General features: G+C 45.2%; 1 protein-coding gene across 1 annotated transcript; it reads left to right on the top strand.

The window, feature by feature from the left end:
- Positions 1 to 3,979: 3,979 nt before the first annotated feature.
- Positions 3,980 to 30,443, top strand: LOC144247093 (hydrocephalus-inducing protein homolog). Its single transcript, XM_077786434.1, has 28 exons — positions 3,980 to 4,030; positions 4,214 to 4,282; positions 4,594 to 4,713; positions 4,847 to 4,981; positions 5,182 to 5,381; positions 7,167 to 7,291; positions 7,872 to 8,073; positions 8,608 to 8,683; positions 9,036 to 9,135; positions 9,631 to 9,749; positions 10,781 to 11,004; positions 11,849 to 11,916; positions 12,697 to 12,932; positions 13,627 to 13,870; positions 14,920 to 14,972; positions 17,183 to 17,335; positions 19,189 to 19,424; positions 19,776 to 20,031; positions 21,000 to 21,140; positions 21,308 to 21,451; positions 21,939 to 22,252; positions 22,434 to 22,593; positions 23,717 to 23,815; positions 24,482 to 24,691; positions 25,874 to 26,011; positions 28,164 to 28,341; positions 28,833 to 28,947; positions 29,552 to 30,443. The coding sequence occupies exons 1-28, from the start codon at positions 3,980 to 3,982 to the stop codon at positions 29,628 to 29,630; spliced, it is 4,245 nt and encodes a 1,414-aa protein (XP_077642560.1). The 3' UTR covers positions 29,631 to 30,443.
- Positions 30,444 to 71,382: the final 40,939 nt, after the last annotated feature.

Consider the following 71,382-nt stretch of genomic DNA (forward strand, 5'->3'; position numbering starts at 1 on the left):
GATTTGCCAAAAGGCCTCAATGGATCCACCTTGGGCAGCACAAGAGCCCAGCCAGGCCCACACCCAAGATGGACCCAGAACGGTCCCAGAATGGACGACCGCTCACAAGGTCTCTCACTTTGATCAGTTCTGGCCCATCTGCACCTTGGAGTGAATTGTCCAATTCCAGCTTTGGCTTATCAAGTCCCACTGTTCTTGTTTTTCTCTCTTCAGCCCACCATTGTTTGTGCTCTTGGGCTGAGATTTGGATCATTTGTCCTTGGTCCCCAGCTAGAGAAGGAATTGTTTTGTCTGCCTGCTCTGTGAAGAGAGCTCACCATCCCCTAATATGAAGCTCAGAACTACACACTAAAGCAGTACAGAGTCTGAAAAATGTAAAAGCTAAAACCTAAGGCATCATCTAGATTACAGATGAACTTGGAAAGAATGTTAAAATCTCAAGTTTAATGCAAGCAGGAAACTTGCAACAACTATGGTTCTAGTGTGTTTTTATTACAGTGCTGGGAATACAGCTGAAAATCAGTCTTACATTTCATTCGAAGATAGAGGTTGATAAATACTGTATACTGTTTTTTTTTTTTTTTTTCTTTTTTTGGCACATCTGTATTGTGAAAGAGAATGCCAAAGAAAAAGGCAGGATGTAATAAGGTCGGTCTTCTGGAGCACTAATTCCTGGCTGCAGATGAGGTGAGGAGCCATGGCAGCAGGGAATGCCTTTGCTCGCTGTGTCCCTAAGAGGAGCGAGAAGCGGAGCGCCAGCGCAGGACCTGCAGCCGGCTGAGTGCCGCTGGCGCTGCACACGAGCGGCGAGACCCGGGGGGCTCCCGCTGTGGAGCCGCGGCCGGAGCCGGGCCGAGGCTCCGGCGACATCGAGCGCTGCCGCCGGGGCCGTCCCGTGCCGGGCCCGGCAGCGAATCGCTCCCGACCAGGGCTGGAACAGGCGGGGAGCGAGCGGGGCCCGGGGCAGATGGAGGGCGGCTCGAGGGGGCAGCGGGGCGGGACCGGGCCGGCCCGGCTCTGCCCCGGCCCCGGCTCGGCCCGGCCCGGCCCCGGCTCGGCCCGGCTCGGCTCTGCCCCGGCTCGGCCCGGCCCGGCCCGGCCCCGCAGTCGGTTCCGCGGTTGCCGGGTAACCGGGACGGGCCCGCAGCGTCTGTGACGGCGCTGCGGCCTCAGCTGCCCAGAGCTCGCCCCGGGCTGGTTGTTCACAGCCCCGGCGCCTTCAGGCGGCTGCGCTCGGCCATTCCCCGAGGGAAGTGTTCGCGGAGCATCGCTCCGTGCCAGCGAGTCTTAAACTTGCAGAATATTGGTGTCTGCGAGGGACTCCTCAATTCCAGTTGAAGGTAAAGATTGCCTCAAGCTGTGCTTTCTGGTTTTGTCACAGCTGTGCTCCAAAAGAGAATGCCAAAGGGAAATACAGGATGGGACAATGCCAGTCTTCAGTTCGGTGGAATCTACAACTGAGGGGATGAACAAGATATGGTCTGCTGATGGTGCTTTTTCCTCACGGAAGAAATGGAACATTTCCTAAATATACTAGTCTATCCATTTTCCCCTATAGTATTTACTTCAGCTGCTTAAAGGTGAATGAGTTCTGCTCAAGTTTTGGTGGATTGTTATGATCTGGTTCTTAAAATGATTAGGGAGATGCCCCTGAATTAAGGTGCAAAATGTGACCATATGTCAAAGTCGATAGTCTGGATGTTATGTAACAATAAATGTGAGGAAAAGAGAGAGAGAAAGAAAAATGAAGGGGGGAGGGACGGGGCAGAGAAGAGGAGAAGAAAGAGAATGACAGAGACAGATTTAGTAGAAAATTATCACCATTCCATGGATCTTACCCCACTAAATCCTCTTCCGGTTTTCTCTGTGGTGAAGTCTAGCAAAACGTAAGACTCCAGTGGATTAATGCAGATTTGGGCAAGGTGGGACTGCCCAGGTACCTCCCTGGGTCGGGCAAGTTGGACTCTGTCTCTTGCTACTTTTCAGTAATATCAAATCCTGAGCACCAGTATATCCTTTGGGTCTGCCACGAATTGGGTTGTGGATTTTCAGGTCTGTTGTGTTACGTGGCTTGCCATTCAGTCATCTGGTGCAAGGCCTCAGGGACGGTCTGGGGGCACTTTGGAGGTCTTTGATGAGTTATGACACCCCCTGAGCTGCCCCTGGTGGGAATGTGTCCTGGATGTGGCCTTCTGGGGCTGGGGGTTTTAGAGCTGAGCCAGTTTGTGTGAGGGAGGATGGGTGTCCACTGCCCCTTACTGGAGGTGACACCGCACACCCAAAATTTCCTCCTTCCCCTCTCTTGATGGGAGGTCTGTGTGCAAACCTGGCCTCAGCAGATGAGTTTGGGCCTATGACTTCCCCAGCCTGAAGGCAGACAGAGCTGATTTTCAGGACAGCTGCTGGGTTTGGCTGTGTTGTGGATATAGTTTTCTTCCTCAGCCTTGTGTACTTCTCCCCAGACCTGAGCTTGGCGTTGTGTCACCTTTATCTTGTCTTAAGTTCCCTTAGGCAGCTTAACTCACAGTCCCAAGTTCCAGTCAGGAGGCATTTTCAGGGCAGGGTGGGCTTGGGTGGTCTCAGCTTCTTTATTCAGTTTTGTCGCAATGGGCAAGAAGTCCTTTATCACAATATTTAATCCATTAGCCACAACATTCCAGTCTCTCACAAGTCCTATGAGGAGCAGCTGAGAGAGCAGGGCTTGTTTAGCCTAAAGAAAGAGGAGGTCCACTCAAGCTATTTTTAAGTGATATTTAAGCTACAGTTTTTTCTATTCTAACTATTATTAATATTTCAGCTTTTTAGCTCCAGGTTTCAGTATGAGCCATCTTTGAATTGCACAGCATTGCCATATAGTTCAAATAAAGTCCAGCTAGAGGCCTAACAATGCTAGCTACTTGTGCCAAACAAGCACTTAGTTATGTTCAAATAATATCAATATTTTTAGCACCACTGTATCCCTTGAATGTGCCATGAATTGGGTTCTGGTTTCTCAGAGTTCCATTGTTGCTCCTTCCAGTTTTGTTGCTCATTGGAAATAGCCTCCTTCCGAAATGGCTTCTGGATTCCCAAAAAAGACACCGGCATCTCGTCTTCTGCGCAGGGAAAGGCTGAAGCCTGACACTGTGAGTAGCCACTGGGGCTGTGTTAAGGCTGGAAACTCCCGTCGTGTCCCTCCTCTCCCTGCCCCTGTTGTCAGCAGCGCTGTGAAGCTGCAGACCCCCTCGCCACCTCTTTGTGCCCTGCTCCTGCTCTTGGTGGATGCTGTCCTGGTGCAGCAGGGAAGGCTGTGTGATGTTTCAGGGACAGTCCAGCATCCTGCCTGGCTGTGCCACCGGAGCCAAGTGAAACCAATGTGCAGCTGAAGCCCTGAGCAAGTGCTTCTTTCCCTTTCCCTTTGCCACAGCAATTCCTTCTGTCAGGCTGGACACTCACCTGTGCCGCTTTGACCACCCTGCCCTTGGGCACCTGGGCATGTGGAGGGGGAAGCTCAAACAATGCTCAAAGCCTTGAGAGACACGGCTGGTCCCAGCTGGAAGAGCTTCCAGGCCAGCTGTTCTCTCTCATCTCCTGTGTGGCCGCAGATCCAGCCCTGCAGGCAGCACTGGAGTCAGGGCCACAGAGGTCCCTTGGTGTCTGGAGCTCACTGGAGTGAAGATGCCCCACTGCTGAGGCTCTGTCAAGGAGATCCCTCTGTTTTCTTCTGTGGAGGGGCCTGCGAGCCCAGAGAGAGAAAACAAATGCTAATGAGCAGAGAGAATGAAAACTTGGACACATTCCTGTGCACCTCACTCTTGGTACAACTTTGCTTTCTGCATCTCTTGGACTCACCCAGCAGTGCTATCTCCTCGCTGTGAGCTTTGAGTGTTGTGCAGGGACGGAGTTAGGGGAGTTCTGAGAGCTCGTCCCCACTCTCTGAAAAGGTCACTGCCTCACTCCAGTGAGGAAACAAATGCCCAAAGAGCAGAAGTCCCCAAACATGTCGCATCAAATCATGCAGAGACTAATGGGACACAGCCATGTGGTTGGAGTATGTGCATTGCCCTCTGTATTATTAATCTATTGGTGCTAAGTATTTCAGCAGGTAACTTCCAGGGCTTCCAGAACTGTTCTAGTTCCTTGTGATCACAAATTATTCATCAGTTGTAAGTGCAAGAAAAGCCTCCATAAACAAAGGAATTTCTGAGACTCTTGCTGGTTTTTTGCCTTTTAGCTGACTCCCTCTGCCTTCCAGAAGGAGATGTCTCTCAGCACCAAGCAGCTGCTGGCCAGAGCTAAGAAGGTGAGTCTGCCTCTGATTGCCCAGCCTCAAGACAAGCATGAGACCTCCCATCACAAGGTAGCCTTTCCCTGCCCTTGCTGTTTGATGTGATCATTGAGGAGGATGCCAAAAGAGCAGCTTGGTATGAGCCTGCTCAGAGTGTGCTCCAGGAGCTTTTGATGAGCCCAGGGCAGAGGTGGAAGCGCCACTGTTTGTCCGGTGTGGGTGGGGCAGATGTACTCACCCAGAGTCTGTACTTGACTGGGGATCAGAGCAGAATCTTCCTCGCAGCAGCTGAACCTCTCCCTGCTCTCTCTGGGCTCTCCTTGCAGTTGTCAGCAGCTGACCCACAGCAGAGCTCATTTCAGCTTTGCCCACCAGAGGTGGTGTTTCAGAACTACACTCCTGGTGAGGTCTGTGAAGTGCCCGTGGTTCTGAGGAACAGGGACAAGGTAAGTTCAGGGACATGGAGGTTTAAGGCTTTGCTGGAAGAGGAGAGCGGAGAAGGGTGGTTAAGGATGGCACCAGGGCATGCCCACCTGTCTCTGCAAGTGGCAAAAGCATCATTCCATGTCTCTCCTTCAGGTTCCTCGCGTGATGAAGGTCACCTTGGAGAGCTCACCTTATTTCCAGCTGGTGGGCCCCAGTGGCGTGTACCGCAAGGTGCCACCGGGTCTCTCTGTCACTGTCCGCATCCTCTTCAGCCCTGAGCAGAACAAGGTGAGTCTGGAGGTGCCAAAAGATTGTTGTCTTCAGTGGAAATGAACCTGCAAGGCTGGATTCAGGGCATCTGGCCTGGGTTTTGAGGAGCTGTGCTGGTTTCCGTGGAGTTGCACGGGATCTAGAACTGGGAGATCCTCTTTGTCCATGCTGAACATGGGGATAAATGCCCTGTGCTGAGACAGTTTCTTTTCCTGCAGGATTACTTCCACCAGCTCCTCTGCACCAGTGAAAGGGAAGGGTTCATTGTGCCAATTCGGGCCATTTGTGCCCGAGCCATCCTGGACTTCCCTGACCAGCTGGACTTCTCCAAGTGCCCGGTCAAGTACTGCAGCCAGAAAACCCTGCTGGTTCGCAATGTGGGTAACCGGGCAGCTCACTACCAGCTGAGCACCCAGAGGTGAGGCAGCTCATCTATCCTTGGGCAAAGGATCTCACCCTTGGGTGATAACAGAGTTGGGAAAGAGCAGCAAAAGGAAGGAGAGCAGGGCAGCTGCTGCTCTGCAGCCTGGCTGGAAATGGGCAGGACGTGTGGGGTTTGCTGTTGCTTCTCATGTTTTCAACAGGATGAAGCCATTGAGCTTTCTCTGTCCCAGATTTCCTGGAGGGTGCTGGAACATGTTAGTATCTGGCATGCACCCTCCTGAGCAGAAGCAGTTTCTGAAATGCTTACTCACCACTGTCAGCCAAATAGACCCATCCTCTGGGAGGCCACAGACACGTGGCTTTCCAGTGCTCCTCTCATGAGATGCCTCGTGTCAGCTGTGCTGCGGACAGCCTGTGCTGGTCCTGTCAGTCTCAGAAGACAATCAGTGTTTCTCCTGTTGGCTGAACTGGAGAGGGTGATGCATTTTTGACACCGTATCTGCAAGGAAACCAGTTCAGTTGGCTGGTGGTGAGTGGAGGGTTCTGTGATCCTGGAGGTCTTGCTGTAGGAGCTGAGGTCAGGAATGCAGCACAGACCTGCTGTCTAAGCTTAGGCAGCTGAGTGGCTTTGATTTTTTTTTTTTTTTCCCCTGGCAAAACAGAGGTCAAAAGGCAAATTGACTTTTCTGCTGTGAAACGTGGGGTCTGAGAGGAGCTTCCACCAAAGCCTGCCAAAGCTATTGAAGCAGGCTGCTGGGATGCTGTTCAAACAGGCTGCTGCTTTTGACTCTGCAAATATGTAGGCAGGAACTTGTAAATGTGTGCACAGGTTTTCTCTGGGATTTCCAGCTCTTGTTTTGCCACCACCAAAAGAAATACCCAAGAAAGTCTGGTATCCTTTTACAATGTGCTTGCCATATGTTCTAATGGGTACTACAGAGCATGTTGGATCCTGCTTGCTAGGGTTTTAAAGAGTTTCTGAGCTTGAGGAATGAAATATTGAAGTGGATTAAATAGAGCCTGGGTGCAGTGACAGAGGGAAAGATGGAGCTTGTGATCTGCTGACTGTATTTTTCAGCACAGAGATGGAGCTGCTTTAACCTAACAGACTGGATTTATTAAAATAGTCAATGCTGTTTGATGTCAGCTGTAACACCATCACTTGAAAGTCATCTATGTTAAGATGAGATGATATTTGGGTTTCTTCCTGCAATAGGTGTTAGTGAACAGATGAGGCAATTCAATTAGCCATAACTTTTCAGTCTTCCTTGGGTTGGGGGCAGCTTTTAATGAGATCAGTTCTCCCCAAATCAAATAATTTAATCATGGCAGTTAAGGCAGCAGTGGACAAAAGAACGTCTGGCTAGAGCAGATAACTCTACCACAGGACTTGAAGTAGATTGTAGCCTCCTTGCACACAGCATTTACCAAAAGTGCAGCTGAACTTTGAGAGCCTTGGTCACAAAATTGCCAGCTTGGTCCTCGGTATCCTCATGGCCATAACTTTTGCCCAGCTCTGTCAGTAAGGGGAGCTGATGCTTGATGAAAGTAAGCAAGATGCAAATGACCCTTGAGGCTCATTGCAGAGAGCTGGATGCAGAGTATGGGGGAGATGAGGTAATTTCATCCCAGAGGATCTTGTGAGGGCTGGATCTCCTCACACTGGAGTCAGTGGCTGTTTCTGACCCTGTCTGTTCTGTCTTCTGCTGACTGTGGCTGCTTTGCTCTTTGCTTGCACAAGTGAGCAGAAGTGAAGTGGACTGCAGAAGGGATAACATCCCCAGATGTCCCCAAGAGTCCTGCTGTCTCTGTGTTGCAGCCCTTTCTCTGTCCTTCCGGCCACGGGAGCTCTGGCCGTCGGTGACGCCGTGCAGGTGACAGTGGGATTTCAGCCACTGAAGACCGGTGACTGTTCCGCATCCCTTGTGGTGCACTACGACACAGGTGAGAGCTGGGCACTGCCGAGGACACTCTCTGCATCCCTCAGAGCAGAGCCCTTTCTAAGCAGAAAGGCTGCTGTGGCCATGGGTTTAAAGAGGGAGATGATGATAGTTTTCATGGTGTTCCTTTTATAGTCATCTCGTTTGTAGTCATATAGTTTGCCATCTTGATCTTTGTAGAGATCCATAGAAATGCCATTTCTAGAGAGCATGTCTGATATTTGTTGTTTACATCTGGCCTGGGAAACACTTGGCTACTCACCTGCAACAGGAATGATGAGCTTGAAGTCTGAGCTCAGATGAATCCCAGGAGTTGGTTGGGAATAATGAAGGTTTGAAAGCTCTGGAAACGAGGGAGCCTTTGGTAGGGGTCTGTTCTAGAGGGTGAAATGCTGGCAGGCTGTTCAGGACATCCTCCTGCTGTGCAGATGCAGCTCTCAGCTTGTGATAAATGTACTGATCCATGGAGCTGCTCACTCAGCTAAAAGCTGTGACAGTTTTTTCTATTACCTGTGGTTCGCTGTGTTCCTTGTGCTTCCATCAACCAGCGAGCTGAGCAAAGACTGCCCTTTGCTTTGTTCCAGGTGAAGACACCCACACAAGCCTTCATGGAAGAGCTGTGGATGCCCACATCAGGCTGGACCAGTACACTGTGAGCTTTGAGAAGACGTACGTCAGCCTGTCAAACCACACAGCTGTGCGCATCCACAATATGAGTGACATCACAGTCTGCTTCCAGTGGAAGGCTGTTGACAGTGGGCAAGAGGAGGATCAGCTGGAGCTGAGGTAGGTTTGAAAGATCCATTTCAGTGACATCCATTGCCCAAGGGTAAAATAGCATACAGCCTCAGGAGATTTCAGGAGGATGCAGGGTGCTTTTGAATGGCTTAGGGTAAGTAAAGCATCCCATCTCCACCTGCCTCCCCCAAGCAGTTGTGTGTCAGGAAAAGCTGCCTGAGGTTGCTGGTGGATTCTTCCTCAGCTGTGACAGAGGCTTTGAGCCAGGAGGTTCTCTTGAGGGCTGCTGCCTTTGGAAACCTCTCCTGAGCCTGCAAGTGTGGACTGAACAACAAGTGACCCTCTGATCCATTTGGGACCCCATGGCTCAGGGTCAGCCCTTTGCTGAGGAGCTGCTCGTGGCACTTCCACTTCTCTCTGCAAAGCCATGGCTTGTTAAACAACTTGCTGGGTTTGTCTTTCCTGTGGCTGCAGGCAGTATCACAGGCAGTATCAGCAGCAAAAGGAGAAGTTGTATGATTTTCTGAAGGAGTAGGGAGTGGACAGTACTCACGGAGAACGCTTTGCTCTTCTCACCCGCAGCCTCCAGAATGAGATGGCAGAGGTTAGAGAAGATCCCATGGTGCTCTCTGATGGCATTTTCTCCCTTGAGCCAAAGGTAAGGGATGGCTGAGAAGCTCCCTTCTTCTCTTCCTCCTCTTCCTCCACATCCCTGAATAAGGTCACTTGACTGATCCCTGCCTCAGCTGGCTTTGTGTGCCAAGAGAGAAATAATCTGCATTCTGGAGAGGTCAGAGAGCTGGTTGCAAAAAGCGTTTCTGCCCTGTGGGCTCCTGGCAGGCATCAGGAGCCTGACTAAAACTTCCAAACTCTGTTCTCAGTGTTATTGATGAGAGTTACTCACTCCTTGCCTGTCGCTGATGCTCTAAAGAATGCCTTACAGGACTGTGGTTGAAACCAAGAAATGTGATGTCTGAAGAGAAATGTTTTGCTGTCTTCTTCTGCTTTAGGAGGGCGAGATCAGGCCGAATTTTTGGGCTGAGATCAGCGTGTCCTTCAAGCCCCAGGAAGCCCGTGCCTATGAGCAAGCGGTTTACTGCGACATCTCAGGTACGGCTCCTTCCGCTGCCTCTCTCAGCGCAGGGAAGGCGAGGTGCAAATACTCCCCCAGATCACTGGGCTCCTGTGTCATTGCTGCCAAGGGTCCGTGGGCAGCAGGGCAGTGCTGGCACATGCCCACTGTCCCTGCAGCTTCCAGGGCATCTCCTCTATTCTGATTTTTTCCCTCTCAGCTGTTCTGAATGCTGCCTGTATTTAGTGTGCTCCTCCTCCCTTGGGAAAAACACTCTCTGAGGTGCACCCAGAAGGAGGAAGCAGAAAATTTCTGGCATTTCCTAAAGTTTCACTCTCAACAGAGGGGGAGAAGAATGGATGGTCTCTAGGGATGTACCATATCTCCTGAGGGAAGAGAAGGGTCCAGATCTTCTCCTGGGACATCAGGAGCTGGTCCCATGCAGCTCAGGGACAGGGACTAGCACTGAGGCAGCCTGGAAAATGCAGGATTACAGAAGGAATTACTGTATTGAAATAGAAATCTCTCCCCAGGCCGTGAGAACAGGCTGCCCCTGTTCCTCACAGGGGAAGGCCTCGGGCCCCGGCTCCACTCCTACTTTGAGGAACTGAACATTGGGGAGGTTTCTATCAGAGTAACCCACAGATATAAGGTGAGCAGCAGCCTTGAGGTGGATCCTGGTGGCTCCTGGGGTAGCAGTGAATTCACAGGTCCGCAGTGTGGACCTGTCAATTCCTGGCAACTTGGGTAGTTGTGATCCTGGTCAAATGTGGGGGGGTTTCTTGGAATCTCGATCTTTTGGATGGGGTCAGAAAGGTGTGTCTGTTGTTCGTGAAAGCCCAATCCCTTCTTTTGGGCAGTCTACCTTGGAGGTCAGCTGGGAGGCTTCCTGCAAAAACCACCTGACACATGAAAGCAACACTGGGACAAAAAGCTGCATGTTCCAGTCCCAGCCACAAATCACCTTTGTGCTCAGGCTGTCCAAAAGCAGCTGGAACAAACTGGCTGCATTTGAGTTCAAGTGCATTGCAAACAGTTTTCAGTCATGTCCCTCCTGCCTCTTGGTGGGAGTCACGAATCCACCTGCCTGGCTCAGCACTGGTCAAAGTGCTTGGCAGTGCTTTCCTTTGCTGAGCAGTCCCTCACCACACTTCAGCCATGGTGTACCTCTGGCTCTAGAAAGAGCAAAGTGTTTCTGGGAAGGAAGCAAAGAACTTTCTACATCTTTGCTTCTGGTTTTTCCCACCTGCAGTGAACAGGTTGGGCTGCAATGGAAGCTGAAGGTGCCCTGCCCATGGTGGGGCTGGGCACACTTGGAGCAGCAGCAGCAGCAGCAGCTCTGTGCTGATGTCACTGGGAATGCTGCCATGCCCAGTGCTGCTCTGAGGGCCAGCTGTGACTGAACTTGGTGATGCTGAGCAGCTCCTCTGTGCTGCTGGTCAGAGTGGACTGTCAGTGCCAGTGGGAAAACCCCAGAATGACTCTGGTTATGTGAAGTTATCACTGCTTTGCATGAAAACCCCAAAGCCATATAAAATTGTAGTTTTTGGCTTCTGCCATGCAGCAGCACAGGGCATCTCCTGCCTTTTACAGGTGTTAATGGTTTAATTTGGAAGTGACTCAGACTGGGGTAAGAAAGGAAGATTCCTCATGTATTTCCACTTTGCTTTTCTACTGCTGCAGGCGGTCCTGTTGAACAAAGGGCCCATTGATGCTTCCTTCAGCCTCATCCCTCCAAGCACAGCCATGGGCTCCTTTTTCAGCTTCCTGCCCCAGGAGGGCATTGTGGCACCGCACGGGCTCCAGGTCATCCAAATCTCCTTCTGTCCCACCATGCTGGGGGAGTTTAAGGAACAATTCTCCTTCCATGTGCATAAATCCCCTAAGCCTGTGACCTTGACTATCAGGTGAGGAGGGCTTTGGGAGCTTGCTGGTCTCATCTGTAGCTGTGTCTTGGTAATCCCTTTCCATCTACTTCATTTTGTGGGGGAGCAGAGAAAAAAGGTGTTGCCTGAGGTCTTAGTCTTGGCTCTGACATCCTTTAGTGTGGGCGTGCCTGCTGCCCTGTGTGGTACCCAGGAGATGGAGTGACTCCTCCCTGCAGGGGTGTCTGCTGCTTAGGCTGTGGCAGGCAGCGGGATGGATCAGCTTTGGGCAGTAGCTGCTCTGGGATGTCCCCCTGAACAGCCAGCAAGGCCCCCAGGGCTTCGGAGATGGGCCAGCCTGGGTGATTCTGCACCAGCAGCAGTGTTTGTAAAAACTTGTGTTAATAATCCATCCCAGATGGGCAGCAGCAGCAGCCTCCCCTCACCTCTCACAGCCATGCTGTGGGGCACAAGCTGTGCTCTCAGCTCCTGTGCAGAGAGTGCCCTGGTAGCTCCTTTCCACAGCCAGGAAAGGGCTGATGTGGGAGACAGGGAACTGTGCCAAGGACAGGGGCATCATCCCATGGCAAGGGATAAAATCCTCACTCAGCAAAGGCTAGAGGTGGGAAAAAAAGAAGAAATGTGATGATAGGAGAAGTAAAACTCACTTCAGCTCCAAGGCCTTCCCAGATAGTCTGTCAGCTGCTGTGCCCACTTTGGCTGCCTCCTGTCCACATGGGTGCTGTGCTGAGCGCAGGGTGCTGGGTTGATCTGAAACCCAGGGTGGCTCTGCCAGCAGCTATTAGCCAGCCCCTCCCTAAGGGCACGAGAAGCCTTTGTGATTCCCTTTAACAGAGGCACTGCCTCCCTGCCTTTGTCCTCGCAGGGGCTCCGTGATGGGACCGACTTTCCATTTTGATGTGCCCGCCCTGCACTTCGGTGACATCTCCTGTGGTGAGTGTGCCCTGGGCTCGCAGCACAGTGTCAGAGCTTGGTGTGGTGCTGAAATGGAGCACTTGGACATAAGAGCATTCATCACTCGTGTTCCTCCAGCACAGCCTCTTCAGGGTGTTACTTCCAGGGCTGCTGGTGCCTCAGGTACCCTTTTGCCAGAGAGCAAACAGGACCAAAGGAATAAAAAGTCAGCATCACTGTTTGGCCACTTCTTGTCTCCCTTTGAATAAGTGGCACAGTAAAGAAAGGCACCAGGCAGGAATGTGGTTCTGTAAGAGCAGATTCATCCTGATTAATCGGGTTTTATTCCTAAGGTTTCTTCAGCTGGGGGCAGCTGTTTTATCTTTGTTTCTTTTAACTGCCCTGCTGAATGTTGTCTGCACGTGGTCACCTCAGTGGCATTTGAGATTGTGCCATCCTTTTTGTGCCTCCCTCGTGCCTGTTTTGTGCCACTTGTCCTTTTCGTGCCTCTCTTGCCTCCCTGCTGGAGTCACTGCAGGAGCTGGCAGTGATCTCTGCTGATGGGCATGGAGAAGCCCTGGGCTGTGCCTGCACTTGGTTTTTCCTTGTCATCTGGGTTTAAATGACTCTTGGTAAGCAGGCTGTGGGAGATGTCTCCTTCACACAGAGCTGGCCGGCCAAGCCATAGATCCACTGCAATGCGCTGTAGTTCAGATAACAAAGAAGCAAAATCCAAGCACAGTTTTCTCCCACCAGGATATTCACATCAGGAATCATGCAATATTGATGGCTAAGTGGATATTTGTGTCATTTTCTTAGGTTTTCCTCGCACCTTGAAGTGTCGTCTGTCTAACACCTCCCTGATACCCATGGTCTTCAACCTCCGCATTCCTGGGGATGGCTTGGGAGAGCCCAGCATTGACGTCTCTGTGAACATACTCCATCCCAGTAGCCAGGTTTGGAGGAAGGAAGCCCGAAGTCCTACAAGGCCAAGGGAATTTACCATAAGCCCCTGCAGGGGGAGCATCCGTGCCCTGGGAGCCCAGGATATCAAGGTATGGGAAGAGTCCAGTGGGTGGGGCTGAAGTTTCCCTGGAGTGTGGGAGGGCTTTAGCTCTGGTGCCAGCTTTGAGCACTTGGAGCCCTGTGTGAGTGAGACATCTGCACTGGGGAGAGGCCTCTGCTGGCTGGCTTCCTCGGGATGTTCCTCAAGGAGCACCGTGTTGTTTCCAAAATCATAAGGTGAGATCACGTACCATATGGTCAAGTACTGAAGCCATTCTTGTGCTTTTTGAGAGCGATTTCTTTGATTGCAAGTGGGCAGAGGAAGGATGAAAACAAGGTTGCATTAAAGAGAGAGATACCATTGTAGAAAGCAGTTTTCTTTTTTTTCCTGGTCTCCTTTCTCACCTCCTGGGCAGCAGATGAGTTGTATTCACTGTACAGATGAGTTGTATTCACTGCTGTATTGCTGCTGTAAAGCTGGACTCAGTCCATTCAAGACAACAGGCTTCTTGTGCATTTATGTCATTGTAGTCAGGTGAAAAATTACTCCCTTTAGCAAATCTGATCTTGCCAGAGAGCTTTTTTTACTCCCAAAGACTGTGCTCTACTTATGGACCAGCAGAAGAATTAGAGCAAAATCCTCCCTTTGTCTACCATGGAAGAAGAATTGGAGGACAGCAGCCATGAGTGATGAGATTTTGGGAGTGAGTAAATCCTTGCTACACTTCTTTTCTCTTGTACCAGGTCACCCTGTGCTCCAACACTATTGGAGAGTACGAGCTGGAGCTGGTGCTGGACGTGGATGATGTTGGCGAGGCGGCGTTTGCACTGCCCCTCACAGCCAGGTACCAACACTTCTCCTGCACCTGCTTGTCCTTCCTCGTGCATCCAAGCACGCTGCCTGGCTGCAGCTCAGAGGAGGAGTGTTGCTTCATGAGCTGGATCTGCCCATCTAGACATGAGCAGAGTGCTAAGAAAGCAGCCCATGGTGAGATGCTCCCTGCTCACAGCCAGGCATGGCCCTAGGCCTTTTTCTGAAGGGAGCAGGAATAAATTAATCATTGCCCTGGGATTTGGTGCTTGAAATGGAACAAACTTCCCAAGGGCTGGCTGTCCTCCTTCCTGCAAGTGGTGAACATGTGCTGGCTTGTGAGCACCCTGCTGCATTGGTTTGCTACCTCCATGCTGTCAGTCTCTCTAATTCCCTTGGGATCATTTCTTTGCCCAGATGCGTCGCTCCTACACTGCGAGTGCTCGACCCTGTGGTGTCCTTCGGGCGCTGCTTTCTAGGGGTCTCCTGTGTGAAGAAGCTGACCCTTGTGAATGACAGCGACTTTCCTGGCTGCTACTGCCTTCTCCCTCAGGTTTGGCCTTGCATCCATCTCGTCCCCTCAGCTGTTACTGAGAGGGTTACTGGGGAATGAAAGGGTTTGGTCAGAGCTGGCCGGTTTGTGCAGCACCTTCCGTGCGGCGCTGGTGCCGCAGCGCCGGCGGGCAATCCCCCGCTGTGGCGGGGAGGGCCACGGGAGCGGCCGCCCCGGCTCTGTGCCGAGGCTCCCGGGGGCGGCGTGGGCAGCGGCGTGGGCAGCGCTCGCACGGAGGTGCTACGAGGAGCCAAGGGGAAGGGACCAAGGAGAGGACACTTGTGTGAAGCCCAAGGAGGTTTTGTTCCAGGAACCAGCCAGGGACAAGTGCCAGAGAAAATGGGGTCTGGCTTCAACTAAAAAGGGTGGGGGCGCAAAGGGGTGGCAACACGGGACAACCAATGGAAACAGATCACATCCTACACCTTGCATCTTGTTTTTTGCCTTTTTGCTTTCTCCTGAGAATTTTTCCAAGCGTGTGGGAGTTGCTCTTGTGGGTACAGGTTAAGGAGATTAAAGTTTCCTCAGTTCTGAAGTTGCTTTTGATTCTGTCCCTTCCAGGAGAGAAGTCTGGAGGCTGCTACGTGGTACTGCAACTCTATGGCAAGTGGGATTATCAAGGCTCACAGTTCGGAGGAGATCCTAATTGCACTCCTGGCCCGCTTGGTGGGAGAGTGCAGCATCACCGCCGAGCTCGCCGTGTTTGGGAGAGGAGGATCCCCACTGGTGAGAGCAAGGGGAGATGTGTGCCTTGAGCATCTCATCCCAGTGGGGTGTAAGCTGCACAGGGATTCTTCCAGGAACTTGTGATCTATGGCTGCTGTGGACAAGGACAGAAGGGACTGGTGGCACAAGCAGCAGCTTATGCCTAGAAAAGAGGAAGAGCGGAAGCCTCAGAGGTGGCAACCTCAGTGCCTGACGCAGCATATGGTTACAAATGTGGGAGATGGGATAACAGCCCCAGTCTGAAACCCAGAGCAGCCCCTGGGTCTCACACTGCGCCGTGTTATCAGATGAGCACAAGTGCTGCTTCATTACAGCTGTTCAGGATCACACAGGGACATCCCTGAATCCTGCTAAAGCAAGCACTGTGTACCAGACCACACTGAAGGAATGTTTTGTGCCGAGCTGGACTGAGGCTTCTCTGAAAGCCAGGTCCCTCAGATCCCACCCATCATATCTCCTCAACAAAGGCCAGCCAAAACTATAGGAATGTCCACACAACTTGCATCTGGAGCACAGACTTTGCTTGTTTCTTCCAGCAAGTTTGGAAATGGATAAGGCAAGAAATTTCTGAACTAAAGCCTCCTAAAAGAGGACTCTGAAGATTCTAAAGAAGATTCTAAGGATTCTAAAGAAGATCCTAAAAGAACTCCTAAAAGAGGCACATATCATAACAGCAAAAGTGACTACAAAATACAGGCCCAGTCTGCCAGGCAGGGGTGCTCTTCATCCCTAAATAGTCTGGTTTGTGACAGGATCACCCCACCAAAGGCAGCAGGGCTGCAGGATGTGGCTGTGTGTATGTAGCAATACCACTGAGGACAAGGTTGCTTTTATTTTCGTTCCTGTGTGTCGCATTGCCTGGAACGCTGGTGAGCAGGGCTGTTCTTGTCCCTTTGAAGAATACTGCAGCTGAAGGGTTTGTGTGGTTTTATAAGCCTTTTCCTCAGTGAGGATCTATCCCATTGTCACACACTAACTGAAGCCGGGCCAGGCATCCTCCAGCTGCTATTCTGCTCATCTCCAAAGGGCTCTGCCCTGCCTCTGCTGCTTCTGCCCCACTGTCACCTGGAAGCTAAGCCAGCTGCTGAGGCAGAGCTCCTCCCTCCAGCTTCTTCTTCCAGGGAGCCTTGGGCAGCATCAGCCAGGCTGCAGCCCCCTGGGCCTCCCTTCTCCCAGAGGGATAAAAGATCCTTCATCATGCAGGGCTTTAGTTCCTTATTGTGGAGGTACCAGCCATGCTACATGCTTTGTCTCTTCTTTGCACGCTCATGTATGTCCCAAAGGGATGTGCATTATTTCTGGATGCTGCTCCTTCTGACTGAAGGTCATTCTGGCAGCTGTCAATGCCATTCCCTCAAGTCAGACCTCACTAAAGGTTTGACATGATGGAGGCTGGCTTCTTCTGTAGTCAAATCATACTCCAAGCCCTCCAGTGAATCTTACTGGTGTTGTGAGGTTTATGCATTTGAGTCCTGTGTAAGAGTTGGGGTATTTAGGACCAGGGAAATCCAACAAGACTCAAGAAACTGTCCTGGTTTCCACCGGTGGGAGCAGGTAGTTTGGCAAAGGGATCCATGTTCGTTGTCCCACCGTCTGTGCCAGCTTTGCAAGAGGAATCCTTTTGAGTTTCAGACTACTCTTAAGTCAGTTCAGACTTCTTTTTTGAAGGAAAAACTACCTGAATTATGATGCAATTACTGATTAATACCCCCTACTCATAGATATGAAGATTATACATAAGCACCAACTGAAGGCAGCTAACTTGCCTCATCTCTACTATGAAGAGCCTGCTTTGCTTCTGACTTGTGCTGGTTTCAGCAAGCAGTGTAGCTTTTTGAATTTTAAAGAACTTGGTGTTCAGGGATGGCTGTGCAGCAGCAAAAGTTAGGGAGGTGGTTTGGGCCAAGATGGAGCCGTGAATAAAGCAGGCAGAAGGTGGAGGAAATAGCAATGTGGAGGAGGTGTGAAGAAGCAAGCATGGCAAACAGCACTTGTTTGTCCCCTGATGATAACGGGAGCTTGTGGCTTTCAGGTGGATCACTGCAAGACCCCACACTTGCTCCAGGCCTTCTGTTTCAGTCTGCATCACTGACAGTTTCAAATGGCCATCGTTATCCCCAGGCTAGGAATGCTCTTAGAGCTGGCTATGTTTTTAAAACTGCCTTTGTTGCATGCTTTTTTTAAACTTTCCTACCTTCTTCCTGGGACAGGAAATCCATTTACAGTGCATTGGCCAGGGACCCGTTGTCTATGTCTATCCAACGGAGATTAACTTTGGCTCTATCCCAGTCTTAAAAGATCGTTCCAAAACTGTCTGCCTCGCCAATCAGTGTGACCTTCCTGCAAGCTTCCAGGCAAAGATGGTAAGTGTCTGTGAGGCTGTTTTCCAGGGAAGAGTGCTGACTACTAGCAGCCCTTGACTTGTTTTTTGTATGCAATGTTTCTTTAATGTTCTGTGTGAGTGGAAGCAAGATATTCCATCCGAGTGCAAGCAAGTGGAGCCAGGATCTCAGGCACACCTCTGTGAAAGAGTTTGCAGAGAGGCTGAAGCAGAAATGGGTCTGGATCCTGTTTGCAAGTTCTCTCTTGTGGAAGATACTCAGCTGTGCAAGTCATGTTTTTGGAGCTCTGAGCTCAAGAGAAGCCTGTGGCTCTTTGCTCCTGAGAGGGCATGGATTTCCCCATGCACCCCCCATTCCATCTGCATTTGCTTTGTGCCAAACTTGTGTTAATGGCAGAAAGCAGGCGGTGAGATCTGCCCTCCAAGTGCTCATGCCAAGGCAACTTTCAGCACTCCTGTGGGTCAAACCAGTAGGGCTGTTGCAAACAAAAGCACCTGTGAGGGTTGTGCAGCCCCAGAGCCTGTGGTCTCTGTAGCATTGCAGAATATCTCTGGAGACCACCTGCAGAGGAAGGTTGTTTCATTCGTGGAGGTCACACAGGGGGACAAGTCACAGGGCTGGAGCTGCAGCTGCTCCTCTGGCAGGAGGAGCAGCCGGGAAGGGTGCGTGGCTTAGGGCTGAGTGGGATGTGCTCCCTGCTGGATGGGGCATCTGGGAGAGGCTTGAAAAAAGCTTTGAAAGGAGAGTTGATCTTCTCTGTCTTGGGTGGGTTCAACTTCTGGAGCTGGTTAAAACCAAGCCTGACACTGTGGACTTGTTTGTATTTGTGGATAAAGCATCAGGTGTTGTGTGAGAGTTCAGGCTCAGCCTCCTGGGCTGAGGAGGAGCGGGGTGAATTTTCCTCTTCCTGCTTTTCCAGCTGTTTAGGGGATAAATGTTACCCCAAAATGGAGGATTGCCAGGGCAATCCTGACTCCACAATGGAATTCTGCTTCCAGCCTCTGCAGGGATCAATGCACCTTGGCTGGGTGGTCGTGGTGTGTAAAGGATGGGTTTCACATGCTCCTACCAAGGCCAGACCTGCAGAGCTGTGTCTGTACAGCAGTGCTGGTGCAAGGCCTTTCCTCCCTCCCCGGGACACCTTGCAGCTCTCTTGCCCCATCTGTAAAGGGAGGTCTGTGAGAAAGCAGAGGACCAGACCGCTCAGGAAGGCCATGCCATGCCCAGAGGGCATGTCTTGCAGGTTTTGTTCTGCTTCCTGCTTTCCTGCTCTGCTCTAACCATGTAGAGGTGTCTTTTCCAAAGCAGAGGACACTGGGGCAGCTGTCTACAGCTGATGATCAGTGGGAAGCGAGGGCCTCAGGCCTTAAGGGGATGTTGAGAAGCGCTGATGGCCCCTTGGGAAAGGAGACTTTGAGGTTTTGCTCAGCTGGCTTTGTAGTTATTCTTCAGGCTGTCAGCAGTGTCCTCCAGCTGTGTGGCTGCTAGGCTGGGATTTGAGCAGTCCTGCCTTCCTCCGGCCTTGAGCCTTCGTGCAGACCCAGCTCCACTGTTGGGGAGCCAGTGGAGAGGAAATAGCTTCCCTTGGCAGGCACTCCAAAGAGAGCTGGCAGGGGGAATGACCTTCCCCTGAGGAGGAGCATCCCTTGGGTTGAGCAAAACGGGGCTAATGACCTGAGTCTGTTGAAGGAAGGTAAAATACAGGTTGTATAAGTTCTTGGGGAGCTGCTGTGCTGGATACCATAGCTTACATTTAGGGAAATTAAATGTTTGTGGTTTTTACACTCATCTCCTTAGCCTTCCTATTTCCTGCACCTCACAGCAGAGCGGGGTCCACGGCTTCCATCTAAGTTTGTGTTTGGCTTGTCTTACAGGCTGGGAAACGCTCCTGCTGGAGGGTTGAGCCCAGTGAAGGAGTGGTCCCCCCTAATGCTGAGCTGCCCGTGCATGTCATCGCACACCTGAAAGACACACTGAAATTCCAGGGGGAGGTGGCGGTGTCCATTGAGAACAGCAACACGACCATCATCTCTCTCCAGGCTGTGGGCACTGGCATCCCAATTCGCTTTGACAATCTCCCTCCGGTGGTCGATTTCAAGTCCCACTTCAGGTAGGAGACTCTAGAAACTTCCATTTCTCCTGTTCGTTCATCAAAGAACAATTTTTCCATAGTTCTTCAGATCTTCTTCAGTACTCAAAGTCCTAGCTCTGTTTGCGTGAAGGCACAGGAATTCCTTCAGAAATGTGTAATCTGAGAGTTGCTAGATATCCTGGCAAGCCACAGAAATGGAAAAGCTGGAAGACCTGGCAGGGCTGAAGCTTTGAGCCTGGGCAACCTTTTGGGCAGAGGTTTGATTGCAGAGTGTGCAGTCAGGGAATGCCATCATGGTGAAGCTGAATCTGAGTGATGCCAGGGAAATAACAGCTCCCATGACATTTTCCATCTGCGCTTCTCTTCTAGCTTCACTCCCTGCCATTTCCATTTCAAAGTGACAAACACAGGACGACGCATGTATCGGCTCCGCTGGAGAACAGAAAGTTTCCGCACCTTCCGGCGCAGGACTCGTGCCCCTGCCCGCGGTGGCAGCAAAAGGAAAGGTGCTTCCCAGATCCCCAGACCTGGCAGCCCCGTGTTTAAGGTCCGGCCGCTGCAGGTGGACCTGAGGCCAGGCCAGACTGTGGAGATGGTGCTGGAAGGCTGCTCCAGCACAGTCCAGGTGAGGCCCCTGACATGAGCTGAGCTTTCCCTATCCGATCCCTTCCACTGCAGCTTCTTCTGCAGCCCCTTGACATTTGCCTGGGAAAAGGAGCAAGTGACTTCCAGAAACTGTTTTAAGGCCAGTTGCTTTCCTTGCTGGCCACCATCAGTTCCTAAGGCTCTTTTCTGTTTCCCTAGCTACCATAAACCCAACTTGCTGATCCAAAATACAAGCTGAAGGAAGTATTGCTCCTTTGGCAGGCAGGGGTTACTGGCGTCATGTGCTGAGGCAGAAAGCAAGAGCAGGGGAAAGAACTTAGACTAGAAGGCCAGGCAAGAAGCAAATGAAACTACTCTCAAGTGGTTTTTCCGAGGGAAGCAGGGAGTAAAACAAAAGCCCTGTGAATGGCAGCAGTGTCTGGGAGCAGCATTGCTTTTCCTCTGAAGACAAACATGGGCAGAGGGCAGGTCTAGCTGGAGGAGGAAAACACAGTGTACAAACACAGCTGTAATGATCAGTGCGATGTCCATCCGGGCAGGAAACTGTTCCCAGGGATCATTAGAATTGACAAATTGACTTTGGTCAACTTTTCTCTTACTGCTTGCCCCAGTCTCTCAGCCAGCCCTGGTGTCCCAGGGGCAGCCAGGTTTTGCAGCACCCCTGGAGAGCAACTCAGAGGGGGAGATTTTAGCAGTCTGGGAGTGTTCTCCTAGCTGGACCTTTCTTTCCAGGGGAAAGGAAACTCTGCAGAGAAGCTGCCAGCTATGTCTGGTATGCATTCTCTGGCTCCAGGAGCCCTGGGCACAGATATTTAGACTAAATGGGTGGCAGCACAGAAAGAAAAGGAGACCTTTTGAGGAGAGTGGAGACTGATGACAGTCCCTAATAATAAGTGACAGGAATATGGCCCATGGGTGGGTGTCAAGCCAGTGTGGCCTGTTGGGCCTGCCAGCATGCACTGGGTGACAAGTGAATCGTGCATGCAGGAGGTGAAGGAGCAGCTGCTGTGTCACAATCTGGTGCGGAAGGAGGAAAAGGAACAGATCGCAGAAGTGGATGTCACCTGCGAGTTCATTTGCCCTGCTCTGCAAATGTCTTCCACAGCAATCGCTTTCTGTGTGGAAAAGGTAAGTCTCTGGATTGCATCCTGGCATTTAAGGGTGTAACTCTTCAACTGGGAGGAAGGAAATAGAAATAGATGCACTTCTGGGGTTGAAAAATGTGCAATGCATGGGAAGGGGAAGGAGGTCTATGGCCACTTGAGGTTGTTTTCCCTTGACTCCTGTTTCTGTAGAAACCCAGTGATGTCCTGACGCTGCAGTACCAGCCTTTGTCTTTAAAAAACACCTGCTCCCTGCCATTCAGCATTGTGCTGGACTTGGAGCAGCCATTCCTGATCTGCAGTGCGGACCAGCAGCCCCTCCCTGCAGATCCCAAGGTGAGCCTCTGTGGGCTTCTTCTGTGGGCTTGGAGGAGGAGGGATGTGGTGGTGCGCTTCTGCTGGGAGGTGCTCAAGCTGAGGTTTATTCGGTAGTGTCAGCAGTGGATTGGCCTGAGCTGCAGCAGGAGAGCTGCTGAAGAAATCAAAATCTTACCTGAATTGGTAACATCCATGCTGGCTCTAAAACATGAGGAGAGGGGAGCAGGCAAGCAGATGGAGGCAAGCCATGCAGTAAAGGGGTCTCCTGGAAAGCATGCCAGCTCTCCAGCAGCTATCCCCTTGTATTGCTGCTGAGCACAGAAACGTGAGCCTGAGGGAATCTCAGAGCAGAGCATGGTGGCTGCAGACAGATCCTCACTGTAAAGAAATGAGGGTGAACTGAGAAACCCAGGCTGGGGTCACACTTGGAACGTTTACTGTTTCCTGCTGTCAGAGCTTGGGACGTCATCCCACGGGTGATTAATTACTGCTCATGTCCCTGCAGCCCATGAGACTGGATGTAGGGGAGGAACTTCATCTCTGCATCCAGTTTAACCCAGCTCAGGAGAACAATCGGAATAGCTGGGTGGCAGAGAAGGTTCTCAGGATTCGCTTCTTGGAGCATCCTCGTGAGGAGCAGATCACTGTTCGGGGAGAAGTCCACTTCCCGAACCTCTATCTCCAGGCCGAGGCCGTGGACTTTGGCTGCATCATAAATGACACAGAGCAAGCGCTCTTTATGGAAATGACCAACTGCAGCCCAATTCCCGTCCAGTACCACTGGTCATTCCTGACAGACCGCCAGGTGAACACCATAAGGTACGTGCATCATCCCTGTGCTGCTCCGGGCATGGACCTGCTCCAGCCTGGTTTTGGAGTGGCTGTTCCTGAGCTCAGCACACAGCACCCAGCCAGGGGCCGCGCCGCAGTGAGGAGCTGCTCTTGCAGGCACCTCTCTCTCCCACTACAGCTCCACAACCATAGGTATGTTATTTTCCAGGTTCATCCCTTCACCACCTACGTTCAAACCCAAGAAGAAGGCAGTGTTTCCAAGGAGATACTCCAGGCCCAAAAGTGTGGAGGAGCCAACCAAAACCCCGGAAAGGATGCAGGATTCTGCCCAGCAGCCAGCAGATGCAGAGGATTCCCTGGAAGCAGAGGTGGATTTTCTTGTGCACCTACCACTTGCATTGCCTCCTCAACTTCCCACCAAAAAGTCATAGTCGTGCCAACGTCCCTTTTGCTGCCCTTCTGTGCTGTGCCCTGAGAGTGGCAGCTGGACGTGGAGTGTCTGGGGAGGGAGAAATAGGAAAGTTTTGCTCAGAGAAGCTGGCTCAGGTCCTCCAGACCTATGCTGAGTTTGGGATTTTTGGCTTATTTCCTTTACAATGTAAAATGAGGTCTTCATCTGCACCATGATGAGAAGGCTTCCAGCTTCCTATGTGTGTCAGTCCATGAAGAGTCCTGATCTCCATGTACCCCCTTCCCAGCCCTGCTAGAGCGCTCACATCTCTGCCTTCACCCGAAAGCTGGTATTGCAGTGACAGCTCCAGAGCTGTCTTTTCTAAAGCAAGGCTTTGCAAAGTCAATGTCTCTTCCTCCAAACAAGGAAAAAGGCCTTTGATCTGCCAACTTGCCTGGTGAGCATTACTTTGGAGTGGGAAGTGACCCCTTGTTCTGCACTGGGGGAACAGAGGCTGCTCATGAGGCAATAAAAGAAAAGATGTAAGGAAGCAGAAGAGTTTCTCAAAGGCCCAGTGTTGGCATTAAGGAGAAGGGTTGTACCTGCTCCCACACAAACAGCAGTTGTTTCAACACTGCACAGGTTTTCTGAATCAGGAGAAACAAAGCCCTATAGATGCAACAGACAGGGTGGCTGAATGTTTTCAGATAGAAGCACAAAATCATCTTTATTTCCTGGTTGTTGCCATGTATGCTCAAGTAAACCAGGGAAATTCAAGTGGCCATCCTGGAATCCTGGAATGGTTTGGCTTGGAAGGGACTTTCAGAGATTGTGTAGTTGCAGCCCTCCCTGCCTGAGTGCTGGGGGCTCCCAGTTCCCTCACGCGAGTTTGATGTAGGAAGTGCAGATGGAGGCCAGGTCTCATCTGGGGGTGGGCCTGGAGCCACACTCATCTGATGGCCTGGACATTTTCACACTTGATTTGTGCCCAGGTCCCTTTTCAGCTGCTCCTGGTGTGCTGAGGTGGTGGAGCCTGCAGCACAGTGATCGTGCTCAGACCAGCCAGCTGCTCACTGCAGCCCGTGGTGCTTGTTTTCCAGGTGCTGTCATCCCCTGCTGGGGAGTCTCGGAGGCTGGGGAGGATGAGGGGATTGAGTCAGTTCTCCAAGATGGAGCACCCCAAGGTGGGAATGCAGGAGGTAAGTGGGAATTTGTCTCACGTCCATGTTTCCAATGTGGGAAGCAGTTCTGTAGCCCCACTGCCACTGGAGGGGCCTCACATCTCCCCAAGCCCAGCACAAAGCTCTGCTGAAGCAAGTGGTCACTGGAGAGGCCACGTGGGACGTTTTGTAGGGCTGCCCCAGGATGCTCCCGATGCAGCACCTGTGGAGGGCATTGCTCCCATGTACCTCATCGGGTGGTTGACAGGACATTTTTGGAGGAACTTTGCTGTAGCAGCTTGAGAGAATGGCACGTAAATCAGAAAGAGGGGAAGAAGCCTCAGAAGTCAGATGAGCCTTCCCCCTGCTCCAAGGGCTCCCACCTCCAAGCCTCCTGTTTTTCTGAAGGCAGTGAGGAATGTTTCCAGAGACAAGTTCTGCAGCAGAGAGAGCTCCTTGCTGCCGGGAGACATTCCAGTTGACTTCAATGTAGTGTATCCTCATGGATAAGTGATTTTGGGAGAAGATTTTCCCCATGGTCCCTCCACTGGTCAGTGGCATGGACACAGGATGAGATTAGGATGATTCTGGCTGTGTCTGGGGAATAGGCCCCTCCAGCTATGACTCCACTTTATTCCAAGACACAGCTGCTCTTCTGCATCCATTTCCACTCTCAACATCTCAATCTCTCCTCCCCTCCTCCAGGTTTTTGATGTGCTGCCGGTGTGGGGTGAGCTGGAGCCAGGAGAGAGCGAGCTGGTCACCTTCACCTTCTTTGGCCACGCCAACATCATCGCCCGTGTCAGGGCGCTGTGCCACGTGGAGGGAGGCCCCACCTACGAGGTGGTGGTGACTGGGCAGGCTTCATGCCCCAGCTTCCAACTGGACGTGGAGGAGATTGACTGGGGGCTGCAGGTACCACAGGCTTCCCCTGGCCCAGCTCCTTGTCTTGGCATCACGGCCACCTCCATGCCAGGCTCTCTTCCCTTCTCGGCTCCTTTGCTGGCTCTGGGGCTTAGGATACAACCCTGGAGAGATATGTCCAGCATCCAAGCTGGTTTATAATGGCCATCTCCACCCCTCCCCTCCCTTTCCCCCTGGCCGAGGGACAGGACACCGTGCTCTTCAAGGCACCTAACACTGCCTCCTGGGGAACACAACATGTCCCTGAGATATCCCTCCCCTGACCTGCTCCTAAGGCTTGGGCCCCATAGGGATGCTCTTGTCTAATGCTCTTGCTTGATGCACCAAATCATCCAGGGAGGAAGTTGAGCTTTCAGTCACTTCATTAGCTGAAAACAATGTCCCAGAATAATCCCCACTTGACTCCTTTTCAGTTCAAAGTCCACAGATTCTTCCAGTTGCTGGCACTGCTTGTGTTGTCCTGTGTGTCTCTCTTGTCACATATATGTTTCTTGCCAATATTTGCCTTTTCTTCTGGAATGCCTCCCTTGGAAATGCACGAAATTTAGATACAATTCAATGGGGACAAAGTTGTAGAAGCAAAAGAAAACTATTCATTAGGAACAATTCAGCTGAGCCGGGTGTGTGTCTCCCTCCCCTAGAGCTGAGCAAGCACACCCTGCAACAAAATGGCAATCTTTCTATCCCCTTTCTCCTCGGCCAGGGTGCTCCCTGTTCCCTTTCCCTTTGGATGGGTACTTGGGAACTTCCAGCCTCTCCAACACCAACTTTCTGTCCCCTCCCTCTCCTCCTACTTCCTTTTGGTGAGGTCTTCAACCCCGTCCCTCTGCCAGCTCAGAGCAACACCAACAAACCAACCTAAAGAAATCGAAACAACACAAACAGCAACACGTAGAAGCAGCGGCTTTCATTCTTTCACTTCATAACCTTTTGGGTTCATCTCACACACCTCAGTGCCACCTCCTCTGTTTCTCCTGGTTGTTGGGGGCACCTCAGAGTGCAGAGGACCTGGTCCCCTGGTTCATTTATTACTGGCCCTTACATGCTTTTACCCCTTCTCTGTACTTGTGGGGTTGCATTGTGGCCGTGTGTTTTCAAGGCCAAGAAAGAGGAAGGCGACTGCCAGCATCAGGCCTGTGCCTGTAACTTCCCACTCCTCTGTCCTCTCTCCAGGTGTTTGACAAAGTCCTCAAAGCAGAGGTCACCCTGCGGAACACCGGGGTACTTGAATTCGCCTACGCGGTGCCAAACTCTGGCGCTGGCACTGCAGCAAAGCCTCTGCCTGGTGTGCCCGTGGTCGTGCCCTACACAGTGAGTAGCACAAGTCATCGGCTCTGCCCTGTGTCAGGTGGCCCAGGAGAGGGTTAAAGGAAAAAAGAGGGAAAAAAGTGGGAAAAAAGTGGGGGGGGAAGCCCCAGTCCCAGCCCTGAGAGACAGGGCAGTAAGCAGTTGCTGCTGGGGCAGAGACCAAGCAAGTGCTCATATAATAGACTCCCCCATGGCCTTGGCTGGCAGGTAGCCCATGCCAGAGGCACAAGTGCTCAGCTCTCTGGCTGTGCTGATAGTGGAGTTGGGTGCTAGCTCTTCTGAGGATCACTTTCTTCCTTGTCCCTGCCTCCCTGCTGCCAGCACCAAGAAGCATTTGCATCTTCCTTGCTTGGGCTTGAAGCTGCTTTGCCAGAAGATGCAGGGTGTCTGTGCCCTCTTCCAGCTTTGCTTCTCTGCAGGAGCTTTGTGGGGCGGTGAGGGGAGCAGGGAGGAGCAGGGCTGTAAGAGCACAGAGAAGAGGTGTCAGCATGCCACCATCCCAGCTTCTCAGTCCTGCTGGCTGTCTTGGAGCTCTGGCAGTATTGCTGCCTTTGGCGCTCTCGGGAATGGGAAGGGGGCTGCGGTGCCGGGTTTCTTCAGCCCGGCTGGCTCCCGACACCGAGGGCGAGAGCGGCTGCCCCCCGACAGCTGCTGGAGCCGGGCTGGGCTGGGGGCACAGCTGCTCTGCGGCACGGCTGGGCTGTGCCCAGGGCAGGGACAGGGACAGGGAGCGCTCTGCTGTGTGTTTGCAAAGGTGTTTATTCCAGGAGGGGCAGGGACACAAAGACACGGAACAAAGCCCTCCATCGACTTCTGTATGGGGAGGTCTTAGGGGCGGCTACAATCTTTAATCCATTGGGAGGAACTGGGGGTGGAACACGAGGCGGGAATACAATGTTTAAACCAATAGGGGATTACAGGGGAGAACAGCTTAAGCCAGTGGGGCCTCAAAGGGTACAAAATGGATAGGGAAGTTTCTAGAGAAAGGGGCAGGCATGGGAAGGGATTGGCATTCATGGGAGCAGGAACAGGGAACAAAAGGGCAGGCCTTAGGGGAGATGGATAACTAGGGCAAAACTGACAATACAGGGGGAAAGGAACAATCCATTCAGAATAAACTATGCCATAACAGTACAAAATGGGTGGGGGGGGATTACAAAACTGACTCCTAGGGTGGAATTACAATCAAAACCACACACTGCAACCAAGGGGAAGCCAAAAGGCTTTCCCGTTATTTCGTGTGTGTCTCGTGCAAGGGGTGACACGCTGGTGCCCTCCTCCTGCGGGCATCTGCAGACACAGCTCTGCTGGGCCGTGCACTCAGCTGCTGGAGCAGCATCCTGGCGCTGGCAGCTTGGCCGGGCTCCCTTTGGCTGCAGCCAGTTGTGTGCTGGAGTAACTCAGGAGACCCAGGGCAGGGCTTGTCCTGCTCAGCCGCTTCTCCCTGCATGGGGAACAGGAATGGGGAGCCAAGGATCTGGCCCGGTGTGCAGGGCTGAGCCAAGGAAAGCTGCAGCCGTGTCCTGTCACCCAGAGCCGTGTTTCCCTTCAACCTTGCTGCTGTGAGCCCAGCCTGGGGCTTGAACAGCATTTCTGAAAGCCCAAAGAGGAGGATGGCCCTTCCTGCCATCACTCCATCCCCAGAACTCATCCTAGTCTCTGCTCCTGCATTTCCAGAGCTGTATGTGTGCAGGAAACCATGAGTCAGGGTGGTGTAACCGCAGAGGCAGAAGGTGTTTTTGTTGGGATCATGAATAAGGGGTCAGGCCCTTGGGCACCAGCCGGAATTGCTGATGTGCTGTGCCAGGAGCTCCTGGCCCTCCTGAGAGTGCAGGCACTTGACTCCTCTTCCACAGAGCCTGGCAAAGAGGTTTTATTTTTTGGGCATGGCCCTTGCTGGCAGAGGGCATATGCCACGAGCAGCAGAGCTGTGCTCACATCAGGCTGTGCTGGGGCTGCAGCCTTGCGAGAGCCCAGGAGGACTCACTGCACCCCAGGGTTGGAGGCACAAGCTTTTGGGCACAAGGGAGCTAGAAAGTGACGTGCTCTGATGGTTTCTTCTAGATGAGAAGCTGTCTTCTCAGCCTGTCTGTCCCCTGAGCCATCCCACATCGAGCCTTTGATGCAGTCCCTTCCTCCTCTCCTGTCCCTGCAGGGCTGCATTGCACCTGGCGAGAAGCAAGTGTTGAAAATCTATTATCTGCCAGGAAAGCTAGGTGTCTTCTGCAAGACTTTCCAGGTCCAAGTGGCCTATCTGGAACCAGCAGAAATCTTCCTGAAGGGAGAGGGAACACTCCCTGGAGTTACCGAGGACCAACCCAGGATGTTGAAAGGTGAGCACAGTCTGTGGTCTCCCAGGAAGATCCCCTGTTTTTCCCTCTACCATCGCACATCGGGCAGCTCCCACCCATCTCCACAAGTCTGGAAGTTGCAGGGCTGCCAGACCAACACTTTGGCCTCTCTGGTTGCTTCCTTACTTTTGAGCAGTTGCATCCATTTAGGCTTTTCCCCAGGAACCATCCTGCAGATCTTGCCAGCACATTGTTGTAGGCCTGGAAAGGTGATGGCTAGGCAGAAAAGCTTGGGAAAGCTGCAAGAGAGGCTGGCAGGGCTTTTGGCAGGCTTGGTTGTGTGTGACTTTGCAGGGGATGACATGATACCCTGTGATGAGGAAGCTAAGTAAGAATGAACATGAGGATTCCAAGAGGAGCAGCAGCATCCATTGTTTCTGGGAGGGGCCAGTGTTGGGGAAGTGGGTCTTCTCAACTTAAATAGGATTGGTAATGTGCCATGTCTTTTATTTATGGAGAATTTTTTCCTTCAGAAGATGAGGGGGTAGTGCAAGAGGAAGAAAAAAAATGGAGGAAGAAGAAAGGGAAAGGGAGGAATCATCTCTCATCATCTCTGGTCACAGAGTCACCGTCACAGCTGAACAACAGGTTAGTGTCCAACATCTCTCCAGGGTCTCTTCAGCTGAAAGGCTTCCCAGCAGCATGCTGGCTCTGGTGGGAGAGGTGGGAGGGTTATTATCACTTGGGAAATTGGAGGAGTAGCACCTGTGCTCTCTCCCAAAGTTGCCCTTGCTTGTGGCCAGCCCATCCTCCGTCCTTTGAGCTCTCAGACAGACACTGCCATAATCAGATGATAAGATTTCTGGGCCACTTGCTGAATTTGGAGAGCTTGTGGGGTGTTTTCTGTTGTGACTGAGAGAGATATTAGTATTTAAGCATTTATACCTATAAAGTCAGCAGAATATTCAGAGTCAGTGAAGGGCCAAGCACCAGCAAACTCTTCTTCACTTGCTGTGTAAATGCAAAAAGAGCAACTGAACTGGTGAACATTGTGATCCCCAAATGGCCTTATTCATGATAGCCCTCATGTACTTTGTTGATTGGTGCCTGATTCCACAAAGCATTTCTCTCCTGTTCTGGAATACAGAGGTTAAGCAGAAAAAATTATTATTAAAAAAAAATAAAAAGCCAATTTTTATACCTGTATGATGGGAATGACATGAATGAATGATTGACATGGTTTCTTCTGCAGTGCTACTGCCAACCTTGCGATTTCAGCTGAGGATAAAGAAATTGAATCATCCATCTATTCTCCAGAAGACAAACCTTGAGAAGTTCAAGGGAAACTGGAAAGCTCTTTGAAGAACCTACTGAGCCATAAGAACCTCGAGGATCATCTTTGACACATCTTGTTTACCAATAAAGCAGGGAGAATAATATCCTGTGTGAAGAAATCTGTGAATGCTGAGCTCTCTGCCCAGGCAAGGGGCACATTCCATGAGATCCTGTGCAGTCTTCCTCTTCTCCCAGATGAAGCTTTTCAGGAGAGAGAACTGGATTCTGTCCACCTCTGTGAAGCACCTGGAGCATTTATAGCCTGCCCTAAGCACTGCTTGAAGTCCCACCACGTCCCTTGCCACGGGAATTGGACAGCTAATACTCTAAACCCTTATCATGAAACCAGAGACGCCCTTCTGATGATCATGGGTGATGCTCTGACAGTGAACACGTTACCTTGGTGGTACTTTGGCCCAGATAACACTGGGGATTGGAGTGGCACTCGTAGGGAGAAGACTCTTGGTCAGGTGTGAGAGGCATGACACTGATGATGTGGATCATTATGAATAAACTTACTGCTAATAGAGGATCTCAATCTTGTCACTGCAGTATAAAATAGAGCAGGTTTGGCTGGAAACCCACAGGTTTACAGTCTTTGGCAGTGCAGAACCCACAGAGACAAAGCAACAAGGCTCCTCTGGAGCTGCTTCAGGATTTTATCTGGGGACACGACTGGATCTTAGTTGGATCTGCACTCAGAGGCACCAGGAAGCTGCTGGGGCATGCAAGGAGCTCCAGTGACCCAGGGAGAGGGTGGCAGGAGCCTTCCAGCACTCGGCTCCTTGCCGGGTGCAAGGGAAGCCTGCAAGGCTGGGATGGATGCTGCAGCTCTGCCTCTACCTTCTGGACACTTTCCCATCCAGAATGGGATTTCAAACTGCTGAAGAGCAGCCTCTCTGAGGTGCATTCCCAAAGGCAAAGGTACTCTAAAGTGAAAATCACTGCTCTAACTTGTGCCACTTTGCTTCTGAGTTTAACAAGAGGAGCATCCCCAGGAGCGCCCATTTTTGCAGCTCTCTGGCTCCCAACTAACTGCAGACATGCCAGCTGAGCCAAGGAATTTGGATTTCTAGTTGTGATCACAAACTTGCCAGATTGTGCCATCATGGTAATTGATTTCTTGACTTAAATTTATACTGCTCTATCTTGTCTTCAGGTTACAGTGTGTGTGACATGGAGCTTCAGTCCTTAAATGCTCAGAGGCTCTTCCTGTGTATTGTCAGTCTCTTAGAATTTTTCATTGGCTTTTTTTATAGGTTCTGAACTCCTCTGCATTGTCCCATGTTTGGTGGGTTGAAATGCCAGCTCTTGTGCATGAGCCAGAAGAGTGCTTCCAGCCTGAAGCTGAACTCACTAATTGAGCTGTGGTGACCTGCTATGAACGGGTAATTCTTTCTCCTCGTCCCCCCTCCTCCCCTTAAAACTACATTATTTACATTCCACTCTCTAAATTGACTGAACAGAGTTTGACTTTTTCTGTGCATAAAGTTTAATGATTTGTGTAGTGTTATCATGTTATAAATGAATGCTCTAATTTATTAATTAACGAAAATTTATCAAATGTTCCAAATATAAATTTAGAAGATAACAGCGAAAAGACACTATCAAAAAAAAAAAAAAAAAAAAAAAAAAAAAAAGAAAAAGGGCCAGTGCTGAGCCCGGGATCAGCACTGGGTAAGACACACATTTGACTGCTGCAGCAGAGGGTCCCCCTATGTTCACACCGTCCTGCTCAAGCGGTGTTTATACAGTTTATTTTGTTCAAGGCAGGGATTTCCGAGATTGGGGATCGGGCTTTTCTTTCCATTCAAAGTCTCACATATTCATAGAGTCTCTTTTCTCTGGCTGAGTTGAACAAAACTGTGTCTGGGAAGTGATGTATGCCAGTCAGAGGATTACTGGAACTTGACATTGAGATGTGTCTTCTTGATGGCTCTGGCTATCTCAATCTGAGATATTTATCAAGTATTCATCTCATGGGTGTTCCTCGGATTACCTTGGAGAAGCACCCATCTCCAAGCTGGCCACGTCCATTCGTTTAGAAATTAGGTAATTTTCTCCCTGCTGCCAGCTTTGGTTTCAAAATTCTGTGAAGCAACTTTCCCGTTCTGGCTTGAGTGCTTAAGAATACGTACAGGAATATGTCTTATCAATGTAACATATTTCATACAACTATTTCTCACAAGCATGAATTATCTAAAATACACGTAACAATCAGGTGCCAATAACAACGTCTATGCTGTAGCAGTTTAGATGAAGTAGTTGTCATGACAACTCAATTAACTAAATCAACATATCTGTAAGCAGGTGCAGCTCATGTGCTCTGCATCACCTTTACTTCCACACAGATCATATCATGTGCCAATGAGTCTGCCCCTCAGCTCTCTGCCTCTCCTCCCCTCTCAGCCAGGAAGATGAGGTACAAGGCAGTACTGCTCACTCTCAGCTGGGATCTGGCACATGTGGAGATGATTCTGGCAGTGCAGAAATCTAGATCAAGCCATTGTCACCTTCCTCTTCCTCCCTCCCACTCCTCCCCATTCTTCACTTGAGGTCACCTTTCAGGAACTGTGTGCTAGGTCTGCTCTAATTAAAGGAGAGTTTGTAGATAAAGACATATAGATCTGCTTGCCCATAAAATGTGTTTTTATACAAAGAACTAGGACAATCAAATAAGACAGCCAGCCTGAGATTGTCTTGAGATCAGCAGGTTTTGGTGATGCATGTAGCTTCACTCACCCAAGAGCTGTGGAGCAGCTGACAACTCAAAGTCAATGCTTAGGTCACAACCGAGTTCTAATTGCCTTCACTGTTCCAATACCTCCCTCAAAACACAAACCACCAAGGAACAGAAGAGACAAAAAAGGAGGGTTCCTTGTTAGAAAGTTGTTGAGGTTACTGACCTAGAACAGAGGCTGGACAGAGTTACAGAATAAAGCAGGGATTTGCTAAAAGGCCTCAATGGATCCACCTTGGGCAGCACAAGAGCCCAGCCAGGCCCACACCCAAGATGGACCCAGAACGGTCCCAGAATGGACGACGGCTCACAAGGTCTCTCACTTTGATCAGTTCTGGCCCATCTGCATCTTGGAGTGAATTGTCCAATTCCAGCTTTGGCTTATCAAGTCCCACCCTTCTTGTCTTTCTCTCTTCAGCCCACCATTGTTTGTGCTCTTGGGTCTGAGATTTGGATCATTTGTCCTTGGTCCCCAGCTAGAGAAGAAATTGTTTTGTCTGCCTGCTCTGTGAAGAGCTCACCATCCCCTAATATGAAGCCCAGACCTACATACTAAAGCAGCACAGAATCTGAAAAATATAAGCTAAAACCTGAGGCATCACTGCACTGCATTAGATGCAACCAGTAATGAATATTTAGTCCATGGGACCAAATTAAAAGTGGTCTGAAATAAGCCTTGAAATTCCCCTGATGTGGGTAAGCTCTTAGCACCAACCATTTGGCTTTGCAGAAGTGGTCTTGTGTCACACCATGTGATAATGTAGCTATAGAAAACCTGTGGCTACTGCTGTGCACCAAAAAGGGAAAGAAAATCTGAAAGCAGGAGTAAAAGTATAGAAAAAGTCAAAGGGTTGCAATAAAAGAGATACTGTTACATTGCATTAACGTAATTTTCAAGCAATGAACGCTGAGGGAAAAGATGAGAAATAAATTACTAAATATTTGTGACATAACATTCAAGGACTTGAAGACTTTTCTTGATGAATAACTTACATGAGTAGGATCATCCATGACTTTGGAACTGTATTAACTTTTGGAAATATGCAAAACATTGATTGTTTAGTGTTTGAGCAACCACATAGCTGCTGCACAGAAAGTGCCCAGGAGCTTCCTGACAGCTAAAAAATGGCAAAGTTGTTTTGTAGACCTAGAACTGCAACTGCTTTGTTTTTGTCATTGACTTGTAATTCACTAGTACCTGGAGACCATAAAAATGAAGATACAAGACTGTTTTATAAACACTACACAACCCCCATGCCACAGGGTATTTAGTGGCAGAGAGTTCCAGGTGAATTCATTGCAAATCCCAAATCTGCATTCACATGGGGCTCTGGGACTGATGGGCCACAGACATGACCTAAATGGAAAAGCAGGATACATGGGTCATCCACACATCAACATTGTCATTCTCAGTGAGAAGGTGCAGTTGTGGTTGAACTGTGGCCAAATTTTAGTCATAAAGCTTGTTGAGAATGATGCCAGAATAGAAGAATGGAGAGAATGGATCCAGAATAGAAAATCATTGGGAACTAGATGCTGAAAATGCTACTTTGTAGAATACAAACAAGGAAAAACAATAGCTTTGTTATCCAACAAATATTGCATTCCAGCTCTGATATAATCAAGTTTTATATTGATGCTGCAAACCTCACAGGCTGCTTCAAAAGAGGCCCATGCAAAACTCTTGCACTGCTCATCCGTTTTGCACCAGCAGATGGGAAAGCAGGAATTCCAAACAGGATTTCTCAGTGGAAAGACCTGTGTTGAAGTTAAGTAAGAAGAAAAGGACAGTGTTGCAGAAACGAGGAATTGTTCTATTTCTGCGTCTGGAATTTTCACCTGGACGTGCCTAAAATCCTTTGCTGTAAATGTTTGCAGCATTGGAGTATCACAAATGCTGCAGGCTTGCCAGTTGTTGATAAAAAGGAAGAATAGGACTGAGAACATGCTAATTGTAGTACTAGTGAAGAAATCAAGCAGTGAAAAAATTGGCTTTGACTTTGTGATGAATGATGAAGTCTTAAATACTGGCAGGATTACAAAAATAGTACAGCAAATTTGGTATATTGTTACAAATGTAATCTGTACAGCTAACTGATTGTATGTGACTTTATTTTATGAACAGAGTGTAAAAGCTATTAGGGGAAAAAAAAACAAAAAAACGAGCATTTTAAAAACACCCAGAAAGGAAAAAAAGGATATAACCTTGTTTTTGCAAATAGTCCTTCTAGAAACATCTTTAAACATCTGTAATACGTGGATATGGAAATAACTTTTTTTTATTGTCCTATTCTGCCAAAAATCCCTCATATCTTTGCTAATAAATTTCACAAGAAACTTAAACATTATTTTATTCATGCTTTAGCCCTGAAAATAGGACATAAGCAGAATAGTCATTTTGCTGGTCCTCCTCACAAAAAATCATTGAATCCAATTTTTTTTCTTAATCTTAAATGAAAGGAAGAGATTTAGTTCTTAACTTACACAAAGTCTGAACAAATACTGTAATCAAGAAATTTGGTCTTGTTTTTCTCTCAGAAATCTTTGACTAGAGCATAGATTTAAACTTCAAGCAACTTGATGACATACTTAACATAAGTATTTGGTTTGTGGCTTGTTAGTCTTGTTTTGGCTTCAGAATTTTAAGATGCATTGCTTGAATGTGATCATCCATTACCTCTGGTCCATGGAAAAGCACTGTGGCTGAAGCAGTGAAAATTAAGATGCATGCAGTAAGAGCAAGAAGTAGATCCCAAATTAATAACAAATTAAGACTTGATTTGTATTGTTTACTGCTGTTTTGTGTAGGTTGTTGGTTGGTTGGTTTTTTGTTCTTTTTTTTTTTTTTTTTTAAACATCTAGTCTTTCAGCTTATGGTGCTGACATTCCTGGAGCTGTTTGTTCCTTGTCAGCATGGCCAAGGCACAGGTCCCTCTGGCTACCAGGGCAGGATGTCCAGCTCTGCAGGATGGTCAGCCAAGGTGCTCTGGGCTTCCTGAGTCCCAGAGCATCTCTGGCACATCTTGAGAAAAGCCTGGCTGAAATGCCAAGGGGGAAGCTCAGGATCTGAGAAAAGTCTGCAGAAGGCTCCAGTGGAGCAGCACTCCCCTGCACTGTACTTTGTCATGTGGGGGAAGAGAGAGCTCACCAGAAAGAGAAGAGCTTTGTCACATTTCAGGTGGGTACAGAATCCTCCCTGCCCCTGAGCCTGAGTGAAATCTCCCAGCAAGGTGTAAAACCCTACCTGAGACCTATGGGCTCCTGAAAAGGAAGCAGGAGTGCCCTTCCTAATGGAGACCCTGGGAGGCATTTCCCTGGTTTAGGGAGACACAAGAAGCTTCCCTCAAAGCTGTTAAAACCCCATTTGCTCCTTCCCCTGTTCCTATGTCTGTTCCTATGTCCCTGAGCCACTCCCTCCTTGTTCCCTGATTGGCCCTCATCTTTGTACTGCCCTGAGACCAGGTTCATCCCCCGACCCCTCTAGACAGGGCAGTGAGAGCTGAGATGTGTGTGCTGGGGGAACTCTGAACATCTCATGGCATGGCTGAATTAAACATCTGAGGACACCATGCAAAGGCCCTTTCTGCTTCTTTACCCTGGACCTTACTAGCACCAGTTCAAGCTGTGACACTTCCTTGGTTCTGTGCTCCTGAGCTGACTCTGGGTCCCCTCTCCATCCTCAGCTTACGAGCAGGAGCAGATCAATCTCTCTTTATGGATCCCCCGCTGACTCCTGAGGGTGCCTCTGCCACAGAGCCACTTGGGAATTCCATTCCCAGGCACCTTGAATGTTATCCTTGAGGATGGAAGGTGATCCAGGCAAGCTGTCAGTATGAATAAGAGATCATCAGTGAGCCTCAGCACCCTAAACCACATTGCTGAGCACAGTCCAGGCAAAGGAGAAGCTCCCAAAACACACTGGTGGTCAATACAGCCAGGACTCAGCCAGCATGGAGAGCTCATCCCTAGAGACTGGAGTTCTGTGTCTGGAGCACAAAGGAATGACGTCCTCTAGTAATGGATTCTTTGCTTCTTTTCTGCCAGGGTCAGGATTAAATGCATGAGATGGTATTTCTTGTTGGGACTCAGATGTTTCTTAGTTCTTATCTATGTTACAGTCTCACAAGCTGTGAGCTCTGCCCCATCTCTCTCTCTCTACAAGGCCTTTTCAGGATAAACTGTCCAATTAAGAAATGATACCTCCATTATTTTTACTTTTAACCCAATAACTAATCACCCATGCCCGAAATGGGGACTTTACTACCCAATTACACAAAACCACCCAAACCTGTAAAGAAGGTAAAGAAGAAGGACCAGCCTGCACCCTGAAACCTCCATCTTGCTTTATATCTATTGCTATATTCTAAACCCTTAAACTCTTTTACACCAGATGATATTACACACTTCTAACTCCAGAGCTACAATCACAGCCTTAGGTCAAATGCAGTTTTCTCCTGGGGGTCAGTGCCTGTCAGCACAGAAAGTCTAAAATTCTCAGTAACCAGGGTTGCAACACTACAGGATTATGAGATTCCTATTGAAGAGCACTGGGAAAAACTGTGTGTGCTGCCAATGGCTCTGGCACAACTGGAATGTCTCATGTTCAGAACACAACGATCGTGCCACTGCTGATGATCTATAAGCTCACAGGCCACCTCACCAGCAGTGGCTGTGATGGGCATGTCAGTGCCAGACTGCTTTTGCCACAGATTTGTGGGATTTGTTATTTATGGGAAGCCCATTGACTGCTGGATGAGGATGGAGCCTGGAAACAAAAATCCAGTATCTCCCAGTGCTGTGAGCAGAGACACTGAACTGAAACAACTCCATGGTGCAGATCAGTGTCTGAGTATTTTACTTGATGTGGTTAGAAATGAAATAGGGGCTCTATAGTTAAATGTACTCATTCTGTCAAGACCACTCCAGCTTCAATTTTTCTTTCATGACTGTAAAAGATCCAATTTCCACTATGAAGTCTGGAAAATTACATCAACTATCAGGGTAGAGAATTAGACCTGATAGAAGCTTGGTGATCTGAAAAAGTATGGATGTATCCATTTTTCATTATAAGAAGATTTTAGCTTTCCATTGGGCTTATTAATTTTTGCACTTTTTGGATTGTATTGTACCCTTTTTTTAAATAAATAATGCTAAAAACAACACCTCTATTCCAAATGTTCATTTCTGTTGCATTTTTTAGCTTCCTGATGAATTTAATTTTTTTTAATAAAATGAACAAGAATATAAAGGATGGATAAATCCACAGTACCCCATACAGAAGCAAAGAAAAGAGTAAATACATTCATTGCTTTCCTCAGAAGAAATGTATTGTGCGGCTGCTGTGGAATACAATATTGAGATGAAAATGAAGCTGCAGTGGAAATGGAATGAGAAATAGGTATTTGCTTCTGGGTGAGCGCAACAAACCTATCAGCTACATGGTTAAAATCAGCAGCCCCATCTCCCCAGCGCCTGATGACTAAATAAACCATACGTAAAAGGACAGGGCAGTAAGACAGAAGGGAAGGAGGGAAATGAAGCTGCCAAATGAAAGAGAAGTGTTTCTGCAAAGGTCAGTAAGGGATAAGATTCATTTGGAGTAAGCCAATCCTACAGCGTAATTTGCAATATTTTCAAACACTTCAGAATAAGCATTCCTTGCTATTTTTAATATGGGCTTTGAGCCATGACTATCTAAATGGAGTGAGCAGGCATTAAAAGTTCATAGGGCTTGATATTGCCTGTGAAGAGGAAGCCCCTACAGAATTTTCTTTTATTAGTGACCTTTCTTAGCCTTGTAGCCAGTGCTGATGAAAGTATTGTGGCATATCTGTCAGCAGCAGGAATGCGTGGGGATTATTAGCAACTGCATTTAAAAGTCTAAGAGCCAAGAGGTAGAGCCACAAGCCTGGACTACTAATTCCCATTTTATTCAGTGTAACGAGTCAAAGAATGGATAATAGCTTACTTGTCTCCTTTTGTTGGTATGTTTATTTGTCCTTTTGCTCTTTTCTCTCACCGTGTAACTAAGACAGCAGAAAATAATACAAAATATGAGGTACTTACAAGCCTGGGTCAAATGGACTTCAGTGCAGAATATCCAAATTTGGCTGGTCAAACATAACTCCTACCCCTGTAGACTAATGACTTCATTGGAATATATAAGCTCAAGCTGCTTACAGGCAGATAGGGACTAAATACTGATGGGAAAAGTGCATTCAGTGGAGGATACCTTTTAGAGTTCTGTCTGTAGACATAGCCCATGTCTTTACTGAAGGATTTTATTTATCATGTGAGGAATCTTTTGTAGACATAACTTCCTTCCCAGCTGACTCAAATTCCTTCACTGAGAATATTCACAATTCAAATGGAGCTGTATAAGCAGCTGAGTCACACTGCATTATTTTATCTTGGGACTTAATAAATTCCTTATTAGTTTAAAAAACTGAACCCAAATAAGTTTTATGATGCCCAAAGCATTTTTTTTTCCATGACTCTGCTGTAATTACAGCAAAAGCCTGTTTTGGTCAATATTCAAATGAATGGATTTTCTTTAGTATAAATTCAAGGAAAACATTAATGACATTAACAATCTGGTTTGAATTAAACTCCACTTGGAAATGGAGAAATATTTATGAACAATATATTTTAACGTTTATGATGCTCCACTCATTGCTGCATTTCCAAAAGTTCTGAGACATGGTAGGCAAAATTAGCCAGAGATCTACTGCTGAGTTAGGAAAACAATCTGAGCACATTTCAAGTGATAGAATCACCTTGTTGAGGTAGAAAAGTCTTGGAAAGTTTTATCTTTCCTCCCTAGGACAGAAAAGTTCTTCTGCCTGCCACAGAACTAAAACCAGGGGAACATAAACCAGAGCTGAGAATTATTTTAAAGAACAAAAAGATGGTTACTACCCAAGACAAGCCTCAACTGTGAATGGTGACTTGAGATCACTGATAATGCTTTTGCAATTTTTTGCTAGAAAACCTTCCATGAGGCTGAACATGACAGTGTGGCAAAAGGATCTCAGAGTTTCAAGTAATCTTTAATGTCATCTTTTAAAATAACACAGATAAAACAATCATAACTGTAACATTTTTGTGGACTCTAAATAAATATCATGTACTCATAATTAATTAAACCAATTATTATGATGATTTAGCAAGGTATAGATTAAAATGTTAATAAACATAATAGAAAATGTCTCTGAAGGTAATTAAAAAGCTCAGCCTTGTCTTCCAAAGTGCTTGTGTAAACAACTGACTGCTCTATTTCTGAAATCATTGTGCAGTTTAAAGCTGACATTCTTGCCTGGTTTAAAATTTGTATGAATGAATATATTTGCCTCTAAATATTTAGTAATAAGCCGTGGTAATTTAGCATGCTTTGCTTCTTGAGCACTTAATGAGTTTGGCATGTCTGTCTGTAAAACTTGCAACTCCCATGGAAAGTTGTATTTCATTGTATTCCTGTGGTTAAGTATTGTTTATTCTCTGTGCTCCAAGAGCCCCTGAAGCCTCTGGCTCAGAAGAAATGCTCGTGCACCCCACGGGGAGGTGTGATCAGTGCCTGGCATCCACCATCCCAGAGCAGAGCAGGCACCCCCAACAACCCTCCTGGCAGTTCCTGCAGACATGGAATCTCACTTCCTAAACCTGTCATTAGAATTAATAGAATAAATCCCTATTGTTTCTCTACTGAAGCAAAAAGGAGTTGAATCCAATTTTCCCAGTGCTTTCCAGCCCTGTGCAGCACATGTATTATGCTATCTTAATATGGATTACTGTGATTTTTCTGCTCTTGCTAGAAAGAGCCATCTGTATTCCAGTTTTTCATCTGCTCCTATTGTTCCTGCTGTACTGTTCAGAGACACCCTTGTCAGTGCCTCAGGAAACTCCCTGTAAAGCACAGAATTAGTTACTCTGACTGACATTTTCAATGCAGGAAGTCCTGAATGCCTTAAGTAAATTTTATCCCGCTCTGACTGATAATGTAACACTTGTAGTGATATTTTCTTGTCACAAAGACTTTATTTCATGCCTTTGCTAATTTTTCTGCTGTGCTTTGTGGTTCTTTCATCACCTATTTCCTTTATTCTTCTATTTCTTTTTTTCTTTTGGACAATTTCATTTTGGCCTTGCCACTAGGTCTGGCCTCATAAACTGACATAATAAACTGTAAATTTAAGTCTCAGCTTAACTTTTCCCAAGATAGAGCTTTTTTGTTCAACAGTAATTGTTGCTTTCATAAATATTCTGGATTTAAACTGTTGCAGGACCATGAAAAATCAAGCAAGTCAATCTACATGAAGATGAACACCAAGCCAGAATTTTAACTAGGATTTAATGCATGTAAATTAATCAGCATGGAAACTGTTTGGGAATAGTAACAGAAATTTGGAGGCAGTATTGATGCAGCCCAGCCTGAAGAACTCAAAGTTGCAAATGTTTTCTATACCTCAAAAACTCATGGTAGAGCAGATTTGTCAAAAGACATCTGCAGTTCTGAACACATCTCAGTGATTGGAACAGTGGCCAATATCTTATTTTGCTCCCCAGAGCAGTTATCAGAAGCTTAAACTAGCTGATTTAAGTGCATCTAGCAATTACTGATATTCTTTGGTAAAGTTGATTAAGCCCACAAAAACATCCATGGTATAATGAGAAAAATAATTTTTATTTACTTAAAAAGAGCAAAGCTAACTTTTTGAGAAACACAAACCTCCACCAGGGCATACTTTTACAGATGACACAGAATGTTTTCCAACAGAGCCTTGCGCTACAGGTTCTATACCAAGACATTCAGTTGCATTTCAGTAAAAATAACCTGTTGACATAAGTTCACTGCAAGACTTTACAGAATAATTGTGACTACAGAACTTCTTCCTGATGAGTTTGTGATATATTTTCTTTCAAACAATAAATAAGAAAATACAATCATCAACTAGAAAACAACATATGGATACAATGAGAAGTGTGGGAACAGATTCCAACACTGATTAGTTATTTCTGAATAATTCCTTGTTCCATCATTAGTTTAAAAGAGGGTGAGAACTGATCAAATACTGTACAATATGAGAACATCTTGGGAAATACAGATCTACAGATCCATTTTTAATTTCAGAGATACCGTCATCTATTTTTATGTCAGTGTACTATATTGTTGATGTGAGGCTGCAAGAAAAAAAATGCTATTACAATTACTTGTTCATAGCATTTGCCTCAGTTATAAGAACTGATTTTCCTGTTTGACTTGTGATGTTAGAGTTCTCTGTGACTTGTTCAAGAAAGTCATCTCCAAATTTCAGAGAAAATTTGGCATTTCGAATGACAGTGAAAATAATGGAAAGCAACATAAGTTTCCCACATAATTTTGTGGATAATTATTTTTCTCAGTACTACTCCTGCCTATCTGAAGACTGTCCTAAATCTAGTTTCAGTGCTCTTAAATGATTCCTCAAGAGACAGGAGGATTCCAGGTGTAGTCTCCAGGTTTACCAGGGTACTGGGTGATTACAGCCACCACTGTACAGGCCTGGCACAGGGACGTGGTGGAGTCACCATTCCTGGAGGGCTTTGAAGACACACAGACATGGCACTGAGGACCTTGGTGAGTGCTGAGCTGATGGTTGTACTCAATGATCTGAAAGGTCTTTTCCAACCATGGTGGTTCTGCAAATTCCACTAGGATATGGAGAGAATTCCTGAAATGTTCTGGCCAAGGCTTCAAGCTCTGGGAACCCTGGGTACCTGGTGATAACTGTGGGGCAGCATGGAAGTCTCCTTGAATTAACTGGATTTCTTGGTTTGTTTGTAAGGTGGTGTGAAACTGGGGAAATGTAAAGGGAAGGAAGGATTATTGCATGGAAAAGGTACAGGATTAAGTATTGAGACAGAATGAAAATTTAACAGGGTAGAAATCCATTTAGATTTAGGCAAAATGTATCACTTTGAGCTTGCTAACATAAGTGAAATATGTTGTTTAGTCTAGTAACTACAACACAACGAAGTTATCCCAGCTAAAGAAGAGATAAGACTTCTCAGACCTTGAAACAAACAAGTGACCCATGAGTTCTGTGTTGACAAAAACTGAGTACAAGTGTAACTAGCTGTAAGTGTAACGCAAAATCAGCAGAATGAACATGCAGGAACCTATTGTGAAATTTTCTGCATATAGAAATTAGTCAAGGTAATAAAAAAAAAGAGTTCTCAGGGGTGCACACGTCCATTGAAAGGCAATGAGTCCCCACATGCATCCACAGCACTGTGAATAAACATACCGTTCCCTACAAATCTTTGTTAGAATTGTGGAGTTTTGATTTTCTCCGTGTTTCAGTATCATTCAAAGTTAATAATGGAATCCCAAAGTGGTTTGGGCTGGGAGGGACCTTCAAGCCCATCCAGTGCCAATCCCCTGCCATGGCAGGGACCCCTTTCCCTGTCCCAGGCTGCTCCAGCCCCAGTGTCCAACCTGGCCTTGGGCACTGCCAGGGATCCAGGGGCAGCCACAGCTGCTCTGGGCACCTGGGCCAGGGCTGCCCACCCTGCCAGGGAACAATTCCTCATTCCCAACATCCCATCCAGCCCTGCCCTGGGGCACTGGGAGCCATTCCTCTTTGTCCTCTAGCCTTTACAGCTGGAACAGAATGGGAACATCATGACTAAAACATATGAAAGTATGGAAGTAGAAGCCAGTAACGGAAGCAAATTTTAAAACTTGTGATGTTCAGAAAACAAAGAATTTCAGTTCTCACATGATGACAAAGTCTAGTCATGCTTTTAAATAATTTATATAACTAATACATTTACTTGGTATGGTAAAAGTTGAGAATCATAACACAAGTAAGATGTAGTTAAATACTGGTCTACTACTCTGACCTGAATGGAAAGCCTGACATAAAGAGGAGAAAATGGTATATAAAAAAATAAAGAAAAAATGTTATAAAATGGGATAAAAAAAATGTACTTTCTCCCCCACAAGCCATGTGGGAGGAACCCATTTAGTTTTATGGCTACAGGAGCCCACCAGATATTGTTTTGGTTTTTTTTGTGAAAGCCTTCTATAGCAGCAAACTTCATTTCTCTAGGAAAAAAAAATTGTATTTTATCTAATAGAAAAATCTTAAACTAATTGCATTTGTTATTGAGAAATAGACACCAAGTCCTCACAAGATTCCTAGCATTAATTACTTCAAAAGCAGTAGTTTGAAATTAAAAGGTTTAAATAAGAACTTTTAAGGAATTAATTTTTTATCTCTGAAAAGTAGGAAACTAAAACTACCTTCTGCCAGACAAGGAGAAAGCCTGTCTCGTAAAAACCTGAAAATGACTACACTTGAAGCCAGTAGTCTCAATTACATAAAAAATATTCTGATCAGATGATACTAATTACTAGTGAATCCTCATTAGAATCCACAGCCATTGCTGTCAGGGCTTTAAACGAGATGTGGGGATTCTGCAGCACTTTCTCCCCCAGGAAAATTTCACTGCCTGTCTCCAAAGTGGCTCTGGTGCAGTGCTGCTCCTCATGTTGGATGGGACCTCTGGGAAAAGGGAGGCTGTGTGAGGAAAAGCTGTAAACCCCTTGCTGGGGGAGCACAGCTGATCCCAGTGCTCTGCTCACTCCTCTGAGCTGAGGGGCAGCCACAGCTTCTCACCATCCTCACAGCCAGGAATTTCCTCCTAAATAGAGATTTTTCTTTCTAAAATATAAAAGCACACTGGTGAATGGTTTGAGGCAAATCCAGCAAAGTCAGGATGAAAGCTTGGATCTGTGCTGCCTTTTGTGTGAACAAATGTGAGCCACACACCCATATGGCATGACATCTGGAGCACCCAAAAATGTCTGAGAGACATTTCTTATAAACTGTACCAGCACACCTCATTTGTACTTGAGGCATACAACACTGTAACTCAAGTTTAGGATGTTCCTACAAAGTCTTGGTGACACCAGCTCCAGGTATTTCCTTTCCAGGCATGGAGAGACATTGAACTTGACTGCTGTCAGCTGAAGCTGACCCTGCTCAATGCCCTGCAGACACAGATGTGGAATAGAAAAGGGAGATTGCTCTCTGTTGTAAAGCTTATCTATCTGGCAGAAATTCAATCTGGACCCTTCTCTAGATGTTTTACCTTAAACACCATAATAAACACACATTAACACAATGGGGGGGGGAGAAGTATGTGCTGTGACTCCAAGCAACCTTAGCTGGGTCATGTTTGTAGTTCATTACTCTCAGACTTGTGTGATTTATTAAGCAATGTCCAGAGAGATCTAGTGAGTTTTCACATAGCTAACACAATAAAATATTAAAGGAAAATATTATCTCATTCAGCTGAAATAAAATCCTGGATGGATATAAGATATATTTTGGATTTCAATAAGTTAACATTCAACTTGCTATTTTTTAAGTGAATAAAAATTGACTTTATACTAACTGACAAATTTATAAACCACCATGTTCTAATAATGACAGAAATTAATTCGGAAAGCACTTTGATACTTAGTAAAATGTTATTGCTAGTTGGATAGACAGTACAGAGAGATTAATGGCAGGAGGAGAAAATTTGCTGCAGACCTTCGGAACAGAAAATTTCCATGAGGTAATGCAGAAAGCTGTCCAGAGGCACCTTTGCATCATCAAGAGGGAATTTAATTTAGATGTTCAATATTGGTGTCAAGCTCTGAGAAGCTTCTTGGATCACAACATCAGCAATTAACAAATATACTGCTGGCAGTGGAATCCATCCCACAGGGCAGGAGTTCAGAGACTGCACCAATCTCTCAGCTGGTTTACAATCCATTTTTAGTGACCTGATTTCTAAACAACACTTTAACTTGCAGTATTTTGTTATTTTCTACCTAGGAAAGCCACTGTGCCAAGTTTGGAAGGTACAGGTATGCAAAATCTGTAAATTACAGTGTTTTCCTTTGACTGGCACTGCAGCTGGGGCAGATCTCAATAGGCACCTTCTCTTGGGCCACATTAAGACCAGCAATTGCATATTGAGTTTAACTAGTCTGCAAGGGCTGCTGGCTACATTAACACTGGGGCTCTTATTGTCTAAAAGCTGCAAGGAAGCTATAAAGTGACATATCTAGCATAGTGAAAACACAGCAACATTAAGAAGAGCCATTATAGCTTCACTTTAGGTGCTTGGAATACATTAAGTGTCACAAGTAGCCACTTTTATCTCACAATTAGGGATTATATATTGTTTGCTACATCAGTTTAAACTAATTAATTCCAATTATTCTGTCATCTCAACCAAGTTGCTATGGACAAGTGGTGGTAGAATTTTTTTATTTTTCTGAAGTTTATAATGAAAAGGTGTTTTTGTTTTGGTTTTTGGCAGGAGGGGTTCTGGTTTTTGGGGTTTTTTTCTTAGTTAGCCAATTAGAACAAAAAAAAAAAAACATTAAGAGATTCAAACTACCATTTATTTTAACAGGATAACAGGATTTGTCAAGGAGTAGTTCTAATAATTTGTTTTCTCTTTAAATTTTGAACAACAAAATCCTAAGCTTCAAAGGTTCCATTCAGCTCTTTCTTCCCTCTTATTCTGAGGTGAATGAAAGAAAAAATCATAAATTTTTATTGCAAATTTCCAGTCACGCACCTTAGCAACAAAATAAATCAACATGCCTAAAAATTTTAAATTGTTTTTCCTCATATTTTCATATATTAAGGTAATGCTGCACACTTGGAATAAAAAGCAAGAAAAAGCTGTGAATTTATTTTTAAAGTTCATCTTTCCTTGGATTTTGGTTTAGTTCCTTATAGCACACATAAGAACATTCTATAGTCTAAGGAAGATTTTATGATAGCACTGACTACAACAGCATTAATAGCACAGAATCCCAGGATCGCTGAGGCTGGAAAAGCCCTGCAAGGCCATGGAGTCCCAGCTGTGCCCGATGCCCACCTTGTCCCCAGCCCAGAGCTCTGAGTGCCACCTCCAGCCCTTCCTGGGACACCTCCAGGGATGGACACTCCAGACCTCCCTGGGCAGCCCTGCCAAGGCCTGAGCACCCTTTCCATGGGGAAATTCCTGCTGGAGTCCACCTGAGGCTGCCCTGGCCCAGCTGAGGCCGTTCCCTCTGCTCCTGTCCCTGTTCCTGGAGCACAGCCCGACCCCCCGGCTGTCCCCTCCTGGCAGGAGCTGTGCAGAGCCAGAAGGGCCCTGAGCCTCCTTTGCTCCAGGCTGAGCCCCTGCCCAGCTCCCTCAGCCCCTGCTGGGGCTCCAGCCGCATTCCCAGCCCCGTTCCCTGCCCTGGACACGCACCAGCCCCTCCAGGGCTTTCCCAGGAGTGAAAAGGTCACAGAAGTCCCATCCTGAGCCAGCAGTGTCCCCCATGCTGATCTGTGCCACACTGAGCTGGGGGCCAGCCAAAAGTAACCCAAAACCCCCAGACACAGGACAAAGCTGCAGCCTGTCCTCATCAAGGAGACAAGAGCAAATCCTTGTGAAGGAAACACTTCACAGACATAATTGACTTTCTCAATGTCCTTCTGCTTAATGCGTAAAGAAATTAAGGATTCCGATTTATCCTTTAGTAAGGCGAACTGAGTCAACAGAATGCAGAATGAACATCCCAGAGGAAGTTCTGCGCAAAAGGTAGGAATGTCCTGCTGGAACGGATGGAAAAACCTGGATCCAATTCCTCAGCTTTCCACAGATGAGCAATTACTCACAACCAGCTCAAGTTTAAGAAAGGACATACTGTCACCATTTTCAAATGTGACAATTCTTCTCAAATCAAATATCAGGCTTTAAGCAGAACACTGACACTTGGGCAATTTTGTTTCTGCAAAAACAATCCGAAGGCTTTATCTTGCATGGAAAAAGAAACAATGCTTCAAAAGCTTCTCCTAAACTGAGATATTCTCTGAACTCTGCTAGTAAAGGAGAGGAGGTTATTTTTATTCTAACAAGATGGTGATGAAGTATTTTGAAAAAAAAAAAAATACATTAATGGTACAAACATAAATTTTTCCACTTCTGAGGTTTTGAAACTTTACGTTTGAAGAAAAACCTTGTTCTGCAACCCAGCATTACATTTTCTTTGGGCACATTTTTACACCCATTGTGACATGGCAGGTCAGGAAAAGAAAAGAATAAAAGCTATCTGAATTAAATTAGTACAGCCAGTTATGTCTCTTCATAGGGAATTAAAAATTAAACTGCTATAAAAAAATATCACGTTCTGCTAATGCTTTATTAGCAGACTCAGGTTCTCTATTAATTACCAGGACCAGTCACCCAAAGAACATGTGTTTATTTCTCCCACAAGTCTGAGAAAAAAAAGGGAGGAAATAATAATATCCCTTGGAGCTGTCAACAGGACTTCTGCCCAGCACTGAAAGAATAACTCCCTGTAAAGCTCCATCTTTTCTATAAACACACAACTCCTGCTCTTTTTGTCACAACTGATGTTTACTCTGTCAGACTTTTTACCATTCCAGGGATAAATTAAAGGCCTTAATTATTACTTTCCATTCTGTTCCCAAGACCAGGACTCTGTGCACACCAGTGCAAGAGACAATAGTGAACTCTGTATTTGCTGCACCCTTCTATCGTGGCAGTAATTGCTCCTGCTGCTGCTTTGTGGCTCTGACCTTTCAGTTATCCAGAATTCAGAATTAGTCTGGATAAGGCTGTGCCTCTGGCACAAACAGCACTTTGGCCAGCCCCTTGGAAAAGGGCAGTGCCAAGGTAAGACACAGCCGTGACAAATTTCAAAAGGCACAAACAGAATAGGGTTTTTACATTAAGTGAGAGCTGTCTAATATTTATCTTGATTTAGAGGGGCTGATGGAGAAAGAGCTTTGCTGTGTAGTGATTTAGGAATTGAAAAGTTGTGGAAAATTCTTTACATATAGAAAACAACATAACTGCAAAGTGACCATTTCACATAGCATTGGCTTTGGCTTTAATCCACATTGTCCTACTTAGCTCAGTAAATAATAATTAAATTAAACATTAGCTGCCTCAATATGCTTTTTTCTTTTAGTGTCAGGGCTCTTAATGTTGCAGCTTTGCTCATTAGAAGGGGTCTGTGCTGGATTGAAATGATTTTGCCTGTCAGGAATTTTGGGAGAGCTTGCACACACAGTGCTTTCCCCCAGCAGTTCACATTTTGTTTACTCCATTCCTATTGTCTATTCTGCTTCCACAATTTTTTATCATAACAGAAAAAAAAGCATCAGAGTGGATATTTTCTTTCCCAAATATTCTCCAAGTGCTACATTTTTTGCATTTCTTTGAAACACCATAGGACAAATGAATGCAGAGAAACTTCTGGAGGAAATGCTCTGAAGGTGCTTTTGACACCTAGGTGATCTGCCAGAGGCCCTGGGAAAGGACTCTGCAACCCAGCAGTGCCCAAGTGAGTCTGTGCAGGGCTCAGCACCTCAGGTGTGTACCCAGGGCTTCACTTTTCCTTAAACCAGGATTTCTGCTGCCTAACACCTCTAAATTTAGTCCACTGCTTCTAACTTAAGCTTCTCTCTTGGAATTGTCCCACACTGACTCCAATTACAGTTGTGGAAGTTATTTATTAAGGAGATACTATTTTTATCTCAAGAAGGTAGATTGCAAAGACAGAGAATTTACCTTGAATACTCCAGACACATAAAGAGCAGATGGCAGGGATGGAGAGAATGTGCACTAGACAAAGTATTAAGAAAACCTAGAAGTTTTTTTTTTTGTTTCAATCCTAAACTTATACTGTAAAGACAATATTAGTATCTAGCTTAGAGTGTAAAGAAACCACAGTATTTACGGAACAAATAAGTCCCCAACCACTTCATGTAACAATAATAAAAGTAATTGAATAAACACTTCCCTTGTATGTTTGTTGACCTGGAATAGGAATACTTTAATGAGATTCTCTTCCTCTCAGCATCCCCTTCTCCCAGCTGCACAAACACAGCTCCCTCCTCCTCCTCCCTTCATCCCTCAGCCCCTCCACACCTTGGGGATTGCTCATACTCAGGTGAGCCCAAAACCAGAACTTAAGAGTGTTCCCCAAAACTCAGGAACAGAGCAACCTCCTTTTCTCTAGGGCTCCTGTCCATAAAGTGTCTGGGAGAGGGAAACCTTCACTCCTGACCCTGCACCCCACACTGATCTCTAGGGAGGGTGACCCCCTTGCCAGGCAGGAGCAGCTCAGTTCCCTGGGTGTCTCACACATGGCACAGGTGAGATGGCCACAATACACAGAGCACCACCACAATTCCAGAAGATTTTAGGCATCCCCCCAACACAGTAACACCTTACCTCATCAGAAGGCTCCCAGCAGCATCTGCCCATACAGAGTAACACCATGGCACTTCAGGAGGCTGCAAGCAGCTGCCCCTCTGGTTCTTCAGCCCAACCTTTTATACCCTCATGTTGATGCACTGCACCTGTGTTCCTGCACACCTGGGCACTCCATGGCTCATTGCTGTCAGTGCTGCTCACCTGCTCCTCACAGCTGAGCCCACTGGGCCCAGCCCCACTCCCAACCACCACCAGCTGTGTGCCTACACCTGGGCTCCTTCTGTCCCAAGGCTTTGCATTCTTTTCTAGGTGATATTTCCAGTCTGCCCAACCTGTATTTCCCACATCCCCATCCTTGACTGGCATGTTTGCAATTTTCCAGTCATTAGGAACCTTTTCCAAATGCCAAAACCTTTCAGACATGATAGACTCTTGCAAGCTAAGGAAAAATAAATTCTTCCTTAGCATTCTTCCCTTAGAAATCAGAGCTTTTCTAACACTGACCTGTAGGAGTCTCCTCCCACTATTTTGTGTCTATTTTGCTCAACACAGGATATAAAAATGAGCAGTCCACATCTGTGGCTTACTGCAACTTTTTGACAAACCCCATCCACCTCACACAGAACATGTTAATGTATAGAGCCTCAAGTAGACAAACAAACCTTGGAATTTAGGTAGAGCTCTTCATCATCTACTGGTGAGCACGCAATTAGGTGCAACTGTTGTGCAGAGTAATTAGTAGGTGTCAAGATTATGGTGGTTTGTTGTGAGTGGAAATTTTGGGAACAGGTTTAACAATCTGAAATCTTTTGTTCTGGATAGGAACACAAAAGTAGAACTTTGAGCTGAGTATTTTTCAGTGAATAACTCATTTGAAGATGACAGTACCGTTGTAACTCATTTTCCCAACAAATTGCTGGGATTGGATCCTCCTGCACATTCACCTGGATTATTTTTTTTTCTTTGTGCTTACAGGACTCACTAAAGTTGAAGAGATGAGAATTTCCAAGGCTGTGATTACAGAAATAGATTGAAACCCAAAATGTAGGGGAGGGAGAGAAGAGAGAAGGTGACAGTCACATTAAAAGAAAAAGCCTTTAGCTTTTGTTCTGAATAATTTAAAATCATTCAGTTCTCCTATCTTGCTCCCCTCTTAACCCCAGACTCTTTCCCATTACATATATTTTTATTTTGAAATTCTGCTAAGTAAGGGGAAAGAAGATAACAATCTTGGCAGGAAAAATGCCTATTTCCTTTGGAAAAACAATCTTTAGCACTATTCTGATATACTGGTTATGCAAAGCTGGTGCAGCTTCAGCCAAACTGGAGTAAGAGCAGTGTGAAGGCTTGAATGAGTACAACAAGTCAGTATTTTCCTTTTACAAACTCTTTGGCATGAATAACTTCAAAAAGATGATGATTAGTTTGTATCTCAGTACAGCTGAAACACAGGACAATTCTTCCACCCTGGGAAAGAAGAGTTGCAGTGTGTGTTTGTGTATAAACTCACAGGTACACAAATGCATGTAATTATTGATTACAAAATATGTCAAGTGACTACTTTAGCCCAGCCAAATGCTAAGTTTGGGGTTTTTTCAGGCTGAAGTCACTGAAATATGCATGAAGGGAACTGATATGGATGCAGCATTGATATATGTCCAACATGGTGCTCATAAATTATACCAAGAAACAAGAGAGATAAGATGTGGGCTGTATTTCTAGAATAATGAATATGATAAAAAGTAAGGCCTTTTGTTATATTTCTTCTGAAATGTGCAATTTGTTACAAGTTATATTGTCTGTGGAGAGAATCCCTACTGCAACTCTAATGTGGTTTTTTACTATCAAAAACATAAAAGTACATCAGACTACATCATGTGCAAACCATGGCATTAAACAGATTAGAAAACTAAATGTCATACTGTAACATGACCGGGGTTTCTGCAGCTAATTTACAAGAAAGGCAGAGGAACTCTGCAGGAAGCACTTTCTCCAAATATGCACCCTGCAGCTAAAATACCTCATATACCTTATTGTTCTTGCAGGGTAAAAAAATGGACGGAAAAAACCCCTTGACTAAAGTGATAAATTTAAAGCTTGTGTGAATTTCAAGATGACTAAATGAATTCCGTGTGAGATTTGTGTATTGCGAGCAAATGAAAAAAAATCACAGCAGTCTTAGCTATAAAATACTTTTGTAATCTACCACTTGATTGTTTGCACTGCAGTTGTACTGAAATATTTGCAATTTTATGAATGCTTCAATTACCAGTAAACTTTTTATTTAATTCCTATTTAATTGTACTATGCCCCTCATGACAGTGCACTCCTGTTAGTGCCCCAGAGAAAGGAGACTGCTGCACAGCTCGCTGCAGTCACAAAGATGCAGTTTTGTTTTGCTTACTAAGAAAAATGCTGCCATTTCAAATCTGGTTTGCTGATGGATCTGGAGGAGTTAAACAAGACTCTCTACGCTCTTGAAGAGACTTAAGTAAAAGGCCATCAGTCTTCTTAATTAAGCCTTTTCCCATAAGCACTGCCTGAAAGCACCTTAGTTGCCTTTTCAAGCTCTCACCTGATTCTAATTAAGCTCCTTGGAACATTAACCTGGCTTTTTCCTCATGATTCATCTCATTAGGAGAAAAAGGAAAATGACTCACTTTTTTATGCTACTTTATGTAGTGGCCTTCTGCTGGGGCTGGTGAGAGAGCTCAGCCTGGAGAGAAGTTGTGTGGAGACCTCAGAGCACCTTCCAGGGTCTGGAGGGGCTGCAGGGAACCCAGAGAGGGACAATTCCTCAGGAACTGCACTGACAGGACAAGGAGATGGCCTCAAACCACGTTCAGATGGGATACTGGGCAGGAATTGTTCCCTGGCAGGGTGGGCAGCCCTGGCCCAGGTGCCCAGAGCAGCTGTGGCTGCCCCTGGATCCCTGGCAGTGCCCAAGGCCAGGTTGGACACTGGGGCTGGAGCAGCCTGGGACAGGGGAAGGGGTCCCTGCCTTGGCAGGGGTGAGATGAGATGAGCTTTGTGCTCCCTTCCTTGGTATGTTCCTAAACCTCCAACACTTAAATTTGAAGCAATTAAAGATCAGCCTTCTCCAAGCTCAAAGGAAAGGGAGCATCAAACTGTATTGTATCATGGAAATGAGATATTCTCAATTTTTTCCACTTCCTTCCTTGACTATGCAAACACTGGGAACAAGTTAAACCTAATATATATTCATATATTGTTAGGTTTTTTAGTTTGTTCCATTAAAACTTTACTTCCTTTAGAGACTGCTTGAACAATAACCATTTATCCAGCTAAATGATAAAACATAATTACTTCCAGCTGTTGCAAAAGAAGAAACTGTAGTCATACTGAAGAATAAAAGAAAATTTTGGACTTTGTCAAAACACAGTAGTTTCCAGAACTGAACGAAGACTCCTCTTTAGTTTGATAGCTGAACAAAGAGAACAAAAAGGAAATTAGTTGGACCAAGTTAGGCCAATAAATGTTGGAGTTTTTTCCATCAGTACATTTATTTCACATCTAATAAACATGGGTTTGAAAGGGTATGCTTTTTTTTGGGACAAAAAACTTTTAGATAAAATTCTGCAATATTTTTTCTTCCTATCACCTGTATACAATATTTACTCTAACAGAGGTCATGTGTTTATAAACCACCCATCTGAAAATTCTGTTTTGTATCAGGAAAAAAGCAGATTGGAAGCCAAACCTTGGCCCCAGTTCTAAGGAAGTTGTCCCAACCACCAGGTGATGGAGCCAATGTTTCACTTTGACACTGGAATGAGCAGAACAGAGCAGAAATTATTCACCCAAAGGCCTGTGACAGCATAATTAGCAGATGGTGAGGACATGCTGCCAAGAGGAAAGGGAAGTTCAAAAGACACAACTGGAATTTCTTGCATCTGTGTGTTGGCAGGTGAAAACTCCCAAGCACCTTGGTGTGACACTTTTACAAAAATGTGAGAAGTCCCAGATACCCTAAAACTCAATTTCTTGGGGAGTAAATAGTTCACCATCCCCAGGCTTCACCTGCTTTACCAGCAAGTGAAAAAAACTCTTTAGTTCTTTTCATTGAAAATGACATAACAGCTAAATCTCTACTCCCAGTTTAATTTATTAGTGTCAGTGCCGTAGAGCTGACACAATTTCTATAAACTTATCAATCAACATTTTGGTCATAAACACTTTGGTTTACACCAGGTGTTTACAGCAGCTCCTGATTGCAGGGACACCAGCAATATTTGCACTTGTCACATTCAAACAGTCTTTGTCTAATGCCTTCAGAAATTGTTCCAAAGATGAGATATGCCCCAGAGAAGAAATGAAGAAAGAAACTTGTTGTTAAAGTTAGCCCTCTGAATAAATAAGATCCAAGAGTACTGCAGAGCTGAGAGTGGTGGAGATAATTGTTTGTTCAACATAGAGTATGAGTAACAAACTGTTCAATTGTTGGACATTAAACCTCTGTCTGTTCTGTGTCTTCTGTGGCATGATATGCTCCAAACACCATTTCTCTTTTTTTTCCCAGGTCTCCTCTGTGCTTGCTTCTTTTTCAATGAACATGTCCTTTCAGTGTAAAGCGTTGGAAGTATGGAACAGATAAAAGCAGAAGTGAAAAGTAATTCTACTTTTTTTTTTTTAATATTAAGTATTTTCTTCTAAGAATGAGGTATGATAAAATTCTGGTATTAAAAAGCTAGTTAGAACCTGCTATTGCAATTTAGAACTTGTTTCCTGTTACTGTCATAGAATTAGAACAAAAAGATGAATAGTCCCTCTGAAAAATAGTAATTCTTAAGTATCATGTTTTTCTGAAGCATTGTGAATTCTACTGAGCAGTGTAATATTACACCTGTTATACCTGAGCATGAATATTCACAGTTAGACTCATCATTATGCAGCTCTGAGTATAAAGTGACAGCATAAACAACCATCAGTCACTTTTTTTCTGTATGAAACCTTCCTGAAATTAAGATAGCTAAATTGGAATCAGATATGATATCAGCCAAAATTCAATTAGTATTTGCTTTTGTTTCCACCTTCCCTCAAAAATCAGGTTTTAAGCAGGGTGAGAGAATGCTGCTTATTTAGTTTTATCACAGATAAATCCTTTCTAAATATGATTTGGTGGAAAAATAGACTGACCTATTCCATCACACCTGAAAAAACCAGTAATATCATATCTTGTTATTCAGGTAACAAAGTAATAGGGAAAAAAAAAAGCAAAAAAATTTGATCCACTGTTATAAACATATCAAAAACCTCACAGATTTGTAAAATATTTGATGATTTTGCATAGAAGAATTTTTAGGAACAGGCAGATATTTTGCTGCTGAGTATTTCTTTTCTGCTTGTCATGTTGGTGAAATAGGATTCTGAGGTTTTTGTGAAAAAAAACAGTCTGAGTGTCATATTAAACTCCAGAAAAATAGTGAAGTGGGATAACTACACTGCAAAAAAAAGTGTCAGAAAATTTTAACTTGAATTTTCATCTCAATTTCCTTTCCAGGTTAAGATTAATTAGCAAAATGAGAGTTATTGCAAACACTGACATTTTGCAAGCATGAGCTTGACTTAGCAGTGTGATTGTGACAGAAAATTGTATTCAAGTGCTCCGTTAATGGCAGAAGGAGCAGAATGAAGTACTCATTTCTGTAGAATAGCAGTGGTGGGGATATTTATGGCTGGTAGAAATACGTAAGGCTCTGCCAAGCCATTTGCAATCCAATTCCTCATATTCCTAAAGAAAAAGAAGCTGTGATTTAGAGTGCAGAGTCTTTGGGGGTATTGGAAATACACCATCCCTGCGTTTTGAATTCCTCCTGTGGTTGCTGTAATTACTGTTGTATTAATTTTTGTTGTGGCTATGCATGCTGAGCTCGAATATTCATAATCTCCCTCCCATGAGTGAGACATGAGTAGGTTCGAATGCTCTTGGTCCTTGCGTGGATAGCTCTCGCTCGGGTGCACACCAGGCGGGCAATCCCCCGCTGTGGCGGGGAGGGCCACGGGAGCGGCCGCCCCGGCTCTGTGCCGAGGCTCCCGGGGGCGGCGTGGGCAGCGGCGTGGGCAGCGCTCGCACGGAGGTGCTACAAGGAGCCAAGGGGAAGGGACCAAGGAGAGGACGCTTGTGTGAAGCCCAAGGAGGTTTTGTTCCAGGAACCAGCCAGAGAAAATGGGGTCTGGCTTCAACTAAAAAGGGTGTGGGCGCAAAGGGGTGGCAACACGGGACAACCAATGGAGACAGATCACAGTATGGTTACATCATGGGTCAGAACCAACGGGGAAAGGACAGGGCAGAGGAGAAGCCTCAGGGACCAGCCAACTATAAGAACATGGCTGATGGACAGAGAACTTTCCAGAACCAAATGGGGGTGGCTACAATGACAGACAGAGGAGGTGGGCAGCACAGCTTGGATTGACACATCTATTTAAGGGTAAGAGGGGAGGAACAGCGGGATTGACAGTCTGAGTGACAGCTAAGTGGCGGGATGATGCTGCTCCCTCTCTCAGCCCCTAAATTATCAGGCTAGCCCAGAGATACGAGGCCTTGAGGGGAGGAACATCAGGAGATGGGCAAAGGTTCCAAAGGAGGCTCTCACCCCGATGTGGTTGTTCAGCTCTTTATTCCATGAGGTCCAGGGGGAAATTCCATGAGGTCCAGGGGGAAAGAGCGGGGGAAAGAGGGAGAACAGGAAATGTCAGGGTTTATCTGGGCTCTGGACAGGGAGGGCTTCTTGGCTCTCCACCAAACCTGTCGGGGCAGGAAGGAGGAGACCAGGGTTATCTGATCAGAGTCACAGGGTCCCAGGGAATGGGGAAAGGCATAGCCCAAGTGCACTGCAACAGTGGGAAAACTTAGGAGTGAACAACCATTATGAGGGGAAGGAATAGGGGGTATGAGGAACATACCAACCAAAACTTCCTAACATTAAACTTCTAACTCATATAATAAAGCATTGTAACATCTTGCAAAACACACACCACCACATCTTCCCCCTTCTTGTTTCAGCTGTAGTTACTGCAGTACTCCACCAACACTCAGTCTTCCCACACTTCTACCAAACTTGGGGAAACCCTCCTCAGGCTCACTTACAAAGCAGAATTTTAACTTCAAACATGACTTTGTGTGATTCAGGGGAGCTAATATTTCCTTTATGTTCACAAATAGGGAACTCAGATTTACAGAGATGGAACATGCAGGCCCAAAGACACTTTAAAAAACAAAGCAGTTATTTTGTATTTTCTACAGCTGGTTTACCACAGTAGATAATATCCATATAAATATACATGCATATAAGTGCATACATATTTATACATCTGTTATGTTTGAAATGTTTATTAAAGTATATTTTATACGTGTGTGTATGTGAATATATATTTATATCGTGTATATATATATATTTATATAGTGTGTATATGTATATATATTAATATATATGTAAATAGAAGTCCTAAGGCAGAAGTGTAGCATCAAAAATTTAACAATCCCTTGCTACAAGCAGCTGCTGCTTCATTTGTTCTCTGCAAACTGTATTTCACACGGCTATCTCTGCAAACCATAGCATTCATGGTTCTTCTGGGATAGGGGGTTTTCCTGCAGAAATAAATGCACGGGGAGATGTGCAATTGCTGAAATGTTTTCCAGGCAAGAGGTGACGTTTCTCTCTGTGGCTCCCAGCAGACGTGGCCTGTTTGCCACGAGACAAACCCAGCAGGCAATCTCTGCCAGCTGGGACTGTGCCAGCAGGGAGAGGCAAAATGCTCTGAAGATCTTCTTGGTCAGAAAAATCTCACCACTGTTCACATTGTGGGGTTTTTTAATCCCTCTGCTGTGTATTTCAAAATACAAGCACAGAAGCTGGAGAGGAGGGGGAATCCTCCAAGTGCTGACTGAAATCAGAGATTCATTTCCTAACAAATCTTGGCCTGCAGGGTTTCCTCTCTGTCAATCCCACCCCAGATAGCTGCTCTGTAACGCCTCATTGGGTCACACAAATCTATATAATCTGTACATTATCTAACCAGAGCTTGGCTGACAGGGCAATTAAAGCAAATGTGCACAAGTGAGGGAGAATCTCATTAACTCACTAAAGTTCCAGTCCAAGCAGCTATCAGCCAAGGACATAAAACTGTCAAATTGCAATGAGTATTTTGGAACTCTAATTTAAGGGAATCCCTGCAGTTGTATCTGAAACTTTACAGCATTAGCCTCTGATTTAAATATCTATTAGTTGATGCTTTTAAAACATATATATATATATAGAGATAGATAGATAGATAGATAGATAGATAGATAGATATAGATATAGATATATAGGAAGAACATTTTGTAAATACCAAGCACTGGAACATAGGTGATTTTTAAGAATATTTATGATTATCATAATGAAAACTAAAGGAATACCAGCATATGTTTCTTCTAGGAAGTAGCTCTTGTATCTGGTCATGTAAAATATTTTAGGTAATATTGGTTGAAATATCTTCACACTAAATACAATGCTAGACATTATTTTAATATTTGTCACATGGAAATCAACAGTTTGTTTTACTGACTTTGCAGTGAATGAAATAATTTCTTGTGTGGAATAAATTTCCAAACTTCCCTTCATAACAAAGTAAATAGTAAGTAAAAATCAATGTAGGTAACCTGATTGTGATTGCTAATGCCCTGTCTCATGTTGCCTCTCCATTTGTTTCATTCATCTCTCTCTCACGGAGATTTATTGTTGGTTTGGAACAGATGTCAGCAGCAGTAAACAATTCTCCATTCCCATCACTTATGATGCTCCTGTGCAATATTCTGAAGATAAACAAAAAAGTTAAAATACAATCCATTTTGTGGCTATAAGAGCCACTTTTGTCCTGGCACTTTTGCAAGCAGTTCAGATGTCCAATGTTTTGTTGTTTTGTTTTTTTTTTTGTTAATTTAATTAAGAAGTGCTTCACTTGTTAAGCTTTGATTTGTCTCCTCCTTCCCTCTACTTACTCCTTTGCACTCTGCTGGAGCTGTGTGAATCATTCTTCACCTCCTGTCCTCCATTACCTCCTTCCACTCACTGCAAGTCCTTCAAACCCCAAAAGGAATGTCCTGCCTCCGGTTTTCTTTAAGGAGTAACCCAGGGCTGCAGAGCTGCTGTGTGTGTAACCTGCTGTCCTGCTTTGGGCAGCACAGCTCCTGAGTGTTTCTGTGTAGCCTCAGTTGCAGCCTGCAGTGCCAGAGCTGTTCTCACCAGTGCCATTGTCTGTAGAGCAGTCATGTCTCTCACGATGCCACACAGCCTCTCATGATAACAGAAATACAATGTCTGGGCTTGGAGCCTGGAGTTCAATGGTTTAACCCTGCTCCAAAACCACACCTAAAAAGGTAGACAGGGGAAATGGGAGGAAAACCCTGAAGGGCTGCAGAAGCCATGAAATGTTTTATCCGAAAAGTGTTTCTTGATTTTGCCACCGAATTAAATTCGGCTTCCTTGTAACCAAGGCTCAGAAAGCTCTGCTCAATTACCATAGTTGGAAACTTCAAAAACTTCTATAGCACTTTCTCATGCTTAGCAAAGCCTTAAAATCTAAGTCAGAGACTCTTCTCCATTCAGACCTGCTCATTTGACCTTGACTTACAATTCCATAAAAATACACATATACAAAAAGAGTTAAATTAATGGTATCAAAAGAATGGAAAGAAGACAGACAGTATAAACCCAGCCACTTGGTCTTTCCTTTTACATTAATTTCCATGCTTTTCCTCATGTCTTTTCAAACTTTTATTAATTTGTATTCTTGTTCCCATGTTCTGTGTTTATTTTGCACTTCTTCAGTTATCAAAATCAAATCATCCTCTTCCACCATGTTGACCACCGAGCTTTAATTTTCCCATAATTTCTGGGATATTGCATGTGTTTTTGAAGGCTAAATGTTCTTTCAGGTAGCACTGAGAAGAAAGCAAGTATTTTGCTTAAATTCTGTATTAATTTCTGAAAATAGCCAGTTAAATATATATGTGCATATATACACATACTAGACAAATTCTAGAAACAGTTGAATGATAAATAATTCAGGTTCATGGCATCTGGTATGTTTTAGGAGTTCTGCTGTTTCTACCTGCTCCTAGTTCTGCTCATAAAGTTGGATATTTCTTTTTTGCACTCACCTCTGAAGTCTGAGAAAAGCGAGCACAGCCACTCTGCAATAGTGTTTCAGCCACAAGGAATTTCATGTAATCTCTACTGATTCAAATCCAAGAGAGAGGTGGGGGTTATCACACATTTCTCTCCTCTGAATCCAAACTCATCCCTTTTCTAGAAATGGCTCTTAATCTTCTCAGTGCTTCTGCTGTTGCTCAAAGTAAAAGTTAATCAGTCTGGCTATTCCTACATTGCTTCTACCATCATGTCTAGCTGCTCTGCTTCACTCCTTTTTCTCTGATCTTCCCCATAAAAGTTTTTTATAAAGTACTATTTTCTAGTTCAGAATAATAGCTGATAATTTCAGTTTAAAAGGGTATAGGAAGCACTGAACAAAATAATTTTAGGGGGAAAATGAAATGTCTACAAATAAAGCACTAAAAGAATCAAGGGGGAAACTGCATTGTTGGTGCAACATTAGTTATATACCCATTGTTGAAATTATTTTAATTATAAGCAAAGTTGTCCAGGATCAGAAAAAGCAATCTGTGCTTAAAATACATGTACAATCATTTAAGAGGAATCACAAAAGCCAGCAGTGGTGAATCTCTAAAACAGAACACGTGAAAATATCCCAACACTCATTTTGAACATTTCTTACATTTCCTTCCCCTCCAGGCATCAGAACACAGTATCTGAGCTCAATGATGTAAATTAAGAGCATTAAAATGGTATTTTCCTGAAACAGACTCTAGAAATGGCTTCTCCAGCTTTTCTGTGAACTCTTTTGTTCACACAACAAATGAACATAAATAATGAAAACTTTTGCTTACATAAATAATTTCTGCACATTTTGCAGTGAATGTCCAATGATCTGCAGTTGTGAAAATATTTACTTTGGTTTTTTTGGTTTGGTTTTGTTATTTTGATTTTTTCTTTTAACAAGTATTCATGAAAATCTGAGATGCAGTACTGGAACAATTATTTTAAATTTCAGCACCACGCCCATTGTGTTAGGATTTGCAAGAATATCCTCTGCCTTTACCTGCTTAGTCAGAAGTGGTCTACACAAAGTTGGAGAGATAAATTCTGAAAGGAGAAACAGAAAACCCCTAAATTGTGTCTTCTGAAAATCCATTGAGATAAAATTTTGAAAGCATTTATTTTAAAACTGTGGTTTTTTGCTTTCAAATTAAATTTATTTTGCAAATGGCACTATTACCTCCATGGGAAGAATCATGCAGATAAAGACATAGATTTACTCTGATACATTTTAAAATTAAAAAAAACAACACAAATCACTAAAAAGTTGTGTGATACATTTTCTTAAAGCAGAAGGACAGAGGAAATGGTAAAAAGGAGTTTGATATCTGGAAATTTCTTGCTGTGTGGACATAAATTCCCAAAGACAGCAAGACTATGTGAAAAAATAAGCTAAAAGAGCTCATTTAGTGAGAAAGAAAGTGTTCAAAAAGATGGAACAGAAAAAATTCAGATTAACCAGTACAGTTATTTCAGAAATCAAATGTGAGAGGACAAACATATTCACTTAAATCAAGGAAAATCCTATTTTAACATGAAAATAAATACAGCATCTTTGACGCTATTTTAAATAGAAATAAACATATCACCACATTCTCTAATTATTTCCTGCACCACAGCAACTATTGACCCAAATTTGTCCAATGAGAAATGCACTGGTCACAGCTTTCTTCAATGAATTCTACAGCTTGAGTAGGACAAGAATCACAGCAAAAACACAAAAGCAGAGCAAAAACTGGAATCCGTGGAATCACAGAGGGACCAGAGGATCCCAGAAGGGACAGCAATGGATCACCTGGTCCCACATCCAAGCTCCAGCAGGTGACACTAAAATCAGATCCTGATTAGGGCAGGGTGGGGCTTCATTTTTCTGCATTAAACTGTGAAAAGGTTCACTGGGTGTTTGTGAAAAGGAAATATAAGTAAATCCAATATTATTCCACCTACTCGGATGATCTTTCACACTCGTTTCTCTGACATCTTCCCAGCCCAAAGTAAAAAGTTAGAAGGGGTGTTCAGAGGGCAGTGAATAGAGGGTAGCCTTGATTACTATAATAGAACTCACCATCATTTTGAAAGGAAAGCTGTCTTTGACAATTGTCATAGTACTGTTATTTTACTGATTTCTGAAGCAAAAAATACTGAAAGAAGTTCGTATTATCAGGATAGTCAATGCCATATAATCCTTACAATAATATTTTGACAGAGAAGGAAAAAATGATCCTTTTATACACAAGATAAAGACTTTAAAATGGCAAAGCACCAAACCACACTTAGACAACAGAGATTAAAAATAGTAACTTCCTTAATTACTACTCCATTTATTAGATTGAGCCCCTGGGTCTGACACAGCCTTGCCATAGGTGGACTCTAACTGCACATGTTGTGCTCATTAGGAATTATATCACCCAGGGAAACTCTACAAGGAAACAAAATGATCTTACCTCAACCTTCTCCTGCATCAGGAAAAAGTAGTTTTGCAAGACTAAATTTACAGACATCTCCAATTAAACTGCAGCTGTTTTTTCAATCAGACCAAGAAATGTCATTCCATCTTCCAGCTGACCATGGGAAGAGTTGGAACCAAGTATCTCCAATTTTCCTAGGCAGAACCAGGATGCTAAACAGTATCAGTAAATCCTGGACAATTAGAACACACTTCAAAAATGTTTCTCCAATTGAAGTCTTTGTTTAGTGATGAGATTCCAGCACAGGAGGCACAGAACTGACAGACACTCCTGGTCTGTTCTGCATAGGATGCAAAATTCACATTTCTTTATCATAATATCAAGTTATGCCTTTTATGTTTGTAGTTTGGCTTTTCAGCCAAAACGTAAAAATCAATATACTGCTACCTGCACTGACAGTCTGCTTTCCTTTAGAAAGAATACCTTTCAAAACAGAGAAATCACATTCCTGAAAATTTTAATTTCCTGTTTAGAAAGCTGAAGAGTTTAAATGTATAAACTGCATTAAACAAGTCTGTATCCTGCCTTTCTAGATTTTTGCAATGCAGCACAATTTTTCATTGAAACAATGTATAAAAGAATTATGTTTTTTTTTTCCTCATTTCTTGTGATTAGTATTGTACTCCTACACACTAGATACATTTCATTCTGCACATTTTGAATCACAAAACATTACATCAGTGTGCTGCCACCACACCACAGTATTAAAAAAGTGCCCAAAATAGGCTTTGTCATTAAATCTTCTAACTGGAATCACAGCTTATAAGCAAAAAATTAAACTGCTTATGGAATTACTGCTGAACTCATTAATGTGGCAGGAGGATGATACAAATCAGACCTGAGCATTCTAATTGTGTGAACTTTTAAACTTTTAACAATGGAATAACTAAGACATAACATTTTCTTTCAAGCTTGGTAATAAATAACTTTTTCTAGGCAGCAGAGTTGGCATTGAGAACTATTGTGACAGACATATTTTTGTTTATTTCATTAATGTATTTAAATTAAATCCTCAAACTAATTTAATCTGAAGCTTCTTCCTATGAAATTTTGCTCTGTGGTATTTACTATTCAGAGACTTGCTGACCTTTGGTCTACAGCAGATGACAGAGCCCACCAAGGAAATTCTGCACGACTTCACACATTCCAGCTACTGAGTGCACAAGAAAATACATCCTCACAGCACCCACAATAGTGCAGCGTGGATGAAACAGTGCAGGGGACCTATAAAAACAATTATTTTAGAAGTATTTGGGAGTGTGTATATCATTTTAAAAAGATGGGCCTTGCCTTAGATTTTGCTGTCTTGGAAGGTTTAGGAATACAGGCTGCAGCCAGGTCATGGGATACAAAAAAATGGCACAGAGTATTGGAGTACATTTTCTTTTTCTCCACACTTCCAAATTGCAATAGAATACTTATTCCCAGGCCTTGCCAAAGAGTTCTGGTGTTTCCAAGCCTTTCTACGATGTAGAATCATGGAATGGTTTGGGCTGGGAGGGAACACAAAGCTGGTCCCATTCCACTCCCTGCCATGGCAGGGACCCCTCCCACTGTCCTGGGCTGCTCCAGCCCCAGTGTCCAGCCTGGCCTTGGGCACTGCCAGGGATCCAGGGGCAGCCACAGCTGCTCTGGGCACCTGGGCCAGGGCTGCCCACCCTGCCAGGGAACAATTCCTCCTTCCCAACATCCCACCCAGCCCTGCCCTCTGGCATTGGGAGCCATTCCTCCTTGTCTCTCCAGCCCTTGGCAATTGTCTCTCTCCATCTTTCTTGCAGCTCCTTCAGGCCCTGCAAGGCCACAGTTATAAACAATATACTTCAGACTAAGGGCATACCCCAGCAAGGAAAATTGGTGACCCTTTTCCCTTTTTTTCTTCTTGCCACACCCTTGACTAACAGGAGACACCTGTGCAGTGGCACCTCCTTTGGCAGCAGGACAGTTCACCAGGAGGGAATCGCAACCATCTGTTCTGTAGGCTAGATTCATGCAAATAAGTTACATGCAGTAGGTTCCTTTCTGTTGGTATTTGGAGCAGACTCTGTATCCCATAAAGGCCATTCCATCCAAGGAGGTTTCACTCTCTTGGCTCTCATCACTTCCACTCCTGGAACAATGTTCTCTCCATCCACCTATTGGCAAAGTGATACAAAACTCACAATCTACTCCCATGGCCCATGGAAACAGGCATCCAGTCCTCTTGTCCCTTCATGGTGTCCCAGTTTGGGTTCAGATCACTCTCTCTGGAATCAATACTCTCTCTTGACCACTTCTGTTTCACAGTTTTCTAAGAAAGAAAAATAAGTACGTTTGAAAGGGGAACAAAGGGATTTCTGTGCTCCAGAGGAATGATTATTGGAAACCATTCCTTATGGAATAAAGAGCACTTTTCACTGAGACAAAACACAGGGATTCATGTCCATGTGCTCATTTCAGAGGGCTTAATCGAAAGGTATTGCCTGCTTTGCAGTGTAACTATAGTAAAGAGAATTTCTCACTCCCAAATTCAAACTAAATAATGAAGTAGAAACGTTTTCAGACTAAAAGTATTTCATCTGATGCAATAAATGCAAATGGTAATTTTTTGTTTTACTTCTACTGATAAGAAAAGTAAAAATTAAATTATTGCAGTACGAATCAGAAATCATTGGTACCTTGAATTGATACAACTTCTCAATGAGTAAAAAAGAAATAAAACTTAAAAGAATTCATTTTTCTGTATTTTGGAAACAGTTTACTCTCCCTGAGTAAAGTACAGCCTCCCACATCTGCACGTGGTCCAGCTTTGCTAGTCCAGCTTTGCTGTGATATAACAACCAGAATCAAAAAATATAAAGCAGTTGCCTCAATATTTAAGTAACTTGAGATTTTGAACATAATTTAGAAATTCCACTTGGATTTTTTAAATACTGACCATTGAAGAAATCAAGGACAAGTGACTGCTCTAAATAAACTTATCCTGACACTCCTTTGCACAACCCACTCCTAATACAAAACCAACACAGCTCCTGAAGTCTTATTTGTGTGCTCCAAGCATTTCCTGCCCTCAGTGTGTTAACTGAGAGAATGCTTCATCAATGATGTGGGAGAAGAATGTAAAAAATAGGAGGGGAAAACATATTTGCTGACTTTAAACAAATGATGTGTTTATAGAGGCAGCATAATCAGCTTCTTGGGAGGGAATCTTGGACACAATATTTCATGTTTTCCAGTCCTGTGCCACTGCACTGGCAGCAAGGAAAGTGTCTTAATTATTTTGTTAATTGTCTAAGCCAATAATTGTTTCTCCACACACAGGAACTACACAGGTGCTAACTTCCATGAGAATGAGAACACTCTCCTGCATCCCAGAGTTATGATAAAGAATGGGTGGAAAATGTCATCATCAGCATCCATATAAATATCCACTCACAGAGGAGTGCTGGACAGCCAAAAGTGCAGAGGTCATTTCAGTCCAACTGCAGCAGTGCCCCAGCCTTGAGAGCAATCTGGAACTTTTTGGGTCCTGTGACATGCAGACACCTCTGGGCAGTGCATTCAGGGATTTCCAAGCAGCTCATCATATGCTGGTGAATTTAAAATTTCAGGAGCTTGGGCATCTGAGTGCTGAAAAAATGGGGATTATATGTGAATATAAAAGAGTCTAAACCACAACAAGAATGGTGGTTTTCCAAATGAAGTACTTAAGAGTACTTGGAGACAACTAACTTAGATGCTACTTGCCCTAGCCCTGGAACAGTTCAGCTGTTGGTATTGATTTTTAACATTCCTTTTTTTTAGCTTGACCCCTATTGATACTCTCATTATGTTTAGTCCTGCTCCCCAAAAGGGCTGTGATTAACTAACAATTTTCAATATCATAAATGCTTTTTCACACATAATATTTAGGTTCTCTTCCAAGAAGAAAGGTGACTACCTCACTTCCAGCTGAAGGGTGGAACAGCAGATTTCGTAGTTATTTCTCCTCTGATAACAGCAAAACTAAATTTAGAAAATTTAGAAGTGCATCTGGATTTTTGGTTTTGGTTTTTTGGAGTATAGGTGTGGAAACAATAAAGAAATTGAATGAAAAATCAGAAGGGTTGACTCATAAATGAAAACCTTGTAGTAGTTTTGCCTTGGATCTGCCTCAGCCCCCAGGTAACTCATAAAAGTGGATGTTCTCCACTGAGTCACATATTTCCAGTTCTGATAGTTTGCTCCTCCTCTACTAGGTCAGGTTTAGACAATAAAATGTTTTTCAATATTAATAGGAACAACAGTTGAGGAAAATGCAAGGGTGAAGACAAGACGTCTATGATTCTATTAAAAAAAAAAAAGAAAATAGCCACAACTAAAATATTTCCCAGAAATATAGTATCAGTTTTTCTGTATGTAGGCAGTAAGGAAGAAAACAGAAAAATAGCAATTTCATCACCCACCCACATCACAATTGCACAAAGGCTAGCTCTTAGCCACCAGGGCTTCAGAAAAAAATATGTTTACCATGCGAATTATTGAGCTCATAAAGCACATTTGAACATTCAGATATATTTGTCCTAGTTGCTCTCTAATAATTTCATTACTTACAGTAAAGCTCTTTAAATATGTTTGTAAATGCTACTCTATGGCTGAGGTTGTGGTGAACTGTCATTGATGCCATACTGAGTTTATGGAGATGCTGGTAAAAATGCAAAGCCATCTTCAATTATTCAGAAAGGTCATTTCAAAATATTTTGTGTGGGTTTCTGTAAACTTGTTTCTAGCTAGTAGAGTTAGATATGTGTTCAAATGTATAATAAGCAAGTTTTTTTTTGGTAGTAGTACTGTCTTTTTAAAGGAATAAGCAGATGCAGAACACTTACATTTATACATTCTATTAATACACAAGAAGTAATGTATTATTATATAAAATGGTCTTTAAAACTATTTTAAACCATTTTAATTGTAGTTTAATTTTGCACTATCATTCTGAAGATACCAAAAGGTTACTATTGTTCTGCTAAACACTTTCCAGCATTTAGTCAACAGTAGGAACACCATGAACACTAATGCAGTTCTGATACCAGAGGCTTGCTTTATCCAGTTGCTGACTAATGCTGCTCAGATTTTATATAAAATACTGACAACTATAATGGGGAACTGCTCCGTTTAAGGCTCTTAATTTTGGTATAACTGATAGTGCACAAATACACCACATAACCAAAGTAACAAAGAGCTTTGTTATTGGAAAAAAAAAAAGGAAGGTATGTCAACTGAGGAATAATATTTTTAGATTTAAAATTATTTCCAGGCCTGTGTCATGTATATTGTTCCCACAATGAGCAGTTGCTCCACGTAGGTAAAGACTGACAGGAATTTCAAGGTCAGCCATAGCACATGTTGGAAAGAGTTGCTTAGTCAAGCTTTGCCCACGGGCTGCCCGCTCTGATAAATCCACACAGCAGGAGCCCAGAGCCCTGGGCTTTCACCAGGTGCTGTGCTGATGGGATTAAACTGTGTTACGTGTGAGGACTCAATTCTCCTCCTCTTCACCACCAATTCTCCTGAGCAGGAGGTCTGAAAGCAAGGAAGTGGCAGCTCAAAGCTACAAACCCCACAGTCAGAGTCATGAGAGCCTGCTCAGAGATGAGTGAAGGGAAGGAACTGCCCGAGCAGCAGCTCAGGCTGGAGCAGCTCTCTGCAGAAGGACCTGGGGTCCTGGTGGGTCACAAGTGGACTCATGGTCTGCTACATTGTGCTCAGGCCATGTTTTCCCCCATTCCCCGGGACCCCTGTGACTCTGATCAGATAACCCTGGTCTCCTCCTTCCTGCCCCAACAGGGTTGGTGGAGAGCCAAGAAGCCCTCCCTGTCCAGAGCCCAGATAAACCCCTGACATTTCCTGTTCACCCTCTTTTCCCCGCTCTTCCCCCGGACCATGGAATAAAGAGCTGGACAACCACATCAGGGTGAGAACCTCTTTTGGAAATCTTTGCCCATCTCCTAATGTTCCTCCCCTCAAGGCCTCGTATCTCTGGGCTGAGAGAGGGTGAAACATCAATGGTCCTTGCAGCCAGGAGGGACAAAGAGTTCCAGGGGGCCTCAGGAAGAGTATTTCCAGCAGGTTGGAGAGGGGAGACTCCCCCTCTGCTCAGCTGTAGCAATGTCTCTGAACAACTTAGGCTGCAGCGTGCACCAGCCACTGCCTGTAACTGCTCTTATCAGAATTTTCTCAGGGCACTGTGGAATTCATCAAGATTACTAAGACATAAAGTGTGCTGAAATAGGAATGAAGAAACTGAAAGCCCAAATACCAGAATCACAGAATCACAAAAAACTAAATAACAAATGACTGTAAAACACCTAAACTGTAACTAATCACAGATACGAAAAAATAAAAATAGAAATCGAGAGAGCAAGGCAAAAACATCAATCAAGAAAAGTATACTTACAGTTTGTAAAATCTATAAAAGCGTGTGTAATATAAACAATAAACAACTTATATTCAATCATATTCATCAGTTATACATGAATCCTAAATTTCCCACAATACTCAGCCACTGAGGCCCAGCTGGAGTGCTGGGTTCAATTCTGGGCTCAACAGACCAAGAAAGACAAGAAGCTGCTGGAAATGATCCCAGCAGAGGTCACAAAGATGCTTTGGGGTCTGGAGGATGTCTCTGATGAGGAGGAGCTGTGGCAGCTGGGCCTGGTCAGTCTGGAGGAGAAAAGCCTGAGGGGGTCATTAATCCTCACCAACATCTCCAAGGGCTGGCAGAGGATGGTGCCAGACTCTTTCCAGGGTGCCCAGTGACAGGACAGGGAGTAATGGACATAAACAAAACTACAGCTGGCTCCACATCAACATGGGGGAGAATTTCATCCCATGGAGGCTGGCAGAGTACTGGATCAGGTGCCCAGGGAGGGCATTGGACTCTCCCTCCCTGGAGACCTTCCAAACCCACCTGGGCATATCACTGTGTCACCTGCTCCAGGTGACCCTGCTTTGGCAAGGGCATTGGACTGGAGAATCTCCAGAGGTCCCTTCCAACCCTAACGATTCTGTGATTCTCTGAATATGGACCTTTTTTCTTTTCTGCACTGTGTTTGGGTGGACTGTGACTTCAGCCACCACCGACACTTTGCCTCCTCAGCATTTACTTTACCAGAACAACACACAGACACCTCTCTGTGCTGCACATGGATCTCATCCCAGACTAGAAGCTACAGTGCACTCCTGCCTTGGAAAAATATTTTGCCCTGAGCAAGCATAAAAGAGCCAAACTGAAAATACATGCCTAAATGTCTAATAATACATTTGATAACTTCAGTACAAAGCCAGGTATCATTTTGGAGATAATACATTCAACAGCTACTACACAGACCTTGACAGTGAACATCAGGGTACTTTGATTGAGGTTAAAACCATGGAAAGCAGCTCACAGGAAGAAAAATCTTCTATGAAAAATTTGCTATTTCCACTTTAACTGCATTCATCAGATCCTGTCAAACACCAAAGCTCTTTTCTACCAGTTTAAAAGTAAGCATTAGGACAATTTCATTTTGTATTTATTTAGAAATGCAGTTGGATCTTTTTAATTCAATCACTAAAATATGGGAAGATAAAAAGCCTATTTCCTCTCCCTAGATTTCTTTCTTTGGCATTAAATACTATTTCCAGCACTAGAGCAATTCTTTCTAATGCAACTGCCTAGAGTCTGTATACATAAATGCTGTGATCTAGAAATGGTGCCAGAGCTGAAGAATACTATTTTATCTAAATATTACTTATTTTTCTAGCAAAAAATTGCTGTTCTGGTTCTTACTGGAATATTTCTCCCAGCCCTGTATCTTCGAAAACAGACAGGTGCTAAGGACAGCGTATCATGTTCCCAATTTTAATTAGCACTGACATATGAATCAGACAGTGATTTCAAATTGCAAGAAATTAGACCTCTTCAATACCTAGTTGTTTGGTTGAAATATAGTTCATGATTTAGAGATGAAGGCCTGATAGGGGAAAAAAACCCAAACTATTTCATATTATATTTCTTTTCAGTAGAAAATGATGTATTGCAGAATACTAGAATTGAAACTGCACTAGAATTGAAACTGAAATGCAGAACTGTGTGATAGGGAGAAATGCAGAGTTTCCAGCTCAGAAGTTCAAGTCTCTTTGTTTTAGCTTGACATTCAATAGCATTCACCTGCCATTCCATTTCCAGGAGCTGTAATTTGGGTGCTCCTAACAACTTGCCTTTTGTTTCTGTCATTGCCCCACTGAGATTGCTTTTGGGAAGATGCAATAATTTTGCCAGGATGGAAACCACACCACCCAAAACAGACACAGTATTTTCTATGTCAGGAAGCAGCCAGAGCCAGCTGCTCCTGGGGGATAGGGAGGAAGCCAGGGGGGCTCCCCAAGAGCAGATGTGCTGGATCTGGGCACAGCACACAGGGACTGCTGCTGGGGGCATGATCCAGTGGCTGTCTCAAATAATTCAAGTGGTGAAACAGGAGCAGAGCCCAAACAGAAAGTCCAGACAGAAGCACCAGGAGATGGGGGCTGAGACAAGTGACAGCAGGGCTGTGGCAGGTCTAAGTGACTGGGCAGATGTGGCCAAAGACAGCTCCAAGTACAAATGTGCATGTGAGGAGTCACTGAGCCACCCTCTGAGCAGATGGGACGTCAGATTTGCCACACGTGCACCACCAGAGACAGGACAAGGACACCTGTGAGGTGCCTCAAATGAGAACTAAAGACTTATGAGCTGGCATGGAGCCCAAAACCCGCAGGGCCCATGTGGGTGAGAACCCCAGTGCAACTGCTCAGGGTCACATTTGAGCTCTCGAGGTCCTGACACATAAAATCCACCTGTAAAGAGGCACAGCTGGGGTAAAATTGAGCCATCCTCTCTGAAATAGAGAAATTGTTGCTCAAGTGTTTGCTGTCTTTTAGGTCAAGTATATAAATCACATTTTGGGAGGCAGCTTGAATTATGTATTTGATTATTTATGTGAATTAATAAAGTTTCACTCCAGAAGCACTTAGAAGAATCATGTACATGTTTACTCATTGTATACAGCACTGGTACTTAGACAATTTTCCCATTTTTAGAGCATGTTTCTTTAAT

This window comes from Lonchura striata, chromosome 13, assembly GCF_046129695.1.
Source record: "Lonchura striata isolate bLonStr1 chromosome 13, bLonStr1.mat, whole genome shotgun sequence".
NCBI classification, from domain to species: domain Eukaryota; kingdom Metazoa; phylum Chordata; class Aves; order Passeriformes; family Estrildidae; genus Lonchura; species Lonchura striata.

Bases quoted from the DNA above. Each gene is read 5' to 3' on its own strand.
- LOC144247093 (XM_077786434.1), top strand. From the start codon at position 3,980: ATGTCGCATCAAATCATGCAGAGACTAATGGGACACAGCCATGTGGTT. The intron at 4,714-4,846 runs GTAAGTTCAGGG...TCTCTCCTTCAG, and splicing joins TTCTGAGGAACAGGGACAAG to GTTCCTCGCGTGATGAAGGT. The intron at 19,425-19,775 runs GTAGGAGACTCT...CTTCTCTTCTAG, and splicing joins GATTTCAAGTCCCACTTCAG to CTTCACTCCCTGCCATTTCC.